Source organism: Lethenteron reissneri, chromosome 22 (genome assembly GCF_015708825.2).
Source record: "Lethenteron reissneri isolate LAM-NWPU_2019-01 chromosome 22, ASM1570882v1, whole genome shotgun sequence".
In the NCBI taxonomy this organism is placed as follows: domain Eukaryota; kingdom Metazoa; phylum Chordata; class Hyperoartia; order Petromyzontiformes; family Petromyzontidae; genus Lethenteron; species Lethenteron reissneri.
This window is the reverse complement of record NC_083800.1, coordinates 5,406,149-5,478,237: the sequence shown is the minus strand read 5'-3', so window position 1 is coordinate 5,478,237 and position 72,089 is coordinate 5,406,149. Positions and strand designations below refer to the sequence as shown.

At 45.0% G+C, this 72,089-nt stretch overlaps 2 protein-coding genes across 4 annotated transcripts; one reads left to right on the top strand and one right to left on the bottom strand.

The window, feature by feature from the left end:
• Nucleotides 1-36,315: 36,315 nt before the first annotated feature.
• On the top strand, nucleotides 36,316-45,993 carry LOC133345558 (alpha-1A adrenergic receptor-like). Of its 2 annotated transcripts, XM_061556446.1 has the most exons (3): nucleotides 36,316-36,400; nucleotides 36,642-38,039; nucleotides 42,451-45,993. In XM_061556446.1, exons 2-3 carry the CDS (start codon nucleotides 37,118-37,120, stop codon nucleotides 42,888-42,890), a joined length of 1,362 nt encoding a protein of 453 aa, XP_061412430.1. In that variant the 5' UTR covers nucleotides 36,316-36,400; nucleotides 36,642-37,117; the 3' UTR covers nucleotides 42,891-45,993. The 2 variants fall into 2 exon arrangements, with proteins under 2 accessions (XP_061412430.1, XP_061412429.1); XM_061556445.1 differs by lacking the exon at nucleotides 36,316-36,400 and having other exon boundaries at nucleotides 36,409-38,039.
• Nucleotides 45,994-51,642: 5,649 nt separating this feature from the next.
• SMOX (spermine oxidase) lies at nucleotides 51,643-67,434 on the bottom strand. 2 transcript variants are annotated; one of them, XM_061556444.1, is made up of 7 exons: nucleotides 67,187-67,434; nucleotides 61,445-61,684; nucleotides 59,208-59,418; nucleotides 58,436-58,609; nucleotides 55,840-56,650; nucleotides 53,833-53,993; nucleotides 51,643-53,037 (listed from the first exon to the last, which is right to left on the bottom strand). In XM_061556444.1, the coding sequence occupies exons 2-7, from the start codon at nucleotides 61,666-61,668 to the stop codon at nucleotides 52,867-52,869; spliced, it is 1,752 nt and encodes a 583-aa protein (XP_061412428.1). In that variant the 5' UTR covers nucleotides 61,669-61,684; nucleotides 67,187-67,434; the 3' UTR covers nucleotides 51,643-52,866. The 2 variants fall into 2 exon arrangements, with proteins under 2 accessions (XP_061412428.1, XP_061412426.1); XM_061556442.1 differs by lacking the exon at nucleotides 67,187-67,434 and having other exon boundaries at nucleotides 59,208-59,435; nucleotides 61,461-61,682.
• Between the last annotated feature and the right edge of the window lie 4,655 nt (nucleotides 67,435-72,089).

Genomic DNA, 72,089 nt, shown 5'->3' with positions numbered 1-72,089 from the left:
CGATTTGGCTTCAGAGTGCAGGGGGTAGGGGATGCTGATGTTGTGGAGGACCGTTGCAGAAGAAAGAAAATTAGCACTGATAACAAACTTCAAATAACCAAGTACTGTATTCCACAGTGGTCACATTAGGAACCACCCCCTCCATATTTCAACATGCCTTGCCAGAATGCGTTTATGCTGATGTTATGACTGATTAAGAAAACAACAGCCGCTTAAACATTTGCCCAAAAGAGTGTTTCTCAGGTCCATTAAGTAAAATGTGGTCAACTGTTTACAGTAACTAGATTTATGCTTTCAATTAAAATGTTCTTAGAATATAAAAAACACGTAAAAAATAGACTCCACATTGTCCGCGACAACGTCGTTGACGGCGCTTTGGCCTTTGGTGGGCCAAAACAAGACGGGAAGGACTCGATTAGGGTCCACTTTAATATTCCACGTGGGAGCTCCACACTCCAATTACTCAAAAAAATAAATTGTGTAGGAGAAGGAAGAGGCTGCCCACGCATACACAGTTGCACATCTGCAGGAGCGGGCAGCCTTGATAGGTCCAATTACTACTTTTCTCGCCTGCCATCATGCTGTTCAACTTGATCAATAGGTAGGCGCTCCAACCACTTAACTGCAAATTCAATTGCTTAACGGCAACGGTGTACCGTGAAAGGAGAGTGACAGGGCCTCACGTTAAGGAGTGCGGATGGAGGGATAACGTGTGAGGAGGAGGATGGTCACCTATTACTCTTGTTTACCCTCAACAGTCCCTGCAGTTCTGACAGCCACTGGCCACTCTGGGTGGCCCACAAATGATGCGCAGAGCTGGCTTTAAACAACCGCAAAATGGCTCTACGGTTAGCTCTCAATTAGTTTAACCACGAATTATGACAATTCATCGAATCATTTGACCGGGGGGTGAATAGTTTGTGTGTCCTGTGAATGGACAACAACTGCAATGCTATAATTTGCAGGAGTGCGAAGCTTGCGAAGCTTGCGAGTTTGCAATTTGAAACATGGGGCTCACCCCTTAATTACATGGTGCATTAATCTACAAAAAAACACAATGTTTGTTGGTTTAAGTGGAGAAAAAGGCCATCCGAGATCTCCAATGGAAGCCGCTGTTGGTAAATACCCCTTCACTTTTCTATAAACACTTCCGATTTCTACAATGTATAGTAATAATAATGCAAAATCAATTGCAAAGGGCTGGAAATGCATTGCTACCCAAAGCCGTTGCCATGTCTCATGGACGAACAATGCAATAGTGAATCTAGCTTCCGCACACGACCTGATTGTGTTTTGTCGCTCCACGTCTACGTTGAAGGTCCTCTCAGGCGTGTCCTCTCCTTTGGCTGACACTCATTCATTGACCTCGACCACCGGTAGCCACTCGTTTCATCAACACGTCCTGCCAAACCCCACTTACTCTTCTTAGCAGTCGGTTTTTACATGATTTGTCTAACTTGCCAATGCTTCCCGATCTCCGGCGTTTTTCCTCCGGTCTCTCAGTGTAAATCCAAAGCAAGCAAATGTTGAAGCCAGTATGTTCATGCCCAAGCTTTTGCATGCATAAATACACCCACAGTCACTGTGCACATGCAGGTAGTATGTTGATGTTGCAAGCAAACCAACAGATAAGTCACATCAGCCATCATTTAAAGGTCCAGCTATGAAAACAAGCACCATGCTGCACAGCTGGAGGGTTCGGTGCCTTGGCATGAGGATAAAGTGAATAGTGGATAACAAAAATCACACAGAACTCTAGCCTGCAGATGTTGTCAAGTCCATTAGAATCTACCCACACTTTTATTCAAGGCCCCGTTACTTTTGTGCACTCAGTTACTGAGTGTGGGCTTCAGCAGGGCTGGATCAACGCAGGAGCTTTCGGGCCAGTCAGTATGCTTTGTTTAACCAAGAGATGAAATAAACCTGTTGAGACAAAAAAAAGATGCGCCTCTTTTTGCAAGGACGACCTGGTTTCTATCAAGCCATGGTTAATCCTGGAGGTAAATTGGTATTAAAGTCATAGATTCACTGTTTATTACGACCACTTATGGGCTGAAATTCTAAGAATGTGCTCGTTGTAACCTGAATTTATTCTTATTTCATTATTATTAGCACGCTTGCTTACCTGGAAGAGCCTCACTGAGTCTCAAGTCACTTTCAGTCGGGGGGCTGCCAAGTTTTTTCTTTCTTTCCGGAAGGGGGCAACGTTGCTGCTGTTGTAATCCCAATTGAGTGATTTGCAGGGAATGTTTACAGCCTTGGGATGTTTTGGTCAACATCAGTGACGCCGTGCTTGTGTGTTCAGCAATGTTAGGAAATCGGAGAACCCAAGGAGGAAACCAATGCACGACAGGGGGAGAACACACAAACTCCGCAACAGAACAGCGGCCGTGTAGGGAATCGAACCCAGGGTCTGCTTCCTGTGAGGCACGAGTTGTCACCACTGACATCCTGCTACGCATTTAGCTTTACAATGCGTATGTGTGACATTTAGCAAAACTAGAATTGAAATATCAGAGTTGAAGAGGACTGGAGTGTTCCGGGTGGTGGTAGAACAGTCCAGGGATGGAACTGAAACGTGCAAAGTGAGACCCCAAACTCCAATGGCCACAGGGCGCTCATCAAACTTAATCCAGCCCTGGTTTGAATCCGTTTGATTCTGCCCTGCACTGAGAGCACAGAAGGGACAGCCATCGTCATTGTTGTCAGCCTCTTAACTTCCCGCTCCTGGTAAAAAAAAATACAAAAAACCGCCTCCCCTTATTTCCTTCCACCGATTCCTTTCCTTAATTGTTCCCTGTGGGGTCGCGGCCTCCGAACTATACCGATTTCATCACAGAAGAGTGAAGCAGACAATACAATACGACGCACCGTGGGGCAAACTCGAGAGCGACTTTTTTTTGAACTGTGGTCGTAAAAAGCGCTCCGCTGCACAGAAGGCGCAGTCGTCCGCTGTGAGCTTGCCAATTCCCCGCAGCAAGTTCAGTCGATAAGGTAATTGTCCAGCCCGCACGCTGACGGCCCAGCTCCTCTGACTCTCTCCCCCTTCCACCCTTCCCGAAGCCGTAACGATGCCAATGTCTCCGGCTTGTCGAGCCGAGACACCTGAAAGTTCCTTTCAGCACTTGTTGACCCTGCGTTGCCTTCGTCGGTTCCGCGCACACATATGTCCACAGGCACGTGTGCGCAAGCCGCTCGTATAAGCACACGTTCGCATGCACCGATGCACACGTAAGGTACTGTGCGATATCACCTAACACAAACACACCGGGAATGTTTTTGTTTTATTTTTTTACGCAAATAAACATGCAAAGTAATTGCAGATTTTGCACACACGCGCTCACACACATACACGTAAATGCAAAGGTCCCCCATGTAGCCTTTCAAGAGACTGCTGGGGCAAGTGCTGTTCGCGAATACCTTTGAAGGCCGCCACGGCGCACGACGGGGGTTGCGTGGCCAAACACCACGCCCGGCCGCCTTCGTCTCCCCAGTGCTGAGGTTAAGGCCGAGTAGACCTGGGTGGGGGGGGAGGCCAAGGACCGATTCGATATAATTCGCCAACGGTGTTGGCCGAGAGCGGGAATTGAACTGGCGTCGCCCAGGTTGTAGCGCAGCGCGCTGACTGCAACACACAAAAAAAGACAAAGACCCCCTCCATATAGCCTAAACAAACTGTCGGGGCAAGTGCTGTTAGCGAGGTAGCAACTACGAAGGCCGGCACGGCACACCACGAGGGGGTGGGTGGCCAGCACCACGCCGGATCGCCTTTGTCTCCCAAGTGGCGATGTTTAACTTCCCATCGTAGCACCAGGCAATCGTTTGATTTTTATGGACCTGGACTCAAACATTATTGACATAAGGTATCAAGCTGCTGCCTCGACGAACCGCAATATAAACTAACAAATTAATAAAAACAAGAAGAGCTTTTTTTTATTACTGTCATCGACATTTCAGGTGACTGGCCTTCATCAGGATATATTGAGGTTTCCATCGAGGAGGGTGGGGAGGGGGGTCTTAGACAGCCTTAGAAAGTAGTGGCATGGGGGTGCCAGGTGACATTCGACAATAGACTCACTGGCGGGGGGAGACTCACAGGGTACAAGGATTCATCTCTATCTGAAGAATGGAGCAACTCTGAACCCGATCCCTAGTGTATAAGCAGTGCCGGATTAATTATCCTAGTAGCAAAAGTAGCTACATATGCTACGGGCCCCGCACTTTCAAGGGCTAAATGCTTTCAAGCTATCAATTCCGGTTCAATGATTCTGCACTTGCTCAATTACTATAGAACTATACCACCTTCGACTTTTATGAACGACTAGGTGTTTATCCGGCTGTATAGAAAATGAAAAAAATCAATAACTTTACTGTGAAAGTAAAAAAAATTGTGTTTTAATATTTATGTGTTTTTTTATTTTTATTTAGGGCCCCTTTATAACATATGCTACAGGCCCCACACGAGCTTAATCCGGCACTGGGTGCAAGGATTCGTCTCTATCTGAAAAATTGAGCAACTCTGAACCCGATCCCTGGCGTACCGGGCACACGTGGAGAAAAGCAGGGCAAAGGTGAGCTAGCTCACGACACAATACAATCCAGAGAAGTGGCCATCACTGAACGGAGAGTGAGAATGCATCTACATGCGCTGGCTCCATTACTCAGGGCCTGCACGAAGAGGTTCCTGCGTGCAAAAAAGGTGACCGACTGGGACTCAACCTAATGCCGGAGAAGCATTCCTGGCTGCCTCAACAGGACCACTGGAGACTTTACCCCGTGACTGGCATTGAACCCCCGGGTATCAGAAGAAATGTGGCCAGTCGCGCAGAACGGTCGCAACAGGCCACGGACTCAAGGCGTACGCACCACAATCATAAACCTGCTACCAGTAGGCTCAAATCACATAGCTGCTGCCAATAAATTCAAATCACATTGCAGCTAAGCAACGGCTTTGGCAATGTCCGTTTATGTGTGATGAAGATGGGCAAATGCCTGCAACATCTGGTATGCTATAGATTTTGTTATTTTTACGCAGTCCAATATTATAATCTGAAATCAAAGTACAAACACTGTTTGTCACATGTTTTGAATAATTGTTATAGGCATTGTAAAATATAAGAGAAAATAGTCAAGCTGATATTATTCAACTGTACAGTATCGACTTAATGAGGTTTTTTAAATATTATATTTCGTGGCTATAGACTTCACCTTTCATCCCTTCGAGACGTTTTCTTTGCATACAAATGGTTTCTCCAGCATTATTAGGCATGATAAATGTATGTCATTTGCTTGAAACGAATGCCATAAATTTGAACGCAACATATCAGGGTTTTTGAAAGATGACTCACAAAGTGCCCTTCGAATATTCCCTTTGTGGGAGTCACGCTATCGTGAGGCTTCATTGCCTTCCACAAATACACGAAGGATCATTTTACATCTCTTCCAATCGTTGGGTCGCAATGTGCTCTTCAATTAATAATCAAATACATCCTTTCAGCATCTGAAGCATTAACTCACATTTAATTTCCAAAACGTCTGTGCTTCATTCCGATTTTCAAATTACGACACCCATAAGCGATGTATAGAACATACCAATCACCGCTTACATTGTTACATTTTGATTATGTTTTTTGCAATCAAATTATAGAATCCACAAAAACAGGTAACGAGTGGTAATTCGATTAGAGTTATTATTTTCGATGACAATAAAAAAAACACCCAGAATGCTCCTGGTCACATAAGATCTCGAATGCCGAACAGGAGTTGAGCCTCGATAGTGCTGGAACGAGTGACCACCACCCCCCTCCCTGCCCCCTTACCTTCGCCAACCCACACTGACCAGCGTGGCGAAGTATGGCCAATTATCCCTCGAGTCTTGCAAAGGTGTGGGGAGACCCTCATCTAGCAGTGGATTGACAAACAGTTCTTATGTTCGGCCATTTGTCAAGCCAATGTTGGTTGATGGATCTTTCCCACACCTACTCGGTCTGGAAGGGTTTTTTTTTTTTCTTAGAACATACTTCACCACGCTGGTCAATGCGGGTTGGAGAAGCGGGAAGGGAAGGGTCGAGTCAGGAATGTTCCAGATATAACCTGCCACTGATGTTAGCCGGGGCCAGGGATTTAACTCAGGCCACCAGATTAGTGGCGTTGTATGCTAGCCAGCCATTTCACCACTTGGGTAACAATTATTATATATTCACAATATAAGGGTTAAAGCAACATTATTTCAATGTTCGTACTTAATATATATGCCTGGCGTGTAGTTGGGTAAATCTTGAATATATATATTCTCACATCTGTGGGCTTGGGCAAAGACACATCACAAGTCTGGATGATTACCGATGGTCAAAGTTCGCGACGGAGTGTGCAGCCAAAGACTGGAACGTGTCCACCTTGATGGAGCAGCAATAAAATCAGCTGGTGTGGAGGTGCAGAGCGGATGATTAAATCGCAGGATCATGAGAGATCCGTTTGGTGAGGCCTTAATCGAGCAGTGGATTGATCATGGCTGATGATGATATGCGCAGGTGATAACATTTACTTATCATTTTCAAATGGTTTCGATTTAAAGCTTTCGTGACTGCAGGGATTCATCTTCTTGGTTCTTTCGGTAAAGTCATCACGTAGAATGAATGACAACCCCAAGCCTGGGATTGTCATTCAGACTCTGTCTTCTCGACAGACCTGTTCTTCACCTGAGGACGGCTGCTTGCGTAGGGGCCGAAATGTCGTGAGAATTATTTTATTATGTTTAATTTTTATTATTTACCGAAAGAACCAAGAAGATTTTCAAATGGTTTTAGTATACATTTGCGGTCCTAAGAGACCACAACAGCGCAAGCCGTTTCTTAACACAGTACAGGCAGACAAACGTTGGCAGTTATAAAACTTTGAATTAATCATGTGCCAAATATGGCACATCACAGCTCAAGTGCATATTAAGGCGATGTTATACATGGGCGTTAACGTGCAAAACATCAAAACAACTACGATACGTCAAGTCAGAGTAACACAACATGCACTTTCTCGCTGCAATATATATTTTACATTTCCAACCTTTAAAAATACCCCAATAATATCCACTTAACCCATTTTATGTAACTAGGTGAATGCGCTTATTCGAAAGAGATGTAATCATTTTAAATGGATAAGAACATTGTGTTCTGGAGTGTTAACGTTTGACATTAAACAGTCAATTTAATAATATACACATCCGCCCACAGGCCCCCTCCCCCTCCCATAAAATTAATTATCCTTGTTAGCTCGAGTTCGGAAGCATTCTTTGGTCTCCTGGGAGCCGTGACTCGGTCATGTAACATTCCCATCAAGTTCTCGTTTAACCTTTCCAAGAATGTACAAGTAAATAAAGGCATACGGAACAAAAACACATAAACAAATACATGCGCTGGCTCATTACACACACACTCTACATTAAATTTCCTCTGCGAAACATTTGTTTATCATCCTCACAAGCATTTTCTCATCCTGCACGTATGTGTGTTGTGTGTGTGTGTGCAAGGTAGTCGGTCAAACCTTGGCACCTGAGTCTGTCCCGTGACCTCCTCCTGCCAGCGAGCCTTCGACACTTCACGTGACCTCAAAGTGGTGCCCGGCACGGCACAGGCCCCTTGGATGATGTCACCGCCACTTAACGGTGAAGAGCGCTTCTTGTTAGTCGGTTGTCGCAAGGTACATCTCGGCATTCATTACTCTCGCTGTTATTGGTTCGACCCGTGTGAAGGTACAGCCCCTGTAATTATTTTAAATAAACAATAAATTCTAAAAAATTACTCGTACCACCAATGGTGATGGGCGTACCGTAAAGTGCGCTCTCTGGAGTATTTGGCCTACTCGTCCATACTAGCCAGATATATTGGAATGTATGTACAGTCTGTATGTGTGTTCAAATGTTGAACTTCTTTCACACAATACGTAGCCAACCGCGTTAATCGGAGGTGGGGAACAGGAGGTAGTACCCACGCTTTACCCCACCACACACGCGAACTGCTGATGGATTAGAGCTGGCGAGATTGTAATACACTTGCTCATTCTTTTCGACTGCCGCGCCACGAGGTGAAATCAAACAGGGGACAAACCCTCTGGATTTCAAGTCTAGTGCGCTCACCGTAACGTACACCATGGAAAACAAAATAGAATTTCATTGTCCATCACGTGTTGTTCTTGCGGTTCGACTCGTGTACAAGAATAATGGCTTGTGCGATTCATTTGACTTTCAAATCCATTTTCGACATCAATATTCTTGGCTATGTTGCGGAGTGGCGGTGGTGGCGGCGGCTGGCGGCGGTGGCGGTGGTGGTGTCGCCACGCCACTCTGAACGTTGGCACCAGAACTACGCCTAAGTGTGTGACTAATTCTGGGTGATGAGGGACACGTGTGGAGACCGTTATGTGGGGGGCAGCATCGAGAGGGAAAAAAATGGGGTCACGCAGCCTATTCATCTCGCCCCAAACGCTACCCACATGTTGCGCTGCCTGCCTTTAGTGAAGTGTTGACAACATCCACCGAGATATTCGCATATATCCCACTGCTAACACTCTCTCTCTCTCTCTCTAGCTGGCATGGGAGCTATTTCGCAATAGAAAACCAAACATTTAATTTTGTGCAGATTCGAATGGCGCAACGCGTGGTTAAAAGTTTGACATTAAAATGCTTTAAGTAATGCATTACCGGTCTCACTGGAATTCTTTAGACATATTTAGATTCCACAAGGGCCGTTGCCAAGAAGGAACATGTTCTTGAAGACAATCGTGCTGCACAAATATCAGTACCACAATGTCTGCTGGTATTCGCATGGAATGTCATACTAATTATTGAGTTGTTAACATTTTATGTTTCGTTAAATGTTTCTAATACATTTTTACATGTGCATTGAGTCAATTAGCATTGATGCAACGCCTGTACTACGTACGGTGCTAAAGAGGTACATGAACCGTTCTCTCATGTGTCATTGCAGTCTTATATTCTAACTTCCACGTCACAGTGTTATACGACCCAATGTGGACGCTACAGCACAAAACAGCCATCACACAAACAAAGCAGCCAAATCCATTTGAAAAAAGAAATCTATTGGTGCCATTTCTATCTCACCAGCTCATATCACAAAGCGGATATTTCAATTAAAAAGTACAAAAGATCCCTTAATCGACCTCTCCTCTCTCACACCCTCCACTCATTACCATTCCGCGGTCAAAACGTGGAATGTCGGGATCTGTTTTTGTGTCCCATGGTGCCGTCTCTGGAGCCCATAGCCTAAACGCTTGCATGCAGCATCGGGAGATGTGTTTACATTATTGAAAGGGGTTCCTTTTAACGGAATAGTCTCCACATTTCTGCCTTGACCCGCCCTTCATCCTGCACCACAGAGAGATCGTGGATAAGTTTTAATTGACAACGTAATCATCGTGCCGTGTGTGTGTGTGTGCGAGTGTATTTACCTGGATCCCTGACACTAGCTCGCTTTGTCCTCCGTTAAACAAGCGCTGTCTGTTAATTTCCCTCACCCCCACGCATGCCGTTGCTGTTTCATTTGATTTAGAAGTCTAATAAGAATTAACTTCAACGGTTATTAAAATCACCATCATTTTGTTTGTTTTCTTCTCCCAAACAAATCATGCGCGCGTGAGCACATCCCCGAGGTAAACTTGGAAGAAGAAAAAACTTTGTTTGGAAAATATGGCCAGACACCGAAACTCAGGAAATCCCTGCTGTGAAGCGCAGACTAAAGAGCAGAGGCTGTGCCGGACTTGAAAGGCCAGGGAGATGAACACAAGCGAGTTGCTGTTCTAAAACTACAAAAGGTATAAATCGTGATGAAAGGTTTTTCTGGGCTACAACTAACGAAACGCGTTGTCCGCTAAATATTTACAAATCTCAGTAGGTCAGAGCAATTCGTCTTCGGAGCAAAGTTAAAAAAATATAACCGGTGATATAATTCACACGGTGAATAAAAGTGCAGTTGTGAAATAACCACAGAACAAGTTGACAAACGATGTATCAAGGTGATGGAATCATGTAGTACGTGGCAAGGTATCGTACGTCGTGAATGAATTCGACAGTTTAAAAAAAATATCTCTGACCATCTGGTCCTGACACGAATGGTACAGAGTCCTGTGATTACCATCAGGTGGGTTGCGTGTGCAGCGGTTAGATTGGTATGTGAATGAAAGAAATCGGCAATCGTTCCAAGCTGCACTCTTTTGTCCATGAGCCCAGGCCAGAAGTCACTTGCCGTTACCACCTGGGGTGGCATAACTTTATCTGTTCCAATGTCGACGTTTAGCAAATAACCGCGAATTATGTAATGACAATTTCAAAGGAGTGCGGTCAAGTAATTTGCTCTGATAATTGGTTTTTTTTACCCTTCTATCTGGCAACAAAACTGACACCTTTTTACAAGGAGTCATGTTTGCATAGACCACAATACCTGCAGTCATAAATACAAACAAAAGACATAACTCTGATAATGTGCACTGTCCTTGAAGTTGATTGGTCCACACCAACTTCAAGGACAGTGCACATTATCAGAGTTATGTCTTTTGTTTGTATTATGACTGCAGGTATTGCGGTCTATGCAAACATGACTCCTTGTAAAAAGGTGTCAGTTTTGTTGCCAGATAGAAGGGTAAAAAAACCAATTATCATATTTTTACTGGCAAATGAGGTTCCCATAGTAATTTGCTCTGATTAGTCGTATAAATAAGTTGTATAAATAAGTCGTATAAATAAGTTGGTTTACAAATTTCTGGTCTGGCCCATGGATGGACTACATGGGGGTTGCAAGAGTTGGAGTTCGATCAACAGTTGTATTGCTTCCTGAGCCATGTTATCTCTAGATATCAAAACTGTATGATAGCAAGATCAATGTAATAGCCTTTTATAATAAAAGGTACCGTGGCATATTTGACAGAGACAATCGTTTGCGCAAGAAAAAAAAGAAAACAAATGTGTTATGAAACGTCCCTGGAATAGGAGAATAGAAAGAGTGTATGTGGAACAGACAGTATATACGCAAAGTTTGCTTCCCATGGTGGATAATTCCAATGTTCGTTGCATTAGCCATCCCCAGGAAGGAGGTACTGACCAACCCGCTTGGCTCATAGGCTTTATGTGCGATGTGGGTCGCAGAAAATCCGATCCACACTTTTGATGAAAACGAAATTAGAAAATTTTATAATATTTTTTTTTCATGGAACACTCATGGGGAGTTAAACATGCAAAGGTGCAATTGCTTGCTCATGGCACAGCCGGTGGAAGGGCCTCCATTAGAAGGACCTCTAGAGAGTATTTGGCCTAAACTTCCATGCTGCCAAGATCAACCGTGCTGTACCCAGTTACAGGCAGTCCTGGGCTTATGAACACAATGCGTTCCTGAGACCCGTTCGTAAGTTGAACGGTTCGTACGTCGGAAAACAATAATGCACTGTATTTAAATGCCCATACCGTCAGTGTTATGAAATGTGTTGGGGTTCAACAAAAAGGGAAGCTTTGTTATACTCATAAATACATTTGCATGCAACACGTTTTAAGTCAATGATATTTTTTAATATTTTATGGAAGCTGATTCGTAAGTTGGGTGTTCATAAGTTGAGGACTGCCTGTATCCTGCTGGGTGGACAGAGTAGGGACAGGGTGGTGGTGGGGGGGAATGAACCGGCGACCTCTAGATTGCAAGTCCAGCATGCTAACCATTACACCACAGCAGCATGCTCGAGGGCAGTTAACCATCGCTTTGCAATGCCACAGTGCGTGGAGATGCAAGCCTCTGGCATGCAGCACAAACAATGCCTTAGTAAGCATTTCTTTCGAGACCAGCTGTCTGCGCTCATTGTCATTGTTCACCGACTGCAAACTATAAATCTGCTGCAAAGCTTATGCGCACAAATTCCTCTTGGCAGACACAGAAGGAAAACTGTTTGTAACCTTTCCATGCAACACAGTTTGAAACCATTTACAAATAACATTTAAGTGCAAATCAGTTTAATGAACCGTCACTGATATTAAATGTGCATACAGTGTCTCAGCGGTACAGTGAGCGGTTCGCGATAATGAAGTTTGCGAGTTCAAATTCTGGTTGGGGTTATACTGAGCCCATCATCCCTCTGTGGTAGATAAAATGGATAGACTTTCCCCTGTTAAAGGAATTTGGAATTTCAACCATGGCCTCGTGGCTGTAAACAGGAGACAAACACTCCCTCGTTGTTCCTTTGGCTCTATTTCGTTTCTCCCCAATCTTCTTTTTCCACGCGTTTGTCCCACTCACGTGGGGATCCGCTGTCCTTGCCAACCTTCTCCACGCTGCCCTGTCCTGCGTCATCTCTCTTGCTGCTCCTCGGGCCACCATGTCCGATAGCCCCACATTACCCCCACCTCTTCTTTTGCCTTCCTCTTGATCTCTTTCCTTCCACTTGCATCACTTGCACCTTCTGACCCACATCATTTCCCTGCTGTCTTTCCACATGACCGAACCACACCCACAACCTTTTTCTCTCTCTCATCTTCTCCGTGATCTATGCCACCTTGAGTCTTCATCTCACTTCTTAATTTCTCACCCCCCTGTCCTTCCTTGTTAAACCCCACATACACTACAACATCCTCATCTCTGTGACTGCAATAGCTTGGTCCTCCCTCTTTCTTGTGCTGTTCTCCCCAATATTATCACCAATTCAAATAACATTGCAAAAATGTTGTTATAAAAAGTGTCAGTCTTGCCCATAACTACGACCATAACTACGATAATTTGGATATTTCGGGGGCATCACGAACTAAACATGAGTGAAGGCGCTGAATTAAAATGTTTAACGGTTTCCCAGAGGCTGATATTGTTTTAAGTAATAATAAGCTATTCGCAAGGGATGATGTAACAAGGCAATATGCTGCATATATTTTTTTCAGGTTCAAATAGTGTAAATATGTATGACAATGACCAGTTTCCATTTCTGAAGCCCTATGACTAAACCAGGAACGACCTCCAAGCACTTTTTGATTTTGTTCCACCGCAAATACTTAGGAAGATTTACATTTTTCTAGAATTTCAAACAAACGGCCTTGAAACGTTCTCAATGTATTCACGTAACTGCCCTCACTCAGCTGGTCCCATTTATAAACAATTAAGTCAGCAGAAAAATTATTTCAAATGTCAAATATTTAAAACCCTTAATCCATCTCGTTGTTTTTGTAAATTTCAGATTAACTATTTACGTCAACAATATAAGGTTTCTTTACGATAACAATCGAGCATTCATTAGTTTACACCACGCAACACGCCCAAGCGTTAACTGAGGAATTAAAGAAATTATGAAAATGGCTCGGATAACAATTTCGAGAATGGAGTACAAATCTGCAAACGAATGCTGTAATATACTTACCACGTAAAAGCACCATTGTACACAAGCAGAGGAAGAAAAAAAGGAACCACACTTCGTAACATTCGTCTCGTCAAATGCAATGGAGTCGGGAAGGTCCAGATTAATTTTAGTTTCAGACGAAAAAGAAGCGCCTCTTACCTGCTCATTCATTTACCTTGACAAGAGGTTAAAGCGGTGCCTCACCAGTTGCTACCCTATTGATGTTCTGTATGATCTATGTTCCCTTGGAGGGAATTACAGTGATTTGCGGCCAATGGCAGACGCATCAGAGCAATGTCACCGGTCCGTGGACGCGAAGAGGTCAAATCGATCCAAAAAGCAGCTCAGCAGCCTTCGCCCATCAGTAACAGGGGATTAGCATCAGGAAATTAACCCGTTCCTCGCTTCACGCCGCGCTCCACTGCGAACATCGATTCCCTATCGATGGAACAGGTGAAATGAGAGGCGGGTGAGAGTTATATTCTTAGGTTTTTTCGCTAAAGTCACGTAGGTAAAAACATAAAAAAGTAAAATAAAATAAAAATCACGACGTTTCGGAGGCAACACAAGCTTCCGTCTTCAGGTGGTACCGTCACAGCCACGACAGCTGTATCAAGTAAATGAGAGATTGCAGGAGCTACCACTCCGTTTATATAAAGATCTTCTCCAACCATTATATATACGGAGTGGTAGCTTCCTGCAATCTCTCATTTACTTGATACAGCTGTCGTGGCTGTGACGGTACCACCTGAAGACGGAAGCTTGTGTTGCCTCCGAAACGTCGTGATTTTTATTTTATTTTACTTTTTTATGTTTTTACCTACGTGACTTTACCGAAAAAAACCTAAGAATATGAATCATTGCAGTCACGAAAGCTTCAAATCTAGAATTACGGGTGAGAGTTGCCTGTTATCGATACGCAAGATCTCTTCCTCGATCGTTTACTTTCATTTCAAATTCCCGTCGTAACCCTCCTTGACGTCAACTTTGCTCTTCGACACCTTGTGCATTGCCGTGAACAAAAACAAAACAAGTCAGGAATTTTACTTTGCACTCACTCGACTTTTAATAGATGAATTATTTACTTCATTAGCGAACCACCACGTTGGAACTCTATCATTCCTCAAAATGCATTGGCATCGTTTGTGACAATGAGCTCATTTTTACGAAAACGTTCTTGAGTAATTTGGAAACTCGATGACAAAAAAGCGGTGGTAACATTTTTACCGAGACCAAACACTACAAATGGCCTAGTGTTGCAAACAGCACTGTGGGAGATCTTTAACAACCAAGCTTGCAGACAGCACAATCCCAGTGAAAGATTGTGTCTAATTGATAATCCATTCACTGTCAAGAAGAACAGGGCTGAGGGCTCAATGTGAGCATCATTGCAAATCACTCACTAAACCTTCACGCTGCCAACATGTTTGTTTTACATATGTGTCTAAGCCGATAACACTGGTACATATACAGCTACATCGCCCGGATAGCATGTACTAACAGTAGAAGGCCTTAAAGGGCCTTGCACCATTTTACATTCAACAACTGATACAACTGCACGCACCATCACAACCTCTCCGATCAGCCGATTTACATCCGCTCCACATGCTGAGAACAAGACTGTGCACCTGGGGTGACCGAGTATTTTGCATGCGCTGCGCCAAGGCTATGGAAGGCCCTGTCACCAGTGGACAGACAGGCCCTGTTCAGGTCTTCTCTAAAGACTCAACCTGTTTCGCCTACAGGCCTACACTTCCCATGTGTGACCAGTGGACTCCGGACTTTGTAGTATAATATTTATATTTCCTAACTTCGTGCAGAGCATACTGAGATCCCTGGATGAGTTGCGCCTTATAAGTGTAAATTATGATGATGATTAATTCAAGATCATCACTTTAGCTTCCTGCTGCTACTGATGCAATCATGCACCACTGCCCAGGTGGACATTTAGCGAGTTGTGTGTTTGTTCTAACAGTTATGATGCACGTACGATTTAAGACTGCACACGATGGTATGAATACATAGTAGGAATAATATTTATTTTCTGGTTTCCCCTGCCAACAAACACAAATGGTAAATATTTGTCATAGGAATATTCACAATTAGCGGAGGAATGCTGTAATTGCCCTTTGTATGGCGAGTATATATTGGTGTTGCCAAGCATACATTCCTTAAATCCCAAAATTTTCCTTCATTAACTGCATTGTATGGTAGCGTATATATACATACAGACACACCACATTTCTCTCTCTTCCTGTGTTGAATTGAGAAGAGAGCCATCTCTGACAATTTGGGTTTTGTCCGTTAGAAAGTGTTCCAAAATTCACCATTTTGGCATCTCCCCAAGATGGTGGTGCCTTGACAAGGCATTCATCGAGCAGTGGATTTACCGTGGCCGATGGTGACATTGCTCTCGTATCGGTCTCCAGAGGGCAGTGAATACGGTCGAAGCTTAAGGCCACTTGGGTCCATTGTGTGCAACTCATGCCACGTTCTCCCCCACCCCTGGGAAAGCGAGCCGACTAATTTTTCGCAAACGAGGTCAACTGGCTTTGCTTTGCGCGCGTCTCTCTCTCCTCTCTGGCAGCCTTTTCTGGGTTAATCAGACACCAACGTCTTCCGTGAACGAGCTGCAACACTTTCACCTGCGCCTCCCTCGGAACGAATTCTGACGGCACGGATTCGAAGCCAAGAAGGGACGAGTGGTCGGTGCCATCCCACGCGTTGAACAAACCTCAGGGGCGGTATTCTGCTGCAGCTGCAGTTAAACAACGCACCGACAAATATTGCAAGAAGGTTAAAAGGTGCATCCCTGCAAATCGTACGCTAACACTACCTTCTGGCTGAAGGGCCTCCGGTCTCGAACTCCTCCATCGACAATATTGTTAAACACGAAAACGATATTGGCATAGGTTAACCTAATCTAATGTTTCGATTAAATTTCGATTTAAAGCTTTCGTGACTGCAGGGATTCATCTTCTTGGTTCTTTCGGTAAAGTCACGTAGAATAGAAATAATAAAAAGAAAACATAATAAACTAGAATAATATAATATAATAATATTTTAATTTATTATGTTTTATTTTATTATTTTATTATTTCCATTCTACGTGACTTTACCGAAAGAACCAAGAAGATAATGTTTCGATTGTTTATGATTGATGCGAATAAAGCAGGACGATGGGGGGTAGGGGGGGGAGGGGCTGAGCTCATTACGCCGGGTGGCTCACGCGTGTGTGGGACACGTTCAATGCTGGGATCGGAGGCCTGCTGGAAAAGCCCGGCGCCATTCTTTGTAACGTTGAGCACTGCGTGGCCCGTGGCTGTCGGAGACACAAGCAGCCCAAGCCCCATTTGGCTTTCGCAACACAAAGCAAGGGCATACATTCCAACATCAACCAAAACACACGAGCAGAAGCCGTGGCAGCGATGTTTGCTGTGTATTGGCTACGCGAACTCCTCGAATGACGAGCTTGTTGCTGAAGCTGCGAAACGTCATGCTCTGAAAGCGACTGACCAGAGCTGCGGAGTTTTTTGTGTTTTAACAGAGAGCTGCCAGCATGTTCGGAGAAAAGGCGATCCCTGTGGCCAAACGGTCGGCTTGCCTCTCTGTGTTTGTCGAGTGCCACTGTGGGGGTGAGGGGTATTCACAGGGGTTAGAGTCCCATAGGCAGCCAATTGGGTAGCAGAAGTGGATTTGCATTGTTGGTGAACCTTTCCATTTATCGTGTTACGTTTGAACGTTATCGTCAGTGCTTCTGTGACCAGGCTAACCGTGTGCAAAACAGCGTCTTTTATTTATAAATTTTATCTCGTCCATAAATGCTCTGTACACACTTTCAAAGTTTGAAACACTTTATAAAGAATGGCACAAGAGTATTGTTAGAAAGAAGGCCGCTGACATTCTTGTCCACGTCTCAAATTTAAATGAACACATTAATTGCATTACCCAGCACAATATTATACGGTCGCTAAGTGTCAGAACATTGACGCGTTTGTATTGGGTTGCAGCTGTTGTTGTTGCTGCTGCCATTTGTGATACCAACGGAGAACACCAGTTCACTAATGATAACGTGTGGAGGAAGGGATTTCATTTCTGTGTAAATGACCTGTATTATATTGGCCTACCGGGGTCAGAACTGAACTTCAAATATAGCCATGGAGAGGTTAAGGTGTTTTCCCCACCGAGAGCAATGGAATTGGGGGGAAACAAAACCTTAGTGAGTGCAGCGGGAATTGCAAGAATTTTTTGTTGTTGACAAGGCGTGGGTTGATAATGGCGTTGCGGATTTTGTATTCTCCTTCGTGAGATCACGTGCAACTTTTTATCGCGAACATATGGGCCCTGCAATGCGACGTCTATCTGCGTTACTAATGACATGCTACTACGTGGTGCCGAATCACCTCACTAACCGCCTGTTGATATTAAAAACAGAATCCGCCATTGTTTTCACGCATCATTTACCATCTTCTCCCGACCAAGGACACGAACGTGAAATATTTCCGTGAAGGATTAGAAGCGAAAAAAAATCGGGAAGAGCCCAGCATCTCCCCGCCATATAAATTGCAGAAACTCTCTGAAGTAAACGTTCTTAACAACAACAACAAAAAAACCCGAGGCTGTGTAATCAAGTGGCGTGCGTTCTGCAGCAGGTCAATACTGCCGTTCGTTTTTTAAACTCCTTTTCATTTATTTGATGGATGTTCTCCGTGAAAAGTCACCTACACAAGATGAAGCATTCGTCTTTCCAAACGAAAAAATTGGGGGGGGGTGGGGGTGGGCGGGGGGGGGCGATGGGGGGTGGATGGAAAAGATAGCAAAGGTCATTAATAGCACAAGGGCTCCAAAGTCTGCAAATAGTCGCTCTAGAAATACCGAACCTCCTCCCTTCCGCCTCCAATTTATATTTGAAGTAAAGTGAGCCAAGTGTCTTTATTTCTCACAGTAACACCAGCGCGCAACACACCAAGCTTTCCATTGCCAGTCTCGGTGAGCACTCTACAATAAACACTCATTTTCTGTGTTTACTCTGACCAGTGCAACTGCCAGAATCTCGTACAAATATCATCATTGCGTTTGTTTTTTTTCGCCTCTTGCCTTATTACACACAAACTCAAGCCACCAGCTTGGGTCCACATGCACTATCTGAAGATGTTTCGAATCATCGACTTTGCAGGCTTGAGCGATTTGGCTTATATTTTAGATATAATACGTTTCTTTTAAACCATGTGCATTTAATTATAACATTCCACTTCAGCATGTTCTGGACAATACAAGCAAAACACATTTTTCTGGGGTTGTTCAAAACTTTCATCTGAAATATGTCTCCAGGCTGTATCTGTGATATGTTGTACACAAATACACGAGTTTATGCCGATTAAAATTTGCTCTACGGCGCATTTTCTGGTCGTACCGCGTGACTTACTGGCACAATATCCGACGTTTCGCTCCACGCGCTGGCATCTTTTTTCGGGAACTTAATTCAATCAAGTCAGTTCCTGAATTCAGCTGCCTTCCAGCGGGTGCAGCGAAACGTAGTGCAGAGTGGCGTACAAACACGCGACACGACCCAATAACGCATCAGAGAGCTAAATGGGATCACTGCTATGACTTTCGCAAGAGTTATCACGTGCATTTGCATTCGTTGAACACTTCACTATCTTGGCATCTGGACGCACTGCACAAGACGATCTGCTGGAGAGAAACAATCTCATCAGGGTAGACAGAGAAGGCACAAAAGGTGCAATGAAACTCAGACACAATAGGGGGAGGGAATTAATAATGAGCTGTATATGTATTGAATTTATTTCACACCGCACATAGCCAACCGTGCTAATCGTAGTTCCTACCCACACACACACACACACAGAGGGGCATTACAGCCAACCAAAGTCCACATAACTGACGAGTTCCAAGGAAAAGCCAAAGTCCAGAAGACGGGATGAAGAGAGCTTCCCACTCCACCATCGCAGCACAATGCAGCTTCCCACTGGAGCCAGTGCAGCAGCGCTCACGTAGTTTCTACTTTGCATTCGTCATAGACTCAGTGCAGTTAATGGCAACCTGTGGAATTTTCGTCAAGTATGTCTGTTGATTTTATTTAGGGTTTGATGTTATTACATTAACTTAGTCTAGTCATCGAAAGCATTCAATGTTGGCGTGTGGAGAGCGCAATCTACACCCCCGACCGCGCCTCCCAATATTTTGAGGTCAGCCAAGGCATGAACTGAGTAAATCCTGTTTTATTATACACACACGAAGCCCACTACCAATTTCGGTCTTCCTCAGCGCACTGCGGTCTATAATAACGTCACTAGATTACCTTAGTCTGCCATTCCGTCTATGTATTCCTTAGATCTTTGGTGATTCGTCGATGGCTCTATCATCTCACTCATCTGCATGCTTGAAGATTGCCACACGCTCATCGCCACCGTTGACGCAACTAAAATAACGACTGAGCAGAAAATATTTCAAACTCATTTCATTAACAACCTTAACACTTGTTCCAGCGACACCATCACGATGGACAGCTCCTGGCAGGCCCCGAGGGAGTATGCAGCACCGTCACGACGCGAATCTGATTTGCCCCGCGTTTACTAAGCGGCTGGCGAAAGTCGGGGTGGTCTTTATTCGTGACCTCTCCGAGACTTTTAACATCAAAAGAACCAGGTTGGAATTTATGCTTTGTTTTCCTACTCGGGGGGGGGGGGGGTGGAAAAATGTGAGGCTCAGGATTGCAGACAACAGGATTCTTTTTTTTCAAGAACAAAGCATTTAGCTTTGTTAGAAACACTTTTTTTTGTATTGAGAGCAAAGTCAAATGTGTATATAAATGCATTCAAAGTAAGCGTTATGTGTTTGAGGTGTGTTTAGACATGTATACACTTGAGGAGTCCAGCAAACTTTAGCACTGAATCGTCTGTAAATTGACAGCAGTCTTCGATCTATTGGATCGATGCAAAAATATGTGAAACCTTCAAAACACGTACAGAATACAATTTAAAAAAATCTTCAAAAAACAGCATTTCAAGGAATGTAGATATCCCATATGCTGGACAAAGCATGACAGTGATTTCATAGCAAACAAGTATAACCCGTAAAAACAAAGTTTTTCACTATAAATCCTTTATATGCGTGGCGGCTAGAGTCATCTCGTCCTCTGGCTTGAGATGGCTGCCACCTATGGGTCAGATGATTGCATGGCAGCATTAAGCAATTGGTAATTAAATATAATATTTTTTCCTATAAAGTGTAAAATTTTGGAAAAAAAAATTTCACAAAAATACATTGTCACGCACAACGAGTCTGTGTGGAAAATGTCAGCTCGATTGGATCACGGGAAGTGGGTTAAAAAACGACCGAAAGATTTGCACGGTCGTAAGCAAGCAAGCAAGCACGCAAGCACGCAAGCAAGTGAACTTAATATAAAGGATTTTAAAAAAAAGTGTCCTTGTTACACACGCTTTTAAATCAAGCGCCCTTAGCAGGATGATCATCAGCCTAAAATTTTTACTGAAAACTTTCGTGACTGCGGGAATTCATATTCTTTGGTTCTTTCGATAAAGTCACGTAGATAGGAGAAAAATATAAATAAAGTGAATAAAAATAATGAAAATAGAATAAAAATAAAACAAAATCACTTAATTGTTATTATTCTTTTGCTATCTACGTGACTTTACCGAAAGAACCAAAGAACACGATCATCGGCCTGTCCCCGGGTGGCCGGTCCCTCCAGATTCTCCCCGTAAGTGACTGCAGCGGGTTGAGGCGTTCCAACCAAATCGATGAGCGCTGCTATCTCTTCTCCTCCCCCTCGTGTCCCATTATGTCCTCTGGTTGAAACTACTCCGTGGAATGTTTATTGCTCACGTTTTTCCCCGGGCGTGCCGCTGTTACAGCTCTGTAATGGGTTTTTTGGTCCGTACCGCGTGTCGTTCGGCACGGTGTCTGACGTTTCGTGCTGGGGGCTTCTTCGGGAACTGAATACGTAGGCGTGTATGTATGTTGAGCTTCTTTCGCACCGTACGTAGCCAACCGTGCTAATCGGAGGTGCGATATGTCACGTGACAACCAGTTTAACACTAAGCTCTTTGATGCACTCCCTCTATGCATTATCAAAAAAAATGTGTAATTAAAAATATAAATAAACAACCTATGACCACCATCATTAAGACATACAGTATTATACTGTAACTTGATAAACGAGCAGAATTTTTCTTTTCTATCACATTGTCTTCCACCGTATATGTTCGTCGTAGCCAGCGTTTATTTGTTATTAAAATATGAAACATTGCATGCTACGAAAAAAAAACTCTGTACTCAATGTGGCATATTCTGTCCCAAGGATGTCCGCTACAGCAACATTTCACGTGGAAATATTAATTTTCCGAAGAAGCAGAACACAGGCGGAAAAAACAAGGGGAAATAGCTGTCAAACTGTTGAGCCGAACAGAAAATAATCACCCTATATGTTGCCAATACCACAACATTTGTTTGGTTTTGAATTAATTTGTTTACTTCCTCTTCTTCAAATGTCCTGATAATGTTCTCATTGTTATTCGTTTTTCGTCTAGTTTTCGTATTATAAAACATTGCTTTTGTTTTAGTTTGTTTCATTCATCAATTATTACATTTTCTAACGGGCACACACACTAAACTTAAAAGAGGGCAGAGGCGTGGGAGAATACATTAAATTTAACAAAAATCTTCAGATTCCGACAGACGGACGACGCCAATGTGCAGCAGCAACAGTGAGAGAGGAGAGGGAGGGAAATTCCATACCACCGCAGCAGCGACAGAGAAACGACGATCATCTCGTCTCGCTCGAGGGACGGGGCCTTGGCAAGGAGCACTCGGCCACTTGGGATGGACCGGAGGTTGCGAGGCAGGAACGCACGACGGGACGGTGGAAGCCAGCTGCGTGTGATTTTGCTTGGAGGACAGCGACTCTGTAGAGGATGCGTTGATGAACCGAACGCCGGTGAAGTTGATTGAGAAAGCCTAAGGGATGGATGAGCCGATCATCGTGGGCGTTTTTTTTTTACGTGCTCGAGATGATTTGTCGACACTTATGCACGTACGTGTGTACGTGCGTAGAACTTCTTTCGCACAGTACGTAGCCAACCGCGTTAATCGGAGACGCTAAACGGACAAAAAGAAGAGCGCATTCGGGCAGTCGAGTCTAGATCCGACGATAGAGCAGGCAATGGTGTCTGCCAACTCAGAATTCAGAAGAGGACGAATATGACAACGGCCGGCGAGATGGTAATTGGACACGTGGAAAACGAATGAGATGTGACATTCGAAACTCAGGGTCAGGTCTAATAGGACACCAAGAATCTTGAGATGAGTGGTCGGCATGATGAGGCACCCAGCTATTGCCAGGTCAGGAATAGAGGGCATTCGGGAAAGCCTCCGACGAACGTCTATGATGATGGCCTGAGATTTTCGTGGCTTCATACAAATAGACAATTTTCCCAGAACCACCGCTGGACACAGAGATAGCAGTAAAGATAGCAGTGAGTAAGACCAAGAGCAACGGATGGCGAGCTTGAGGGGTTGCTTGTATAAAGATGAACATCATCAGTGGAGATGTAATAGCTGACACCATGACTCTTTCACTGCAATCATCTTTTTAAACATGGTTTCTGGGTATGGACTACATTAGGACATATATATATACTCCACTTCTAGTTGCAACCTTTTAAACACGAATAAATAAATAAAAACATGGATTGCCACACAGTCTTGTGGATAGTGCCAGCAAGCATCTATTAAGGCCGGAACGGGTACACAAAGAAGTGGTGTGGCCAGCACCGTGCCTCACTACCTTTGTCTGCCCAGTGCTGATGTATTACACACTGCACCGGGTTAAGGCTGAGTCGATGTAAGAGAGGCCCAGGATAGATGCAGACACACGGTGCCATTGATTTTGGCCATGGCCTGGAATCAAATTCAATTTGCCTTGTTTGTGAACGCACACTCACATATACTGGCAGTCAGCCTGCGGAGTTTTTGGCAGTGGTGATTTTATTTATTTGTCTTAACGTATTGATTTATGCATGGGCTAAAATTTCAAATCGCATAAATATGTCATTCATGTTTTGCTCTTGCGAGATACTGGCTTTGGCAAAGTCTTTTCCAACAACATGAACAAGTTGTGACTGGAAATACAATTTCCATCTTTATATCTCATCATTATCACGAGCCGTGATTATCATCAGCTGGATGAAGGCATCCCCATGCCACCTGTACCTCACATGGCCCAGCGATGCCACAAGCATCATCGGGTGCCGCAGTGGCCAGATGCAAACTGCCTCACCTGGTATACAGGAGGTCGTGGGTTTGAGCCTGACCCTGATGATGCCTGTATATTTGGACTCTGCATCTTCTCCCCATGGTCGCGTGGATTTATCTCTGGGTCCTCCGGTTTCTCCCTCCACATTTAGAAACATGCGTTGAGAGTATTTGACTGCTGTAAATTACCACATCCTAAGCCACCTAATTTAGCTTTAATTTGTGGCCAGGTCGCTTCTGAACAAGAGCTATATAGCTCAGTGGGCCTTACCAAGTAAATTTAGATTTTTATATATAGTTTAATAGTTTACAAGCCATCTCATTCCACCAGCCAAAAAGAGAACAGGCCTGTGGTCACAAAATCAGGCCTGGCCTCTCCTTTGGCTGCTGTTATTTCACTCGTCATAATTTTTTCCACTGATCGTCCCTGCCCATATGTTGCACTCTCTTACTTTCAATGTAATTCCAAAAATGCATCTATCCGCACTTCGTTGCGTACTTCACGGCGAATTGTTTCATTTTCTTTTGCCAGTATCCATGTTTCCGATCCACGTCAGAGCAGGTGAGAAATAATACGCACCGATTAAAAACCGTATTCTTCAGGCGCATTGGTGTGTTCCTTTTCACACGCGGTACGGCATATTCCATTTCACTATCATATTCAGATGTCCAAATTCACTTCAGCCTGCTCTCGTTTTCCCTTTTTATTAATATTTTGAACCATAGTCTGCTAAGTGTTTTTGATTTTAGTAAATATGTTGGAAAGTGACTTTCACTTTGCCCATATTTACCTTGGGCCCCAACTGCAGCACTTCTATGTTTGCGTTTTTCAATCACTCGCGATAATTCCTTTCCACGGGCGGTATTTGAAATCCGTGTAAAATTCCAACTATTTCCGCCCTTTTGGTAACTTTTTACAGTGGTACTCGTGAGCAATAATTTAATTAATCTTTTTTTTAGTTTCGACTCATCTATGAGTCGTTGTATAACTTTGCTGTTAAACCGCAAAGCTCTGCACGAAATACAATGCACGTTACAACTGAAAGCGCATGTGTTATTGTTTCATGTATTATGTATGCGCGATGTGATTTTGTAAAGTTGCTTGTTTCTAATCAGCTTATTTAGATTCTGAACTTTAATAATACACAACACAGCATCTGCACTTCATACAATGTATTCATATACGCTTGTGACAATTACAGAATTATTTAAAATGTTTCCACAGCAGGGTATTAAAATTGCATACGCTATTACACTTGTTTTATATAAACATTCAGCCTTATACAATTATTTAGCACTATTATACAACTCCCATAATACATTCAAATATCTCGGTCTTTAATGTGGCCTCAAAAGTATCACCACCTTTTAGGTACCTAAATAGACCGTCTTGTTAGGATAAGAATATAAAGCAATGTTATCTTACAGTCCTTTATCAATCCAAGTAGTGTCAGACATGGTGGTTGTTTGACCATACTTCGCCACACTACTCATCGCTGGTCCGTGAAAAGGGAGCTCAGTAATGGTTCAGCTATCGCTCGCCACTGATATGAGGTGTGGCCAGGAGGTTAAAATCAGATTGTCGGGTTCATAGTAAATCTACGACCTCCACCTCTCAACCCCCAACTTCTTGTTTAGAGGAACAAGACACATTTATTTATTGCAGTTTAATTACTCAGGAAACCTTCAACGAGTCTAAAGAAGAAGAAAAAATTTCAGGAGGAATGTTTGGCCAAAACCATTAATTATTCTTTGGCACGTAGGAGGAAACCAGAGCACCCAGAGATGACCCACCGTGCATGCGAAGGGACGAGACTAAGCAATGCTATCGCTTGGCCACAACTTGCAGCCCCCAGACCTACTACAGCTGTCGAATTCTAACAGAAGCCGTCGTCGGTACTACCGAGTCGGCGTTCGCACTCGTGCTGTACGCCTCGCTGCTGTGGATGCGGGTCGGGAAGACGGTCCCAGCACGTGCAGGGAAACGTTGTGACGAACAACGCTGCGGTGCAACCTAAGGACGCGTTGGAGAGCTCGTAAAGATTGTTGATGACTGGAGTTGAGACATCACAGCTGTCCAGTGTACGCTCTGTCGGGACCTTAATTATAAATGCGGTCGTTAACGCTGGTGAAATGTACTGTTTTTTTACTCGCTGGTTGCTTTGTATTGTCGGCTTTTGGACCCGTATTTAGCAACTGTGTGTGTAATTCGGTAATGCTCTCCCAATGTGCGTTTGTCCTTAGAAGTCTTTGATTGGTGATAATGATGATGTCACGCAATAATGTCATCATGGCCGGGTGCATCATGTGTACCATCATTGCATTGGCCAAGAAGGTTTGCCCATTTATCCCGGTTATCTTATCGCCAGATTATTGGGTAACCCTATCATCACTTTGCCCAGTTTTCTGCATGGTGAATCCAAAATAGCGACATGGCTTGATACGAACATTCTCGTTGAATTATGTTACAAGGGTTATCATGACCCCACGTTACAGACGGACAGAGCAAAAGCCTTCCCGCTGTCAACATTAGTTGGAAAAGCGATATTAACAGCAGCTTCATGTCGACAAAAAATGTCAGACTTTCTTATATCCAGTAGGCATATTTTTGTTTTAGCATCATACCTCCCAAAATGTAAAAACATGCTGAACTAGAGAACATGCAAACATCTATCTGCCAACTCTGACAACAGCATATCTGAGGATGCAATGCAACAAAATACGCCCTTCCTTGCAGTGGGCAAGGGAGCCGCAAAATCCAGCCAAGTGTTGATGGAAAGGAGTAAAAACTCTCTTCCTGTATGATTATGAATATTTTCCCCTGGCCAAATCAAGACGTGCAGGCATCTTAATCATCGAGTTATTTCTAAATATATAGTTGGATCAGTAGCTTCTCGAACACTTAAATTACTCCATTAAACTAAATCTATTTTTACATTGTACAGCTATTAAAAGGCAGACCAACATTTTAATGATGAAATAAAGAAGCGAATGAGAAAAAGTTGGAGTGCTTTTCAAAAGCTGAACCTGATTATGATTGTGAAAATTAGCATACCACTGTGCCGAAAGAAGAAAGTGTTTAATCAGTACGTCTTACTTGCTATGATATATTGTTTGCAAAGCAGAATCGAGAGAGATGTATGGTTGTAATTACACAGAACGAGAAGCACGTGAATTAGAGAACAGGGCGAGGTTAATGGACATCATTAAAATGTTGAAGAAAAGTAAGTGGGCATGGCCAGGACCCATCACCAGAAGGGATGATGGCTGATGGTCCAGAATAATAACAAAGTGGAAGCCAAGAAATAGAACGCATCACAGAGGACCTTCCCCCATGAGATGGAGTGATGAAGTCAATAAGGCTGATTCTTACACCGCAGGATCGCGAGAGGCCGTGGCGGCTCGGGCAGGCTTTCATCCAGCAGTGGATCGATGATGGTTTATGCATTTCTTTTCCCCAGAAAAAAAACACACATGGCGACTTTCCAATCGCACTCAAAGAAGGAAAGTGGCAAAAAAGCAATCACACGCTGCATCCCACAAACGCGACTGTGTCAATGGGCACGGGTCCATGTAATAAAACACTGAATATACTGAACACCTCTCCGCCAATAGGCAGGGGTCCAGACAGATACATTACTGGACAAACCATCCATGGCAGGAGGGAAAGAGTTTTCAAAACAAAACTGCACACAAACCAACCTCGCAAACGCAGTGCGATCACCCCCAGTGAATTCACTTCTGGCTACTTTTTCTACGACCCTCTTCCAGACGTGTGCACGCTGGGAATGTTTTTTTTTTCCCATTGAACGGGGTCCCATGTCTTGTTTCTACGGAGTCCTCTTAACCAATGACATATTGTTTTCTGACACTGCTTTGGCGGTGGTGCACAAAATAAAAAATAACAACAAAGAACTCACGTTCGTTAATAACACCGCATTAAGAGAAAGCATGAGAGGTGACGTTTTGGGCAATGGTCATTCTTCATAGCGCACGGAGGATAATGTCTGGCAATTCATCGGCATGTTTGACAAGCATAACTCTGATGACGAGACCCAGAATGTCGAACGAAACCAGCAAAGAGTTTGCTTGATTTAAAAAATAACATTTAGCTGGAAGCAAACAGGCTTGATGTCATGAACGTATCGTTACGCATAGTGGCAATACAAACGGGAGTTCACGTACATTCGCTTTGAATACGCGGCCGGGTGATAACGATAACCAATGTGGACGGAACACGGTTGGGTTGTGGGTAGAAAGCTGGCGTTCGTTCACCTTGTTTGCTGCCCTTCCCACGCACATCCAATTAGCACGCACGGTGCGAAAAAAGTTCAACGTACACGCATAGGGGCTACCCATTTAGTACGTACGCATGGAAGGGGGGGGTTAACCCAAATGCGTAGCTTGCGTTTGGGGGGCTCTACTGACAATGTACGTACGCATAGGAAACGGTGGGGGGGGGAGGGGTTGAAGCCTCGATAATAATTTGTCTACATTGCCCTTCAAATGATCCGCAGTTCAGACAAGTACTACCGCGAGAAGTATGACTGTGGGAGAGGTGTCACTTGTGTGTCACCGTGCCCCTGACTGCAGCTATCACGCTGCTGTGCTGCTGCCTGACGCTGCGCCTGTTGACGAAACCCCTATAACACGACACCTATAACGCGTCACCTGTTCGACAGGGTTCAGTCGGCGTTTGAACTCGACACACTGTTTAAAGGTACGCAACTGCATTATTTAATGCAGCCGGCGGTGGACTATCTGTTTGCTTAAACACGTTAATATATTGATTAATCCTTGATCGTTTCTACGTGGATTAAATATCGGCCGTTCTATAGGATTCGGGGGGGGGGGCGCGTGCGTCAATCGTACGTACGCAGGTGGGAGAGGGGGGGTGTAAAGAGTCCGCGTGCGTACAGCGAGTGGGGGGGAGGGGTCGTGTTTTGACAGATTTTTGCGTGCCTACTACACGGATGGCCCCTTAGCCTGGGTTTGTTGCCCCCCGTCTGTGGAGCGTTTGGCACGGCCAAAGTGGTGAAGATGATTCAACGCATTAGCCAACCAGCGTGTGGTTGAGAAGAAATTGATATTCATACTCGAGATACTCTGCGAGGCTTGCTGCCATGGTGTGATAGTTCGCATACCGGACTTGCAATCACCCAAAGGTCGCCGGTTCGATCATTCATCTCGGCAGTTGAGATAATGCGCGAATTTCTTCGAAGTATGTATGTCCTGTATTTCGATTTAAAGCTTTCGTGACTGCAGAGATTCATCTTCTTAATTATTTCGGTGAAGTCACGTAGAAGGGAAATAATAAAATAATAAAAATAAAACATAATAAAATAATTCTCACGACGTCCTCAGGTTCTTCACCTGAGGACGGCTGCTTGCATTGTGGCCGAAACGTCGTGATGATTATTTTATTATGTCCTGTATGTTGAACGTCTTTCGCACCGTACGTAGCCAACCGTGCTAATCGGAGGGTGCACTGAGCACATTCCCTCCGTCTCTTTCCACGGCTGATGGAGCGGTAGGTCTCGTGTGCCGGTGGTGAAGCGTGACGAATTCCCACCTTCAACGGCGTGTTCGGCCAGCGCGTCGTCTCGTGGAGGCCCCTTTCGCCAGCAGTGGAGTGAGCAAAGAAATAATAGGGCTCATACTCTTTGTTTTTTTTGGTAAAGTCACGTAGGTAAAAAATTAAAGTAGATTAAATCACGACGTTTCGGGCGCAACACAAGCGTCCTTCTTCAGGTGGGGACAACTTAGCGAAAGCACACCGCTTAAGCCACCACTTAAGCGGTGTGCTTGAATTTATTTTTAAAAATTACCTACGTGACTTTACCGAAAAAACCAAAGAGTATGAATCCTTACATTCACGAAAACTTCAAATCTAGAAATAATAGGGCTGCAGCTTTACCTCCCTCGTACTTTTCAACCGTGATCCCTCAGCACCCATCCCAGATGAGACCTATACTTGCAGCTGTTGTGGCAGGACCTGCTTGTCCCGCATAGGCCTCTTCAGCCACCAGCGTGCCTGCAGAAGACGTGGATGTCCTTCCTAGATCTTCGTTCGCGAAGCCAAGCCATGATGATGATGATGACTTTTCAACCGCATTCTAAGATGCCGTGAGTAAGTACGTGGACACCTAAGGACTGTCTGCCCATGGTTCGCAATGACGATGATGAAGTGAATACAGTTCATAGCCCGCTGTCTGTTGGAGTAACCAAACTCCGATACTCGCGAACCACCACGGTACGCGTTTTTTTTCCTCCTATTTACCAATCTTCTCCGTTCAAATTCCTTACATACACACGCGATCTTAATTTGAATCAGCGTAGTGCAATAGCTTAGCAATCATCGGGCGCGCGCAGCGTGTAAGGACTTAATTGTATTTAAACTAGGGGGGAGGGCGATTGGTAAATGTGGAGTAGACCTAGCATGGTTGGATCGCACGGGCTGGAGTTTGGGACATCCTAATATGGGGACTGTTGCAATGGTTTAGCATTTACAAGGAAAGTGAATAGCTGTACTCTCGATGGAAATCCATCCAGAAACTCACTTCTCGCGCATTATGTTCCGTCCGTTACAAATAAAATGCGATTTTTTCTTTTTTATAAAAAAAGCAATAATAAATCATGTTTTCTTCTGCTTCAACTCTCCTCTGAAGTGACCATAATTTTCAAACAAACAAAGGGCTTGTTTATACTGCATGGAAGAGCATGGCTGCATTGCGTCAAAGGGTGCAAAGCGCACAGCTTGCATTTAATAACAATCGCCAACGGGGACCCATCCGTTGTTATATAACTGTTTAGCAATTTCCGCTATCCACAGAGAGAGAGATATAAAAAGGCATCGGCATCTAGCATTAGATAACGACTTCAGTTTGATTTCAAGAGCTTCAATGATCGCATGGTATGTTCCTGCTTGATAATTTAAGCAAAACATTTTGCCCACCAAGACCGAATGCGATTCGAATATTACACGCAGCCACATCACGATTTAACAACACGCACCTATAAATGGTAGATGTTTGTCGTACCAACAATACGCCGATTGTGCTATCGGAGTCGTGTCATCAAATAAAGGGTCAATTCGGAACCCTCTCAAAGCAGTTGCATCACACCGTATGCGAGAACAGCCCGCGAAACGGGATACCACAGAACTACTTCCGACGTCTCATCACAAATGAACATGACCATATTCTTGGGTCTTTCGGTAAAGTCACGTAGATAGGTTCAAAGAAAAAACACAAAAAAACAATTCCATACCCGGACTCACTGAGAGCTGTGGTTATAATCCGCTTCTACTGGTGTTTTGTAAATTTCAAAGCAAATCAAGTGGAAAGTCGAATGCAACCAATCAGGGAAAACGACACATTTGATAACGTGTCTGTTGTGTAGTCATTGGTGACCGGGCTGAGGCCATCAACTCTACAAACTTGAAAACCCGGTTTTTCTCACGCGTGTGCCTCAACCCGAGATTCCGAGTTCAGGTTTTCTCGGCACAGTCGCCTGCTCAGTGCTCCGACTGTTGAGTCGTGAGGCCACCCTCATGCCCCCGTATTTCCAGGGTGACTTTTGAAATGCAAACCTGCCCCCCCTCCCCTATCGTGGTCACGTTACACACGCAGCGAGCTGCTTGGCTGAGCCAGGGTTTGAAACGCGTTCGCGTGCGGGTGCCAATGGGCTCCGTGTAAGAATATGTGTTTACTCTTTTTAGCAATAAAATAGGCGTGTTAAGATGGTAAAAAACCAAAACAGAAACCTTTTGCCAGGAATCATGTCTGCATTGGCCACACGTACTTGTGGTGAACGTGCAAGCAAAAATAACATGCTCTGATCGTATATGCATTGTCTTTGAAACTGACTGGTCCACACCAGAGACAGCTTTCTTTGGAGCTGAGTCTCAATCAGTGTTAGTTCAGAGAACGCCAAAAGACAGGATTCCTTGCAAAAGATTTCTGTTTGGTGTTTTAACATCTTAACACAACTGTTTTATTGCCAGAAAGGGTAAAAACGTTTCTTATATTTTGATACTGGTCCCATATGGTATAGCTCCAACCATACCTCTCAACTTAAACGCAATGCAGTAAAACAAAACAAAAATGCAGTCACATGTGCAATGCCCTAGCAAAAAAATATACGTATACAGTAGTTGCTCGTCACGTCCAGCGAATACTTGAGAGAAACGACGGAAAAGATGCCACCAACATTACAACGTCAATTGTTGATAACACTTTTTTTTGGAGTGGTGGGGGGAGCTCAATAATGCTAATATTTTTTGCACGGCAAGTGAGCTGTGACGTCACATCTGTCACGTGACCCGCGTATGTGGAAGCGTAACGCATTGTAGTGTAGTGGGTAGCGCGCTGTGGTATGAACCCGGCGACCCGAATTCGATTCCCGCTCACGGCCACCACCGGTGATGATTATTTTAACGGGTCCTGGGCCTCCCCTAGGTCGACTCAGCCTCAAACGAGTAACTGATCTGCTGTGTGAACATCGCCACTGGGGGGACAAAGGCGGCCGGGCGTGGTGCTGTCACCCACCCCCTCGTAGCATATAAAACACAAAACGCAAGAGATACATTATTATTTATTTTTATTTTCCATCTACGTGACTTTACCGAAAGAACCAACGAGTATGCAGGAGATACATTTTCAGAAACCAACGGTTGTACAGCCAATGCCTTCGACGCACAATTATACTTTTTTTTGTCTATCGAAACCTACATCATTATCTCATTAGCCATGGACAAACCACTTCTGGATGAAGGTCTCCCCAAGTCGTCTCCACCACCCCTCAAGATCCTCATATAGTACACTACCATCATAACGGACTGAACGCTCCACGAAATCGCAATCTCAAGTGTTTCCCAAAAAAGATGTTCTCTTCCCTTTGATGCATGTGACGTGCCTGCCCGGATACTGCATTGCCTCTAATTGGCACTATTTTCAACAACTAAAAATCAATCTTGAGCCTCTGAACATTGGTGCTCTTACGCAATCGTTATATAGTAGTTACTGCTTTCTGCACGTATAGCTTTGATTAGTAATCCAAATAGGAGCATGGTCTCGATATAATTGCCTCGCCGTACGATTACCGCAATATCAATTTATTTGAATTTGGTAATTGTTTGAAATGTATTTTTGGCGTTTTTGTGCTGTTCTGCACTTATAATGCAAAAAAAGATTTTACTAAAAAAAAAGTTTTTCCAAAGTAGTTCACTCAAAATAAGCTTGTAACGTGTCTTCCAATTTAAATTACATCATGATGTGAGAAGACTACGGCGTCACATAATCACCACGCTGACAATTTATCCGGAAAACGTGTTCACAAAGCACAAACGCAATGCGCAATTGCATTTTCTTCACTTCAATTAGTACGCCTGTCAAATGTAATCACTGTCGTGTTATTTCATTCATATTTTGACGGGAAATAAATTAAATTCTGGAGAGAGAAAAAAAAAGCAACGATAATTGCGATATCTGTATGACGATATCGTGTAAAACGGGCGATGCGATTATCGTGGCTAATATACTGTACGATATATCGTCATATCGCCATATCGCGGTAATTCTGTTAATTTATCCGCTCTCATGTAGCCTATATACACCGCAAGACTGACTGCCCGTCGGCGGCAAGTCATTGCTTGTATGCGAAAAAAATTGTGTTCCAACCGAGAACGTGTGCTTGTGGAATGTGGTTGGCAAATATCAAGTTAGGAGTTAGGCGTTCCCCCCCCCCCTCTTCTTTTGAACTATGTCGCCTACTGCTTATAATTAAAAACGTCTCAGGTTTTCAATCAATAGCCTAGAATACTCGCGAGCAATAATGAACGATAGTGTCACATTTTCTACGCGTATGATTGATGAGCACCTTTCGTTGTGGCGCGCAGCACAATACTATGCGGGCTACTACTGCGTATGCGTATACACATGTAAATAAAACATCAACACAGCCGTCAATAACACTGCCCTAAAAGAGGAAGCAATGCTTTACGTAATGAGCGACGTCTTGTACAATGGCCCGTCTTGATAGCTTATGCACCACTGCCAGGCAGTTACCATATGCACACACACACACTTTAAAGCGTTATGGTGGTATAGATGTAAACGTTTCTATCCCAAGCCAAATACCACAAAGCAAAACCCTCTTGAAACTCGGGGTAGACTTTCCTGGGTAATTAAATAGAATTGCCGATATTGCTCTGCTGGCTACCAGCCTTATTCTTGATTGCTTTCAGGATTTTAAATATTAGTAGAACTTAATAGGATGTTGGTTCAACATAAGTTATACTTACAAGGCAATGTCGCCCATGCAATTTTCGGACACAGTATGTAATAAGTTATATGCCTGAATACACAATGTCTCGCTTTTCTAAATTTAAATAAACCCTGCGAAACGCTCTCTTTTTGTCCGATATTTCCCGAACGTCGACAAAACAAAATGATGAATCCCCATGCCGTACAAGGCCCGGACCCACGTCTTTCGTGGTCAAACATCTAATTTTGCTCGGGACGTCAGAGGATTTTTGAACCACAGCACGAGGTCCCCTGTACACGCAGACAGTACCGTGGAGTCCAGCGGCTAAAGCCGAGTAGGGGGAGAGAAGGGGGGGGGGGCAGGAGAATGGCTCGGATTGAGCAAATGTTATACGAACATTATACTGATAGGAACCTCCTGGTTCCACCAGGCCACAGGGGATTATTGTGTCCGTCCGACGTGCATCAAAAAATGGGAGGCGTGGGGCTGGTTGGAGAGGGGAGGGTGGGGAGGGGCTGGGTAGAGAGGGAGGGGCTGGGTGGGGAGGGGAGGGTGGGGAGGGGCTGGGTGGGGAGGGTGGGGCTGGGTGGGGAGGGTGAGGAGGGGCTGGGTGGGGAGGGTGGGGAGGGGCTGGGTGGGGGGTGGGAGGGGTGGGGCTGGGTGGGGAGGGGCTGGTCACCCCGTGGTGCCCTTATAAAACTCAACGTTTAACCTACTCACGCCGGCTTGTGCCCGCCCTCCCAGTCGGGCATATTTGCGGAATACACCACGCCGCCGTTGACCCTGGCCATTGACCGAACAACTCAACGTTCCTACCAGCTCCCTCCGCAGGAATGTGTTTGGTACAAAAATCAAAAATCAAACTCTCGCACTGCCCGCGTATTTGCATGGGATACACGGACGGGCATGGGTGAGTGGGGTGGGTGGGTAGGCGTGACGTCAACACGCACGAACCCGGCTCAACGCTAGTGATGTCATTACGCACCGCCGTGCACTTGCCCGACCGCGTGCCAGCCAGTAAAACTTTCTAAATGTATAATGCTGTAGCGCACGAGCGACGCGCACGTGTTTTTGGACGTGCCGGTCCGTTCTTCCCGCCCTCCAGCCAGCCAGTAAAACTGTGTTTTATAACATGATGTGATACGCCAGTTGCTGAGCACATGCCCCAGGGCCTAAACAAAACAAAAACTCATCTTCTTGGTTCTTTCGGTAAAGTCACGTAGAAGGGAAATAATAATATAATAAAAATAAAACATAATAAAATAATTCTCACGACGTTTCGGCCACAACGCAAGCAGCCGTCCTCAGGTGAAGAACAGGTCTGTCGGAAAGAGAGCGTCTGATTCAGATGCTATCTTTCCGACAAACGCTGTCTTTCCGACAGAATGACGCTGTCTTTCCGACAGACCTGTTCTTCACCTGAGGACGGCTGCTTGCGTTGTGGCCGAAACGTCGTGAGAATTATTTTATCATTTTTTTATTTGTATTATTTAATTATTTCCCTTCTACGTGACTTTACCGAAAGAACCAAGAATATGAATCCATGCAGTCACGAAAGCTTTAAATCGACATTTAAAACAAGAACTGTTAAGAGGCCAGTAACAAACAGCGCTTCTCATTCTGAGCAAGAGCCAACAGGAAATTTCCAACGTCGAGCATTGCGGGGAAAGAAACATGATGAGACGTGTTTTGACCTGCAGTGGGGTAAACAGCTTAGACCTCCCCCCTATGCTAAAGCCAGCAACCCCCCCCCCAGCCCACACTACTAATTATTACATCCATTTAAACAAATATTGGTGGCAAAACATCGTACAATTAAGCAGTGGGCGTCCCAGCCTTTCCTCACACGTTGTGTACATTTCGGGTGAGAGCTAGAACGGCACACACGATAGGCAACAGGCAGATCGTATCGATACCCGGTCCGTGTTTAGCATTTGTTTAACAACTACAAATTTGTCGCGTTGTATTTTGCCCTCTCTGAACGAAGTCACGCTGCGTGCACGGTCCCGTGAAGATCGTGCGACACAGCGATGTCCTTTACAAGAAGCCGCGGTGACAATGTTGTTGTATACTACGCGTGGGATCTACGTTAAACTTAGATTCTTTGGGTCTACGTTAAACTGATTTCGCGACATTTCACCACGAAGCAGTGCAGTACTGATTTGCAGCAAATGTGAATTTCCGTTTGCGCGGTGCACAAAGCGAGCAGATCACGTTTTGCAAAAAAGAGAAGGGAGAAAAAAACTAAAACGCCCCCAGAAAAAAATGAATTCGCAAGCGTGACGTCATTTGGCAAGCAACGTCAAGCATTAACATGTGCTTATATATATGTGTGTGCAGTAACGAGATTCTTGCAGCTCCAGCAGCAACAGCAACAGCAGCAGCAGAATCGTTCAGCTATAAGCCTACAAACCCTCAAAGTATCCGTGGAAAGCAAAAAAAAAGCATCAGTAGAATCAAACATAAGCAGGTACCTTGGGGAGAGGGGAGTGGGGCGGTGGTTTTGCTGTTAGTTCAGTCATGATACGGAATCTCTGAGCTGCCAACGTTTTTTCACAGCGCTATTTATAGAGTCGATGCTCTACGCGCACACATCGGCGTCACGAGAGATGACCGACCAGTGGCTGGACACGTGGGTGTATATATGTCTGGGTCTGTGTGTGTGTGTATTCGCGTGCCGCCTTTTGCCGCTGTCACTTTCTTGCGCGCAGTTCGGCGTTGGAGTGAAGCCCGCGGTGGTGGTGGTGGCAGCAACGTTGAAAGAATATTCGACGGGCCCCCTCCCCCTCATTCATCATCGACCACCACCGCCACCGTCGTCATATTAGTGTGCCTATGTATAGCCCGTTACATGTATGCGATTCGAGGAGAGATTAGTTCAGTAACACTGCAAGGAGGACGCTTGCCGCTCTTAAGATGCTGCGGTAGTTTTGTTTGATTAAATACGTGTTTTTAAAAGTTTAGTTGACTTTACACGCGGAAATATATCGGCATAGAAATCTCAGTTTTCTCGCAGTGCGATTTTAAATAATATCACAGTGTATTAATATATTTAGGGTTGTGTTATTTATTAGTACAAAGTTGCGCATAGCAGACACACGCTAAGTTACTTGAATGGATAACATCCCGTGGGCTAGGACCGAAGCCTCCAGTCGGTTTCGAAGACGGGCCAAATAAGTGCGACAACATGTTTGTGACTCACGAAAACTCAACCTCACATCTGAATGGGACTTCGGAAGGCATCAGCGTCAGCAACGAGACGAGTCCGACCGTGGAGCCGAGAAGAGCTGTCACCTTGGCGCTGGTCCTCGGCGCATTCATCATCTTTGCCATCGCAGGCAACATCCTGGTGGTCCTCTCCGTGGTCTGCAACAAACACCTGCGCACCGTCACCAACTACTTTATCATCAACCTGGCGAGCGCCGACCTCCTGCTCAGCACCACCGTGTTGCCATTCTCGGCCACATTCGAGATACTGGGTTACTGGGTCTTCGGACGGATCTTCTGTGACATCTGGGCGGCGCTAGACGTCCTGTGCTGCACTGCCTCCATCATGAGCCTGTGCGCCATCTCCATCGACCGCTACATAGGGGTCAGCTACCCGCTGCGCTACCCGACCATCATGACCGAACGCCGAGTGCTGCTCATCCTCATAGCCGTGTGGGTGCTGGCCATCGTCATCTCGGTTGGTCCCCTGCTCGGCTGGAAGGAGCCGGCGCCACCAGATGAGACCGTCTGCGAGATCACGGAGGTGCCAGGCTACGCGCTCTTCTCGGCCATGGGCTCCTTCTACATTCCGCTTGTCATCCTGCTGGCCATGTACTGCCGGGTGTACGTCGCGGCGCGTCGGCAGACCAAGAGCCTCGAGGAGGGCATCAAGCGGGAGCGCTCCAGCTCTTCCGAAGAGGTCACCCTGCGCATACACAGGAGGACCATCGCTCCGGGGGAATACTCGCTCAGGGACACCAGCAAGGGACCTCACTTCAGGAGCTCCTTGTCCGTGCGGTTCATGAAGTTCTCCCGCGAGAAGAAGGCGGCTAAGACACTCGGGATCGTCGTTGGAGTTTTCATTCTCTGCTGGCTCCCATTCTTCATCGCTCTGCCCATCGGTAAGCTGAGCCTCCCTGAAAGCACTCCACATTTGTACAATACCTTGGGTTGAGAGATAGACCGGGTGGCCTTTATTTGTAGATGAAGGTGCAGCCCTGCAATTTACTTGCTCACGCCACTGCTGGCGGAAGGCTCTCGACTTTCGGGAGCCCCTCTCGTGCGGGTACATTGGCCTACTCTTTCACAGTGACCAGACGGCTCGGAATAGGTTGGAGTTACCCACACCTTACCCCACCACACGCCCCTGACGGTCAATTAATGTGTGTCGTACCCATTTATACTGCGAGGTAGGACAGAGGCGGGGTGATTTCAGAAACTTTCACCATTGCTTAAGCTGCCGCTCCGGGAAATCGAAACGGTGACCTCTCGATTGCAATTCGGGTGCGCTAACCCGTATCCTCTTTCATTTTAATGAACAGGTAATACGTAATAATCGGATAGAGCAGTAGTGCAGTGGTTGGTGCACTGCGCTCTTAGTTTGTTGAGTGAGTGATATCCGAACCGATCCTGGTTCCCCTGCTCCATCAACTCGCACTTGCCAGTGTTGTGAAGTATGGTCAAATAACCTCCCATGGTTGACAGCGTGGGGAGACCCCACATCCAGCGGTGGATTAACAAAGCGCGATTACGTGATGTTTAAATTCATAATTAATTGTTGCAATTTAATATTCTATCACAGCAATATCCCCCCCCCACCCCCCCAGAAATGCCTCAGTGGTACACAATACTTTTTTGAGAGGGTCTTGCTACCCTGGGATGGTTGGCTCATTTTGTTCATGGGAGTTTGACTCTGTGTGGTACGACACAGAAACCCGGAGAACACCCACCACGCATGAAACAAGGCGTGTGGCAGAGGTCGCAACCGGGTACCCGATACCCGTACCCTACCCGATACCCGGCTACCCGTACCCGGCCGGGTACGGGTACCAGTTTGCGACCCTGGTGCGGCCGTGAGTCACTGGTGAGTAGCCGTTTGTCACTCATTTCGGGTAGGGTACGGGTAAGGAATCAAAATCCGTTTGCGACCTCTGGCGTGTGGCACGCAACGATGCCACCTCCTGGCTACACCTCGAAGAGCCACGCATATACCCACCTGAGTTCCTAATTGCCAGGCTTCAAAAAAAATCCCGCTGAGCTCCCAAGATCCAACAACGAGGCGTTCGGAGCGAGTTTGGTTGAAGCCACCTCATGCCACAAACCACGGCCGAGTCAGATGTTTATGATGCTCACGCAAATTAAACGACGCTTAACTCACTCCAGATGTTATAACAGCTTCTGGGCTATTAATCCCGTTATGGTATCAATAATATCGACAACCCGTTTTAAATGCGAACAACTTGTAACAATTATACAATTCAGAAAGCGCTTTCCCTTCGTAAAAAACACGCTCTTTTTTTTTAAAACCACGCTGCGTGCATGTGTGGGTTGATCGATGTGTTGCAGCCTTTCCAGAGGATAATAAAAACCGGCTGCAGAGATTGGATAAATTCCATTAAATTTCGGGCACAAGTGAGTCAATTCACCTCCTCCCCATCATTTGAGATGCGTGGGAGTTCATCTCTTGCGGCGAGAGATACACAACGTAATGGGAACGACGTGTTTTGTTTAAATTATGCCTCTCCGGACACATAACCTAGCGGTGTTGAAAATATATCCTCGTGTAAATCATTGCTTTGTGAGAGTTTCGCGGAACTTTATAGTTCACAATTCAGATTAATGCACAAAGGAACTCGATTTATCACATTGCGGAGTTTTGAACCAACGTAAATTTTGGACCTGCACTTCATACAAATCGCCTTCTTGCATGCGAGCAGTCCTCGACTGCATGTCTCCTGCCGTCGCCAATGCCAAAGCAGCACATTTCAAACCCAACCAAAAACGTAAACAACAACGATTAGTGGCCCTATAATTCACATCGCTGAGCTCTTCTCGTTATTTTTTTAAAGGGGCAGACACATTCCATTTCTGTACTGCACTTATATGCTCTCTCATATACACTGCTCCACGCCTTTGTCAACCTGCACTGACCAGCGAGGTGAAGTATGTTCAATTATCAACAACGATCCGCATGGAGTGGAGAGGCCTTCATCTACCAGTGACTTGACAAATGGATGTACACGTGTAGGTGATATGAAAACAAATCCGCATGCATGAGTGTATAACTATGGTGCAGGGTTTAAGGCCACGTTATATCACAGTGATGTGCTTCAATTGCGGTTTTTATTTAATTCACAAGCATAAGCCAACCCATTGCTGCATGACGGCCTCGGAACGTCGTGTCGGTTGTGGGGGTTACTTTTATCCATACTTCACCATGTTGGTTAGTGCAGGTTGGTAAAGGGGAGCGCTGTGGCCGTTTCAGATATGTTTCCAGTGGCTAGGAATCAAGTTGTCTCGGCTCATGACGCAGCGCCATGTAACTGCACCACCGCTCCAACATTCTTTCCTTCTTTACTAACCCTAATTGTTATCTGCAGTTGCAATGTTTTGCACTTCTACTTGTACACACACATGCCCTGCACTGAACAGCGTGGTGAAGTATAGTCAAACATAGAGCGTGGAAATGCCTGCGTCCGGCAATGTACTGACATATGGCTGTACATTATGACCAATAATATAAATGTAACACGATCTCTTCTTTGCATGAAAAAAAAAGCGTCAACACATTTTAATAAAGTAACATTAACAGATTGGGTCACATTCCCGTATTTGCGAATGTTCCTTTTCGTGTGGGCGTTTGAATACAATGTGCTGATGTCTCTGTTCAACACCAGCATTGGGGCACGACGCCAATACGATATTTTAATTGTCAGTTTTGCAAACATCTACGGACGGTACAACCCGTAACACACATCGGAGTACCATGCTGGAGAACCGTATGTGAATCTGGCCAATCGCGTGTCGGAACATCGCAAGAATGTAAATACGGTGTGCGTGCATTACACGCGTACACACGTATTCGGATGGCGTGGTGGCAGACGCCAATCCTAAGCCTCGGGGCCGGGGTTGGTGGACCACACAGAGATGGGAACCCATCAGTAGGCAACGAAGCAATTCATGTTCATGAGGGGAAGCGTGAACAGAAGGGTTTAATTGCTATACCGACATGTGCGTGGGGCACTTATGTCGACCACCATATCCCACGTCTCCAGCCACGTGCAAAAAATGCTTCAATTAAAACTAGAATTACGTCTGAATAAGACACTATTCTGGAAATCGCCCGAAGATGCTGGATGTAATAACCAGCGAAACGTCGGACTACTCAAATTCTAACTGTTGTGGATTCACTCTTCAAACACACCGGTGGGCTGAAGAAGTAATTAATTGGCGTTTTGTTAACGTGACACATTTTTTACTGATTGGCCGTGTCGGGTGGTGGAAGGTTGCGACACATTTCGAATAACGCGATCTAACCCAAAAACCTTCATTATGAATAATACTGGTCGCGAACGCCTACGTGTTACGCAAGACACTACATTTATTGAAATGTTTTCCTATGTATGTTGAACTTATTTCGCACTGTACGTAGCTAACCGTGCAAATCGGAGATGCGTGCAATCATAACCATATTACTAATTTTGATTTAAAGCTTTCGTGACTGCAGAGATTCATATTATTGGTTCTTTTGGTAAAGTCACGTAGAAGGGAAACAATAAAATAATATAAAACAAAAAAAATTCTCACGACGTTTCGACTGCAACACAAGCAATCATCATCAGGTGATTGATGATCATCATCACACCTGATCAATCATCATCAGGTAATTGATGATTATCATCACACCTGATAATGATTGCTTGTGTTGCAGTCGAAACGTCGTGCGAATTTGTATTGTTTTATATTTGTATTATTTTATTATTTCCCTTCTACATATTACTAATATTCAATAATCAAGATATGTTATCGTTAATTTCACCTGGGCTCAAGAAACAAAAGTGTCACAATGTATGAGATTCCGTGTTGTCCACTTTGCCTTTATGTGTCCGTTGAACTCCGTAATTACGTGCTATGAAGAAGGGCCGTTGCCCAAAACGTCACCTATTATAGATTAACGTTTCGGGCAGTGTCATTGACGAATGTTTCGAGTTGTTTATGTTGATTGTGCACGTGCTCCACTGCCATGCCGCCATCATCACGGAATAATCTAACTCGGTAAATGGTTGTATATGAACTTTTTAAATTGGTCGCTAAAGATGGATGGGTGAATTTCTAAATATATATATTTTTAAAGCTTGGATACACTGTATTCAAAGCACGTATTCTTCATCGTGCTACTTCTGCTGAGAGACATATGCAACAGCTGGCTTTTAAGTAGGTGATGGATACTCCTCTGCGCACGCAGTCGTGGTGGCGAGAAAGAAAAAAACACTTCCCTAACGCATTGGTTTGCGTTTTTTTTGCACCCCACAGGTTCATTCTTCCCCTCGGTGAGGCCATCGCAGACCGTGTTCAAGGTGGTCTTCTGGCTCGGCTACTTCAACAGCTGCATCAACCCGCTCATCTACCCGTGCTCGAGCCAGGAGTTCAAGAGGGCCTTCCTGCGCGCCCTGCGTTGCCACTGCCGGGAAGGGCAGCGGCGGCGGAGGCAGCCGTGGGGTCTCCACCACGCGTCGTCGACGGGCAGCAGCTACAGCGGCGGTCGCAAAGGCAGTTCCCACCTCTCGCAGCTGCACGAGGTCCACGGGGGATGCAGCCCGGACGGCCTCTGCGAGAGGAGCCGGAGTCCCGACGAACCGTCACCGGTTTCGCAGGACAGCCTCAGAGGCTGGAGGTTGCTCAGCACCTCGAAAGCCCTGAGTGGCACCGCGCTGATACTGGAGCGGGCCAATTCTCCGCAGCCCGAGACGTAATGCTGAACGAAATTTCCGTTAAGCGATTGTACGCGCAAGTATAATCCGAAACGTCGTATGTGCTGTATATGTATAATATATATTAATTGTGAATGTATATATTGGTATTAATATTATTATTATGGTAATGTGTTTTATAGGTCACGAAGCGTGATTAAATTATTGAAAAATACAACCCGATGTGGGGAAAAAATACATTCCAAACTGAAGGCATATGTCAACGATTCGTCTTTGGACCACGTTTAAGTGGCAGCTGTCGCATTTTCTCCTGGTCTGTAACGTTTACAACCAAAAGTCGCCTACATATGAAGATGATGTCGATTATGTGTGTTGGACTGAGAACTATAGGCCATCAATTCTCGTGCGAATTAACACAAAACCGGACGCTAAAAACAGACGTCCTTGGGATTGTCTTGTCGGTGTTATTTTAAGGCCCCGATTGCATTCTCATTGGACGTTCATTCGTGTAGCGTATGCGAAATAAGCTATGAAAGACATTTCATTAGTTTTCTTGCAATCGCTTTGACTAATTCATCAAAACCAATACGCAATGCAGATATATAACCAAATCGGTGGTGTTGAAGCCTCCTGTTTAACGAAATAAAAAAAACTCGTCCAGAATAAAAAAAAACACGATGGTGCCCTCTTGTGGTCACATATTGCTATTGAATTCATTTTGTACCGTGTTTTTGATTGTGCACCACGGTTGCAGGGTTTGGTGTTTGAGGATTGACATTTTTGTTGTTGTGGCAAAGTGCAAATTACCCCTTTAATGGCGTTGTTTGAACTCACGACGACTTTTAAAGAAAACTGAAAACGGCAATGTCAGTGAGCGCTTTGCGTGATGTTGATGTTTACGGCGTAACACGACGACTTTTAAAGAAAACTGAAAACGGCAATGTCAGTGAGCGCTTTGCGTGATGTTGATGTTTACGGCGTAACACTCCATGGCATTATATGTACCTCCAAAATGTACAAATATAGGTGTGCCTCGATTTGATAAACCGATGTCAGACGTTGTGAAGTTGTTGATAAGCCTGTAAGATGTCACCTTTGTGAATATTGGATGAAGTAAAACAATAAATATGTACGTGTTGAAAATATAAAATACTTATAATGATCTTGAGTTACTCAGGAACCTTGAACAACGGGTTATTTTGTGCTTGATTTCAACGTTTGCAAATATATATGTATTAACTGTGTCGATCCACTGCAGGATGAAGCTCTCCACGCAAAATGTTGGTCATGGAGGGGGCGAGGGGGGGATTGTTTGACCATACCTCACCGTGCTGGTCAGTGCAGGCTGCTAACGGGAAAGACAGAGTTTAGATATTACTCACCAACTGATGTCAGCCGTGGCCAGGAATCCAACTCAGGTGATGGGTTCCGAGCCCACTGTGCAACCCACTACCCCAACGCTCTGACATTTTAAAATGATATAGCCTATAAATTAGTTTTCTTCATATATATGACACATGCGTTAATAAAAATGTGGATCAAAAGTTAGAACAACACGAAAAAAGAGCTCATGTACAAATGTTCTGTCTAATTAACCTCAATGTAAATAAGATGTCCACGAGTTAGAATCAAACTCTTGATGTGGGTAATTATGGAGCCCATTTTAGAAGGCATTTTTCTAAAAGCATCTCTCCTGGCATTATTACTTTCAAAGGATATTTAATATACTCTCACTACTGAATCTAATACGGTATGTTTACTTTTTGCTAAGACATTACTGAAATGACATGATAGTTCAAATGGTAATGTTTTTGAGACTCTGTATCAATGTTCAAGAACTGCTGTTAAAGTAATGTTTTGTTTGTATCTCATTGTTGGCCTCCCTTATTCACGAATGCAGTTTGCGTTTCTAGTCAATTGAAATACATAGGGACGCAAATCATAACCACGTACAGAATAAATAAACACCTTTTTGCAAAGCCAATTCACAATGTTATTTAGCCCCACATTATTATTACACGACCCTACAATAGAAAACCACAGGCTATAAATGGGTGCGTGGTGCAATCTCCAGTTAATATCAGATTTAATGAGTCCGTGCACAGCCTCCCTGTTGCTCTCTGAGTGGGAGTCTCATTTTTATGCTCCCTTGACCCAGAAGGTGATGAAAACAACACGCTTGGTACAAATTATACACCACTGGACCTTGTAATGCAATCGTTATGGAGATACGCAGCACAGAATGACATTTTCTAAGCACGCAAATAGTAAGAGGGTAGTCACTTGGGCTTCCACATGTGAATGACCTACACAGATGATCACGTGCTTGAGCTACTCGAGCTGTCGTCGAGGTTACGTTCCTGAAAAATGTTTTCCATTCGGCCATGCCCCAACCGAGACAACCAGATCTTTACCGCGCTTCCTCTGGCTGTAACACCGGAAACCATCTGGCTGCTCTGAAGCTTAAAGAAACCCACAGCACAACCAACCACACGGTTATGCTTTTAACAGGCAGCCTGTCCGCTAGCATTCCTTCTTAATACTTTGTTTTGGTAGATTGGTGTTGCAAATCAAAATGCAGACATGCTTGTTTTCCTGAAAATAAACTGCAATGAACGGTATGTGTTCAGTTGATTGTTGTGCTTGGGGAGTGGGGGGGGGTTTCCTTGGTCTTCCATAATCCCACCCAACTTAACATCATCGTTGGCCCAATTGTTTCCACAACAGCATACTCATCACAAACTGGTACCAGTTTTTTTTTTCTTAAATTCTACAAGGTGGACCAGATGTCTTGTGACCCCCTCCCCCATTTTATTATCTTAAACTTAATATTGGTTGCGTGCCAATGTGTGTGAAAACTGAAATGAATAAGCAAAGACATGGACCACCGTGTATTGTATAAAATGTTTTTGTTCGCCTGTCAACTTGGCTCATGAACTACTGTGCGTTGTTAAACCACGACAGTCCACGAATTTCAATGAGATTTTATTTTGTATTTATCCCAGGAGGCGTTTCCACGACAGAATATCAAATTTCCATTGCGGTTCAGGCTTGCTGGACATACAGGTAATTCAACCCAAGTGCAGTGACTCAGAAACCCACTGCATAAAGGGTGTGCAGGGATTACCTTCCTAGCCCTCTGTCTCTCTCTCTCTCCCAACATGAAACACGGATTCAGTGCTTCAATCTTGACTTGAAGCTTTCGTGACTGTAGGAATCCATACTCTTTGGTTCTTTCGGTAAAGTCACGAAGTTAGAAATAAAATAAAAATGTTAATAAAACACTATTCAGTGCTTCTTTGCTTAAGATACGCTTGAGCAGTAATCTCATTTTACATCTGTTGTAAATGTACCCTACGGCATATCCACTTGTACAGGAATTTACTACTATAATGAGCCAAGAATATCTGTGTCCCGCGCATGACGTCACTCCACGTGGGCCAGCCCCCCTCACTAATACTCATGAGCAGGTGACGTTCTCCACATGCCCCCCCCCCCTCATTAACAATCATGAGCAGGTGACGTCACTCTACATGTAGCACCCCACCCTTAATAATCATGAGTAGGTGATGTCACTCCACATCGAACAGCCCCCCTCATTAATTATCATAAGGTGACGTCCTCCAACTGGACACTGCCCCCCCCTCCATTCATAATAATTAGCAGGTGACGTCACTCCACATGGGGGGGCGAGGCGCCTCCTCCCCCCTCCTCGGCGTCAACTCACAACCCTCACTACAAAGGCAGAACCCTGACGTCACGTCATCTTTGTAACGCTATAGACACATCAAAGTAAAAAGGACGTCGTGATGAACAAGGGATTATAACCCTTAAATGAAATAAGTCTGTGTCACCGCGCCCTTACAAACTGCACACGAATTGATGCAATGTCTATCACGTCGTGGTCTGCTTTTCGCTTTCAAGTTTCAGATTTACTGCAATATACACCCGTCGTCCTTGGACGGGCAAAAGGCTCGTGGTGCGCTTTGAGGCCACGTGGAAATGTAAAAGTCTCGCCGGGTGACCCACAGGACAGGAAGACCCAGATGCTGTAGGTGCATTGACTGAGACGATTGGGAGTTAGCTGCACCACCGCCACCTTGTGGACGCACATACACAAAGCAGGTTGTAGCTCACGTTCAAATGGAAATACACTGCTCTCCCACGCAATCCGTGAAATGATGAATTGTCTCAATACAAGGGTCACGATTCGATTCCATTCGGTAATAAACGACGTTTGGCTCATCTTCTTGGTTCTTTCGGTAAAGTCACGTAGAATGGAAATAATAAAATAATAAAATAAAACATAATAAAATAAGTCTCACGACGTTTCAGCCACATAGCAAGCAGCCGTCCTCAGGTGAAGACCAGGTCTGTCGGGGTCTTCACCTGAGGACGGCTGCTTGCGTTGTGGCCGAAACGTCGTGAGAATTATTTTATTATGTTTTATTTTATTATTTTATTATTTCCATTCTACGTGACTTTACCGAAAGAACAAAGAAGATGAATCCCTGCAGTCACGAAAGCTTTAAATCGAAATTTGACGTTTGGCTCGTTATTACCAGCTCGTTTGCATAGTGTATGACTTATTTCCGTCTCTGTGCGCTTCGGTGTGTACCATTATCCCGAACGCTGCAGCGTTGGCACATCATTGACGTAAATGGAAGAACGTGGATTGCTTTATCCAGACGATTTGATGTTTGTATCCTGAGCCAGAAGAGCCGACACGAATCTGTGAAACGTCTTCTGGGGGGTCCTTGGCAGTCTGCCTTTCATCCCACGAGATGCTCACCAGCTCACTTGGATCGTGAACGCATCCCAAGGGCAGTAGCAGCCTTCTATGTGCACAGATTGCGTCAGGACCGGCCAAACCAGATGGGGTAAAGCAATAAAACCCAACGAGCTCGCTTTCCATTGACACTCGAGGTAGGCGATACTGCCTAAAGTATCGATATCAAACTGTATAGTACTGGTCTAAGACCGTTTGGGACTAGGCTCAAAAGAAAGCAATCAATTTCAAAGACAATGCAAATATTATCAGAGTATGTTTTTTGTTTGCATTCTGACCACAAGTGTTGTGGTTAATGTAGACATGGTTCCTTGTTAAAGGTTTCAGTTTGGTGTTTTTACATCTCAACACCTGTTGTGTTGCCAGAAAAAAATGGGAAAACCTATTCTCGGTATAGTACTTGCCAATCCTCCAGATTCAATCGATTGGCTGCCGATTTATGAAGGCCCTTTTATGTCTTCAATATTTGCCAAATAAAAAAAGATGATGCAACTAATTTGTTTTCAATGTTTAGTTTAGTGAAGGACATTAGCTTTGAAGTCAGATGGCGTGGTGTTAATATCAGCAACCTATCATTTAAATCGGAAGGACTGGAACGGATGTTAGAGCATTGACACGTATCGCTGATTCCAATATCGAATATATATTATTGAATAAACAATAACACGACGGTAAACCTCACAGATTAAAATGACCAAAATTCCAAAGGTTGACTTTAGACTAAACTAAGTAGCAACACCGGTGTGTGCCGAGGACACATGCAAGGTGGGTCCTGGGTGATAATTATCTGCACTGGAGATATAAAGGCGGCAAGGAATGGTGGGGACCAAACCACCCCTTGAGTAGGTGCTCCAACAACCACGAGGTATTGAATGTCCGATACAGGGAATCCTCTACTTACGAACATTCGACTTACGAACTTTCAGAGACACGAACTAACCTGTCCGTATGTGCAGTTGCCTGTTTAAACCGAGAGTCGTAAGTTCAACCACCGCACAATAGATGGTGGTGGTGGCATCTACATCTGCAGATTATGAAGAACCAGTGGCATTTACATCTACAGGAGATTGCACAACTTTTAAAGCCATTCCAAGTGTTTATTGTACATGCCATACAACAAATTTGGAATCGACAGGAGTAAAGTTGGACTTATGAACAAATCGACTTACGAACAGATCTCTGGAACCTAACTTGTTCGTAAATAGAGTCCCTATATGTCATGGTTCTCATTCGCTATGACAGTGTAGATACTACAGTACTAGTTTTATAAGCATGAACATATCGGTGATACGCTATGATATTGATATATGGGTAACATTGATACCAATCATCATTGTCGCTAGTTTACATTGTCGATTATCGAAATGAAGCTGTGTACAAGAATTTGTGAGGTCACTATAATTAACTTAACCAAATAGAATGTTTTATATTTCATTTTTTATTTAGTCCCGTGATCTAATTTATTGTGTTTATTACGTGTGAGATGATTAGCGTGATCGGGACCAACTTATTTAACAGCAGCCCACCGAGCGTTTCTCTCCACTGGGCATTATCTTCTCCGTTGTCAGCCCTGAGATTTCCACAGACCTCATCAGCCTGGAAATAGAATATCGTCCAGGTGGCTATCGGGTGGGGTCTGGTGGGCAGAGCCAGATAAAGTTTGATGGTAGCCCCACTTTGTACTTTCAATTCCTTCGTTTGACCGTTTTGCCACCACCCATGCCCGATGCAAACTTCTCTGCTGTTATTAATCTCACCTCTTACCTCTATTGCCCATTCTCTTTCTCTTCCCTACCCTCGCCCCTCCACTCGTTCCCGTCCCTCCCCTTTCGTTAGCCATCAGTACCCCTCTATCACGGTGGCTCATTCCTCAATCATTTTCACGCGCCTGCCACCTAAATCATTCTATTCTGTCACCGTTTTTGTCTAAACTATGTCAAGCGCATTGAGTGAAAGCGCTCTATAAATATGAAATCAGATTGGAAATTTCTGTTACATCTTTTTAAAGAGATATACAACTTGTCAAGATAGACAAAAGTTTAAAAGAACATGTTTTTGTAATTTTCGGCGTAGTGATTGATGCCATGGATTTAATTACCATATTACATACAGTGTATGATTTTTCATAGTGCCACATCATTGTATTTCACCCAGCGTAAAGCAGTACCTGTGTGTATTGTTGGGTAGGCCATCAAAGTCAGAGGCCCTCAGTTGCAGCTCCTTCAAGCCCCGGTGTTAATTGGGCCCTGCTGGTGGGATTGCCAACCAGGTGTGGACGCTTTGGCACAACGAGCCTGCATTTGGGTTACCGCAATTGTTTTTTTACGATGATAAGGATCATCACGATATTAGTTTCCCCCCAATGTGTATTGTATTTCACATTTCTTTGTACCGTGTGATTTGCTGTACGTACAGTACAATGGAAGAATACCGAATAGTTATTGAACTGCATGTGTCTGCGTTTATGATGATAGATTTACCATCTGTAACGCTTATAACGCACATGCCGTCAGTAACGCAATGCATACGTACATTAACTGTGAAAACGATTCCGTCAAATATGTAGCAAAGCACTAATTAAATGAAAAGACATTTCTTTACAACTCTACTTATCGAGTTGATAATTGAATTCATATTAGGAAGTAAAATATCTGAGAATAACGTGAGAAACGATAATTACAACATTTTGTAAAAACGGATATGAATGTGGTGCATGAGGTTTCTCAGCCTTTCTGGTATAGCATCCAACACCCAATAATCCACTCCCCTAAAGTTGCTTAGGCAATAATACATAGGGAAATCACAAGTCCATACCTCGAGTCAACATGATGCTCAGACATATTTCATGGTGTCTTTTATGAGAAAAGTACGCTTCACGTTGTGGATGTATTCGTGTTTTGTTTCCACCACGTAACGCCCCTTCCCCTTGCATTAAAAATATTCCTGCACGGTGTCAATTCCGCAGCCTGCACGCCTCCCACCCTTGGACGCTTTGGCACAACGAGAAGTCTGGTGGGATTAACTAATCCTCTTTATCATTTGACTCTTTAAAATTTGCATTGGGTGTCATTTGTGGAAGTCATCACTGTGAGCTTTGCTCTAATGCTACTCTAACTTTGCTGGAGCTACGTAGACATACACTGGGCAAATTTCATCGACACATCCTTAAATCTATATCGACTCAGAATGTAACTCACTTTCTGCATCTATCAACCGAAGACGGGTCTCCAGTATCATGTTGACCATTCCTTCATCGAGAACTCAGACTGGTTTCTGAGCCTTCTCTTGCACAGCACCCACACTTTGGAATGTCATTATAACCAGTCTTACTATTATAAATTTACCTTTCGTGTTTGAAGTCCATGCTGCAGGAGCACCTCTGCCACAATTGCCATACACTCCTTTACGCATGTTTTATATGGTTATTTACATACGTCTGTGAAAAGATTGCTTTTTTATATTTGATCACAATTTATTATCATGTTTGTCGCAAGTTCTGGCATGGTTCGTGTAAATATTTCATGTTTTTGCTCTTGTACGCACATTCCCTTCCTGCAATGTCCTGTAACTTGCCGGCACTGCTGACAGTATTTGGCTGTTTGTCCTTGTAACCGAGATGCTTAGCCGAATGTTTTACCAGCTGAAAGTCCGGGTTAGATCGCGTAAATATAAATGTGTGGTTAATCCCACCACTACCCGCCACAGACAAGGTTTGTCACCAGTGTGCTGAAGTAGCAACTAATTGCCACGTTTTGTTTACATGACAAACCTAATTGGCTTTGTCGGGTGGTGGCGGGTTTTAACGACACATTTATATTTACCCAAAAAAATATTTAATATGGATAATATTGGTCGCGAAAGCCTATGTGTTAAACTGAATAAAGTCTGAGTCTGTGTTGGCAAATCATGGTTGTGGATGTGGTCTCAGTGAGGCTCCGTGAGCATTGCGAACGCTAGGGGGTAGTGTAAACACAGCTTGTATGTCAACCATAAGCAACCACACGGTAATGCTGTAACTTTATTAATGCGTTAGCAAGATCAAATGACCAATTAAATCAATTGTTCACGCAGTTCAGCAAAAGCACAAACAAGGCACTTGCTACTCTCTTTTACTTTTAAACAGTATTCTAAAGGTGATATAAATCCATCACGGTGAAAATAACACGTATTAAAATCACCTGTTTTCGAAACGTTTTAGTGGCACGTGTACACATACAATTACAAAGATTAAAAACAATTAAATTCGGTTGTGTAAAATCGACAATAACAGCGAGTACTGCACGGCTTGTCGCTACTGCCATTGCTACACATGCAGCGGTTTGCATAATTACTGTCCAATAAAGCTAAATAAGAATCAATGTGACCGATGCAGCAACAAATTATTTCTTTAGGACATTCTATGACACTGTAACCGACATTTTGGTTTACAACCACTCTTCTTTGATATCGGATAATATAAAACGAACTACGACAACGTTCATGGAATTGTTTTGTCTGCTCGTCTCTTCAACAACAACAAAAACACCGCACGTGGGGAGTTATTCTCAACATTCACCAGGACTGAAAGTGTTTGGCCATTTGCAGTTGTTGTGCATCTTCCTGTATTCGACTCATAATTCTTTCCTGCAATTGACTATGAGAGCAAACGAATGAACTTGTTTTTCATGAATGTATTGATCTGTGTAATATTTCATAAATCCACTACAGTGTTAGGAGGATGCATTTTCTATACCGAATAGTGTGGTACTGTTGGTGGTGGTATATGACCACAGAAATACAGAGATGTATTAAAACCAGAATAACACATTGTAATATTGTTTAAAAAACACCAAATCATGAACACTGATGTTTGTGAAAGTTTAATATGACTACTGTAATGGAACTGCGTTTTGTGTTTAGTTTGTCGTCCTTTCCTCGAACATACGATTAGCACGGTTGGCTACGTATGGTGCGAAAGAAATTCAACATACATACATACAAGATACATACGTATGAGTGGAAAAGCATGGTGGTTTTGACATGTAACGGTGCCATAAATACTTCCATTCTGATCGGCCTGATGCACAATACCAATCCACAGCACCAAAGGTTTAAGAAAATGATTTGAAGCACATGCAACGTGTGTATCTCATCTACTTGTTCCATTAATCACGCCACCAAGCCAAAACACAATACCGGTCCGTAGTCAAAGAGCAGATGCCACCTCAACAGGATGCGAACACATCTATGCTAATAGCGTATGAGCTCCTCCAGTTTCTTCTCCTTCCCCTCTGAACCGTCGTCGTAAGCATACATCTCAACGATGCGGCCTGCTTCGCGCTGGCCAGTCAGCAAGGCACCATGTGTCGTGGAGTAGAACTTCCTGTGAGTGGCCTCTCCGGCAAACAGCAACTGCAGAGGCTGAAAGAGAATGACATTCAGAGGACATCTTTAAAAAAAAAAAGTACAATTATTTCCCATGTAGCCTTTTGACAGACTGTTGGGGCAAGTGCTGTTAGCGAGTCGCACCTATGAAGGCCGCCACAGCACACGAGGGGGTGGGTGGCCAGCACCATGCCTGGCTGCCTTTGTCTCCCCGAGTCACAATGTTTACACATCGCACCGGGTACTCAATTGAGGCCGAGTCGACCTAGGGGAGTCCAAGGACTGGTTCAGATAATTGTCACTGGTGTTGGCCCATGAGCAGGGATCAAACTCGGGTCCCTGAGTATGTAGCACAGTGCGCTAATCGCTACTCTACCGCTCCCCACAAACACATGCACAGTACTTGTGTAAAAATGCGTGTACATATACACGCTATAAAATATGAAACAGATAATAAGCTCCCACTGGCAATAAAAGGAGTGGCACAACCTACTGTACACGATGAATCAGCCTGAGCAATCTTACACCAGTTTTAAGTACTCAACGTGAAAACTGCATGCAGAGTGATAAAAGCGTTAACAGCAATTACTGGAATAGCTCCGCAACGTGTTTGTTCCAAATGATTCCGGCATGTCGTTCCACATGCTGGGAGCTTCTCAGTTTAGTTCCCAGCAGGTAGAGCGAAGAATCGGACACCGTGCCCAAATAACACGCAGTACGAACGGAAAACGAAGGGGAACCTGAAAACACGAGAGAGCTATATGCCATTACCGCAAAATCATACGCAGTAGTGTAAAGCAGCGTGTATTGTACACAGTGCATTGCTGGTACCTGGATTTTGGTGCTGTCTGTATAAGGCAGGGGCTCAGCCAATGTGTCAATATCCGCTCCGTTTGACCCCACGCGGGTGTAAGAGTACGAACCACGTGTGTACGGGTCACTGCCCCAGAACGTCCTGAGGATCTTGCGTGGTTTCACGATGTTTGGGTTCCCTGTGTGACAGCAAGGGAAATGTTATTTAATAAAAGGCAGTGTTTAAACGGTGATTTTATACACCCACAGTGAGTCACAATTTGCTGTGTACCGTTAAGAAATGAAAAGGGCAATGGAATTTAAAAAAAAAAGGTTATAGAACTTATGGGGACCTCATTTGCCAGTAAAAATATGATAATTGGTTCTTTACCCTTCTATCTGGCAACAAAACTGACACCTTTTTGCAAGGAGTCATGTTTGCATAGACCGCAATACCTGCAGTCATAATACAAACAAAAGAACATAACTCTGATAATGTGCACTGTCCTTGAAGTTGATTGGTCCACACCCGAGACAGCTTTCCTTCGAGCCTAGTCTCATATGGGTTGGACCAGATGACGCCAAAAGTGCGCCTTTTGGCGTCATCTGGTCCAACCCATATGAGACTAGGCTCGAAGGAAAGCTGTCTCGGGTGTGCCAAAAGTGCGCCTTTTGGCGTCATCTGGTCCAACCCATATGAGACTAGGCTCGAAGGAAAGCTGTCTCGGGTGTGGACCAATCAACTTCAGGGACAGTGCACATTATCAGAGTTATGTTCTTTTGTTTGTATTATGACTGCAGGTATTGCGGTCTATGCAAACATGACTCCTTGCAAAAAGGTGTCAGTTTTGTTGCCAGATAGAAGGGTAAAGAACCAATTATCAACGTTATAGAACTTATCATCACCGGCCATTGTCCATCCACTGCTGGATGAAGGTCTCCCTGCACCGTTGCAATCTCTCACCATCCTGCAAACTCACGATCCATCGTAATCCTGCGCATGAACCGACTTCACTTCCGGGAGTGTTCTGTCCTTCGGTTGCAATTCCATCACTAGTCTTGTTCACTCATGGTATGTCCGACCCAAGCCCACTTTTGTTTTGTCAATAAATCTCTGTAATGTGCGCATGCTCTGCAAGCCATGCATTATTTGCTTCTGTCTCAATATAATTCCAAGCGTGCAACTCTCCATGCTTCAGGTTTAATTACATATCAAGCACGACTTTTATTCTAGTAAATCTATTATTTTCTTTAGAAACACAAGCATTATATATAGTCTATTGCATTGCTAAAGTATTCTAATGAAAAATAAAATTGGATTCAACCTACATTTTATCATAACTATGATAGATAAATTTCTACCCTACAAATGTACATTGTGCTAATGTTTCAATTCTACTATTATTAACTCACACACTTACACATAGTGTCCAGGACACATTTTCATTTTTTTTTTCATGTACCCAGACCATATTCGCACGTACTCACATGAAACTTTCATGCTGCATACTTACCTACGGCAATGCAAAGCAGCACACACGGCCACAAATTCAATAGCACGCTCACACACAGATCAGATACAAACCCTGCAATTAGCACTCAGGGAAATGTGCGTATACCCAAAAGAAGAAGAAAAAACTAAACCAATTTTAGAATTTGTGGAAGCCATGAATACATGCTGAAACAATTCATAAAGAGCGACGGCAATGTGAAAAAAACCCTTGCGAATTAAATCACACATTTAGCCTGGGGCATAATAGAGACAAGGCATTTGAAAAATAACATGTTCGAACAAAAAAAGGGCAGCGCTGCAATTGCTTACTCTTGGGTTTATGATAGCATATATTACAAAGGGCATACCCTTGCTGGAAAAGAAAAGTCACACCAGATTAAATGTGAGGCTCATTTTAAAGTCCTCTAAAGCCCGACCTATACACACCGATCATACAAAACACTGTATCATTAGGACTTAACCCCCCGCCGCCCCGAATTCTCTGTACATGCGCTATATTTCATCGTCACATTCTTGCGTTGTGTTACACTTGCCCATGAACTTGCGGAGCAGTTCGGTGCACGTCTCGGCCACCGTCTCGTCGTCCAGCTTTTCCATTTCGAGAGCCTCGTCTCCGCACACCCAGCCGCCGAGCACATGTCCGTAGCGCGACGCCGGGTAGAGAACGTCGAAGCTGCAAACCTTGCGATACCAGGGACGCAGCTGCTCCTGCTCCGACTCCTCCCCCACATCATCCTCCCACACCAGCTGAATGCTGTTGCACTCGGGGCCCCAGAAGGGCTCCTCAAACTCGAGGAAGATCTTATCGGTGGTGCCAATGCCGAGCTTCTCTATGGCCGCCACCTTGTCGCCGGGCAGCGGAGGATCGAACATGGTGCCATGCCGCTCCTTGAGGACCCCCAGCGAGGCCGTGAGGATGACGTGGTCGGCCAGGAAGCACTCCCCGTCCTCGCACTCGACGCGCACGGGGAAGGTACGCGCCGCTCGACAACACGGCTCCATGTTGTGCGTTGGATTCTTCTCCGAGTCTCCGTTTGTGCCGTTTCTGCCACCACTGCTGCCGCCGCCGCCGATTCCGTTTTCTAGGCAACCGCCGTCGCTGCTGCCGTTTTTGTTGGCAGAGCCGGAAAAGCCACTGCAGTGCTCGGTAGAGTCCCAGAGAACTCGGCGTACTGGCTTGCTGATGCGTATGGACGAGGTTGGTATACCTCGCTGAAGGATGTCCACGATGGATGTGAAGCCGGTGGGGATGATGTGGTGGGCACCGGGGATTTCGGTCCACTCCCCAAACGCGGCAAGAGACACGTCATCCATGCTTGACGCACTGCTCTCACAACTTTCCACCTGGCAGGAGATGAGAGAGCCCAGTTAGGTTCATAACAATGGCTCCTGTATATCTGGTTAACATGTGGAAAACAGGTAGGCTAATAGGCTGACATCCATGATTTATTCTTGTGGAGATGCACAGCTATAATGTTGTTTAATTGGCCATTGCAAAGTACAGCTATAAATGATATGAAACCTAATTTGATCATCTGTGAATCCATCAAAATACTTGAGTAATTTTCACTGTACGGAGTCAACAAAGGGCTTATTCTGGGAACATTGGTATTTGATGATGAGATGTGGCTTTTGATCTAGGTTAAAAGGGTGACTAAAAATCATTCACGTGCTAATATTGTGGAGTATTGTGGAGTTTTGTGGAGAGTATCTTTATGAAATGAAGATAAAATCTGAGAAACACACCCATAGGTTCAAATCATCGTGAAGCTTAAGATCACATATGCAATACAGTTGGATTAACGATTTTGTAATGAAAAAATGGGTGGAGCTGAGGCATGCTGGTTATTGCACTATGCTATGAATCCAGTCACTTGAGTTCGATTCCCAGTCAGGGTTAACACCAGTAGCAAGTGATACCTGAATCCATCCTGAATCCTCTCTTTACCAACCTGCACCAACCAGTGTGAAGTATTATACAACATTTTAAGGCCTTTATCAACAAGTGGATTGACAACGAGCTGAAAATTACAGTAAAACCTTGGGATTGTGAATAACTTGGTCTGCGAGTGTTTTGCAAGACGAGCAAATTTTTTACATAAATATTAATTTGGTAAACGAGCGAGGTCTTGCAATACGAGTAGTACCTGTGTACGCTTTGTCTGCCGAGCGTCACGTGATCACAACTGATATACGAGTGCTTTGACATACGAGTGCTTTGGATTACAAACACGTTTCCGGAACGAATTATGCTCGCAATCCCAGGTTTTACTGTAGTTCCGAAAATTGCACCCCATCTGTTTGTTGAACTGGAATTGGCTTGTTCTGTTACCATGCAAATAAAAACAACTCCAAAATAAAACTTCGGTCCCATATTTTCTACCAGTTTTTTTACGAGTTGTAATTATTGATGCAATAAATAAAATACCAATATTGTACATCAGCTTTGTCATGCCACTGCTGGATGAAGACCTCCCCATCACCATGTCAGAGTAGTGTGACCATGCTTTATTATGCTGGTCATTGCAAGTTAGTCAAGGTGTGCTAGGACCAGTTCAGATATCACTCGCCACTAGCTTTAGCCATGGCCAAGAATCAAACTCAGGTTGTTGTGACAGATTCAAAAGAACAGCGCAACATAGCAAGCATTAAATCTGGGACTAGCTCAAACTTGGCAAAGAAAATTCCTGGCATCCTAATACTGTGTAAGTACTGTAAACACTTTTCAAAGGACCTCTAACCCACAATGACGCAAACCACACATTTAAATATATTTCCGGACTCATTCGAGCAGTGCTGTAAACACTGGACGGCCTCTCCCCAATAAAAAAAGACTCACATTCACCAATAACACTGCCTTAAAAAATAAATATATATATAAACAGGTGACATTTTAAGCAACAGCCCTACTTCATAGCCATACTTTTCGAAGTCTAGATTGAAAACTTATTTCTTTAGAACTTCTTTTTGTGTCTAGTTTGTTGTCCTTCCCCGGCATCTCTGAATAGCACGGTTGACTATGTACGGTGGGAACGAAGTTCAACACACATACCTACATAGCTCATGGACAATACAATAGGCTAATTGTATATAATAATATATGATGTTTTGGTCTGGCCACTGATTAACCTTGAGAGCCTGCTGTAGCATGGCCAGCTTGACCCGCTTGGTCTGGCTTGAGTCATCCGGCTCCTCCTCGATGCACTTGCGCATGACTTCACGGATGAACTCGCCCACGCTGCTGCTGTGCTCTGCGTCGAGAGGCTTGTTCCTTTGGAAAAACTCCTGTGTCAAGTTAAACACCTGCGGTTCATTTTTTGGTGTCAGAAGAAAGGGTCGAAGGGGATCAAACAACGGTAAGAAAGACAAATTAAGTAGGCGGTAACATGAGAGATAAAAAAAACGTTGACGACAACACAGAGTAAAAAAAAAAGCCCTGAGCTTGGGTTACATCAAAGCGTAAGTGGAAGCATGGGGCAATGAGAACGCAAGACCGACGATAACAACCAACCTTAATAGTAGGTTTTTACCCTTTTAAACTGGTACAAAACTGACACCTTTATTCAAGGCATCATGTTTGCAATAACCACAACACAAGTAGTCAAAAAAGCAAACAAAAAGAAGCAACTCTGATCATGATAATAATATGCACTGTCCTTGAAGTTGATTGGTCCACACCCGAGACGGCTTTCTTTAGAGCCTAGTCCCCATTGGTGTGGTGGACCAGATGACACCAGAGTTGCTTCTTTTTGTTTGCTTTTTTGACTACTTGTGTTGTGGTTATTGCAAACATGATGCCTTGAATAAAAGGTGTCAGTTTTGTACCAGTTTAAAAGGGTAAAAACCTACCATTACATTTTGCCACTGGTAAAAGAGATCTCATAGTGTAAGAACAACCAACCTTGTCATAGAGGTCACGGAACTCCTCGACGAAGTGCCGCGGCAGACGGCGGCCGGACGACGTGAAGTAGCACGTCTCGCCCACCGTGGAGTAGAGGCTGATGCGGCCGAGGCTGCGCTCCTCCTCCGTTGTCTCCACCAGAAGGTTGTGCTCCTCGGCCAGGTGATACACAGGGTTCCCACGCGCCCCATGGATCCAGGCTGCTCCGAAGCTCCACCGTCGTCTGGCCTGTGGCCGGCAGTGAGAGACGACAGCAGAGATGCTGTGGCTGCTACCTGAGAAATCGATACTGGCGGGAAGATACGGTGTTTCGATTAAAGAAAAAAAACTGTTGGAGCGTTGCATTTTTACTCCACATGCGGTAAGTAGACATGTTTGGTTGCGAGGACAACATAGTAATTTTACGTATCGCCAACAGGGGCGGTGCAGTGGTGGATGGTTTAATTCCCAGCCATGGCTAAAATCAGTGGCGATGGATAGCTTAACCAGTTCTTGGGCCTACCCCTTCAACAATGCGCAATGACCACAATGGTGAAGTGTGGTCAAACATCCAAACGTAATGGCCATTGTGGTCAGTCTAAATTTATTTGGAGGCTGAAAGGTAAACTATGATATTCAATCCAATTGGGCAAAATCATTATTTTATGTCATTTGTATGCCATTTACCGTGTAGTCTTAATTAAGGGTAACACATACAACAGGACTCAATAAGTGCGTATCTTTATCACAGTGCGATGAAATTTTACTTTCATGATTAATAAACACAATTCAAATTAGTGTCATTTCACAATCAGTACTCCAAAGATTAATTGCATGTTATCTACTATTATGCAAAGTCTAAAAAGCTTGAAACATGTGCTGCAAGATGAACTCCTCAAAGGCATGGTAGAAAGGATGCCATATAACACAGCAACACATGGAGGACAGTATCATTACACAAAAGGATATAGGGTGTTTTTCAAAACCTTCATTACATCGCTAAACACTAGAACACATGGACGGTCGGAAGAGCACTTTCAAAGATGTTCAAGCTTTGTTGAAGCAACAGTGAACATTTTAGGAATAAGACGCAATGTATACTCAAATGCAACTTGAGGGTATAAACCAGGACTCCAAATTCTGGAAAAAAAGGCATTTGTAAGAAATAGCAAAAAGCTCCACTAAAGCCCAGCAGTATTTGCAATATCTAAAAAAACTAACATATCTACCTTGCAAACGGTTTCAGTGAAAATAAATGAATCATTCATTAATAATTTATATGAGAGTTTAGACTGAAGCGTTATTTTCCAAAGCAATTGTTTTGGCGTTTCAGTACACATTAAATGCAAATGTACAGCCATTATTGATTCACCAATGAATGAAGGACTCCTCACACAATATGGGCTATTGGGGCTTTTTAATCATACTTGCTGGTCAGTGCAAGTTTGTAGGAGAGGGCAGGAGAGGTTATGCCATCACTCGCCACCTTGGCCTGGAATCAATCTAGAGTTTCCGGGTTCATAGTGTAGCACGCCAGCCACTGCACCAATGTCACACTCTTTAGAGCACTTACAAATAAAAAACACAGAAAAAATGGAAGTGTAGCTTATGTTTGGGGAGATGTTTTCAAACACTAGCAGACCCACCCACTGCATGTAATAACTGTATTTAATAAACTGCAAACCCATGTGACGGGCTACACCCAACTTGTTATAAAATTTGTGCATGTCAAAACACGAGTGAACTATCACCTTCATTTTAGATAGTATCATTCCAGCCAAGGCCACGAACTTAATGTTTTTTTTATTCACGTGTAATAATTGCTTGAATAAGAGAAATACAATGTATTCTTGGTGCTGATAGGCTTACGTTAGTACTGAAAGCATATTCATTTAGATGGGCACTATTTTGTATGAAATTCTGTAAAGAAAATGCATTTATGAAGATGCAAATTTTAAGGCAAACAATAGAAATTTCACTGCGTTGATTTTCTCGGATGTGCTTGTGTTTTCAGGATGGAGAGCAGTGTATTTGGCACGATTTCCAATGTTTCGTTCCATTGCTCCACGTGCTGGGAGCTTCTTCAGGAACTGAATTCAAGTCAGTTCATGAATTCAGTTCAGTTCTAAAAGACGCTACCAGCTCATGAAGCGACACATCGGGCATCAGGCCAAAAAACACATGGTTCAACCCGAAACACAACGGAATGCCATACAGCAATTTTAACTGTGGCAAAAACAGATTGATCCGATAAGGACGGTGCCCTGGACTCACAAAATTCCTTGCTGCGGACGCGCCCTCCAAGGTGGCCGGTGGCCTCGAGAATGACCACATGGCGAAAGCCACGTTCAAGTAGTCTGCTGGCGGCGGCGAGTCCAGCAAGGCCGCCGCCAATCACAATGACGTGCGGTTCCTCGCTCCCCCGGGGGCCTTTACTGTGAGGCTCATCAACGCTCTCTGAGGACTCTTCGCAACTTTGCATGCCTTGTCACCGGCTCCTGCAGAACACATTACAAAATGTTTACTTATTCGCAACTTAACTCATCCTGACAATTGGTGAAAAACGGTATCGCAACAACGTCCTCCCTACTGAACGCCTCACATGCTGGCTAGTACTGTGTACAGCTTGTGCCACACAGGTACAGCTTCCGCCCCATACCGTAGGGCGGCACAACACGTACTGCATGGGAGGCACGGTGTAAATATTAAGTGGTGGTGATGATGATGACGATCCCCAAAGTAGCCCATTAGGTTTTGTTTAGAAAAGTGTTGTTTAGCGAGCATCTATTAAAGCAGGCACGGAGTGCGAGCAGTTGGTATGGCCAGCGAACGAACACATCCGGCTGCCTTAGTCACCACACTAGGTATGCATTCAAGAACAAGTTCAGACAACACTTGCCACTGGTGTTGCCATGGCCAAATATTAAAATCAAATCACCAGGTTCATAGCACAGTGCGTGAACCACGTACACACATGACTCCCATGTTTTTCATACTTTTAAGACACATCTGTGAGTGGGTACTTGTTTGGTATGGAACAGCTTGTACAACTCTCCTCCATATACATCATCCATAATATAAGTTTTTGGGTTAGAGCGCGCAAATATCAATGTATCGTTAAACCCGCCACCACCCGACACAGCCAATTAGTAAGGTTTGTCACGTAAACAATACATGCCAATTCGATACGAGTTCAACACACCGGGCGTGTTGGACAGTAAAGCCATGACATTTATAATCCGAGTACGACGGTTCGCCAGTAATTACAACTAGCATCATCAGGCGGACAGCCAGAGTTGTGGTGAAATCCTCCTGCTTCGGTCTTAAATGCATCATAATGTGTCTGTACCAAAATGCTGAAATACTTTTTTTGGTTATGATAGCTCATTAAAAGTGGGCAAAGGTGACAGTGTAATGCCAAGACATCGTATCTCTTACACACCATTACATATCGATGCACTTTGTTCTCATTTTAAACCAAACTGAACTATACAACGACTTTACTATGCACAATCACTACTTGTCTTGGCTATAAGTCAATCAAATTCACCATCGTAAATGTCCTCAAATCTGCCAATGCAGCAGCACACACAAGCATGTGTCATCAAGGCTCCATTGCTTATAGTGGTGTCACCCTGGCTGGGAAACGTTAACATGTAAAAAAAAATCAGCAGTCACTTTCAAGTGGTCCCAAAAAAAAAAGTGACGGTCTGTCAATGTGTGAAATTTTGCAATCAAATATGAAAGCACCTGTGCATGCCAGTGTACTAGGACACACTTACTGATCTAAGAAGACTGGAATGGCAGGCTTTATAGGCAAGTGGGGGCATTTCAACAAGTACAGTATAAAAACGAATCTTTTGATGAGCCAGTTGGTGTCCAGCACTCATGGAAACCGTGCATACTTATGCATCACTATTTCTCACATAATTCACATACCTAGTGTGAAAGAATCAATGCTGGCAGGATGGAGGCGAAATCATTACGTAACTTCTAAACCACTGGATATAATGTGTATTTCTTTATGGTGCAATTAAAATAAACTTGTTATGCCCACAACTTCCGTCGGTCGGTATTTCCCAAGCATCTGTGTAGGTGGGCGTGTCGGTGTGTGTGGTCTGTCTGAAAAGTCAAAATATCGTGCTTGCGGCTATCTAAACATAACAGCTGTTAAGAGGGGATGCTGTCTATTTCACATTCCCCATGACTCACACAAGTTGTGTTTTTGAGCAAGATCTCCATAAAAACTAGAAGACACATCAACAGCAGTAGCAGCCATGATCCATCCACTGCTAGATGAAGCCCTCCCAAAGCCAATAGCCATCTCTTATGATCCTGATATATCACCATGACAAAATAATTAAATTTAAAGCAAATACAAAAATTACCTTAATAAACTATATTGTCGTCGTCCCCCCCTCAACACACACGGAAACCAATCATACTTTCGAGATACACAATTAAGGGTGAGGTTAATTATGGAGGTGGGTAAACTACTTAAAATCTAGTAAATCCCCATTTTAACTTTGCATCTCATCCCGCTATTCCTGAAAGTGTAATCCAGCGGTGATGTCACGGACAATGTCCCGCATTTGTTATTTCCCTTTAACATATAAACATCCAAGCGATTTTTAAACCAAACGCGCATGACTCATCCATTTTCGTCAGCAGCTTAATGGAAGGTCACTAGATTTATACAATTGCGGTGGGGTCGTTTTCAATGCAGGTCGGTTTCTGACGGTTCCACAGATGATTTGACATTTCACATTGGGCCACAGACATTGCAAACAAGTAATTTACTGTATTTAATGCAGAATAAATAAAGTTAAAATCCAGAATAATGATCTTTATTAAAACTACAAATGTATGCGCATAAAGCTAAACATCCCTTCGGATCAAATGAAGCTTTACGAGACGTGTTCACGACTACACAGTCCATCCGTTCAGGTAAACAACCACCAATAAACAGAGAGGCTATTTGGTAGACATTGACATCAACCCCAAAACGGCTGTTCCCCATCTGCGGCAGAGAGAAACGGCGTTGTCAGTCAAAGCAGCAGTGCGAATCACAGAATGGGTGGTGAACTGTGTGTATAATAGACATGTGCTAGACATGTGCTAGGCATGTACAGTCACTGTTATGATTAAAGAGTATGCGGGGGGGGGGGAAATGTGTAGCGCTTGGAACGGGGTTGTAACATTCCGTTCGCAGAATCAGATACACTGACTTGTCTGCGGATGGAATTTGTTCTTTCTTATATCCGAGTGAAATAATACTGCCACAAACCGCAACTAATACATTCGTGTGTCTGTGTGTCTGTCTGTGTGTGTATATGTGTGTGTGTCTGTGTGTCTGTCTGTGTGTCTGTCTGTGTGTGTGTGTATGTGTGTCTGTCTGTGTGTGTGTCTGTGTATCTGTGTGTGTGTGTGTGTCTGTCTGTGTGTGTGTCTGTGCGTCTGTCTGCGTCTGTGTGTGTGTCTGTCTGTCTGCGTCTGTGTGTGTGTGTGTGTGTCTGTGTGTGTGTCTGTCTGTGTGTGTGTCTGTGTGTCTGTGTGTGCGTCTGTCTGCGTCTGTGTGCTTGTCTGTCTGTTGTTGTGTGTGTCTGTGTGGTGCGTGCTGTCGTGTGTCTGGTCTGTGGTGGTCTGTGGTTCTGTCTGTCTGTGTGTCCGTGGTCTGTCTGTGGGTCTGTCTGTCTGTGTGTCTGTCCTGTCTGCGTCTGTGTGTGTGTCTGTCTGTCTGTGTGTCTGTCTTGCCGTCTGTGTGTGTGTCTGTGGTTCCCCGCTCACGGCCAACAGCAGTTGACGGCGAATATCCGAACCGGTCCTAGGCACCCCTCCCTCCTAGGTCGACTCAGCCTTAAAACGAGTACCTAGTGGCGGTGTGTAAAGATGAGTCAGTGGGGAGACAAAGACAGCCCTTGCCCCAGCAGTCTGTTGAAGGCTATACGGGTGGTGGGTGAGTCTATATCTTTGTGTGTAACGTTCGAGACATCGGAACAAAGGGACTCTCTTATCCGACGCAATTACCCAGTGGCGTTGAGCCCTGTGGATGGGGTTGTACACTGTAGCATATTTCGCATACGTATTGAATACAGTGGTTATATTTTAATACATATATAGATTAATACCGACACAATGGTGTGGGTGTTTGATACATCGAAACACATTATTATTACTGCAGCGATTGCCAAACACAGCACCGTGTTTGTGGGTATATTGCATTGTAACTTACATCACGGGCAGTGCCATACACGGTACTATATGGGTTATACGGAATATACACTGCGTATCATATATATATACCGTGTACAACTGCACGAATGACCATACAATAGTAGGTTTTAGTTTACCGTATAGATAGACACATCAGTTATATTCGTATTATAAATGTGAACATATACTGCATGCGCCTACGAGCACACAGTACATGGAAAATCAGATACAGTGCTGTGGTTGTTTATTTATATATAATTGCCATATAACGTTACATTCTGTACCAATGGAGTACACAACTTGCCGGTGTATAGTGTTACAAACACAAAGATCTATCTCATTGCTGCGATGCGCCGTGTGGTTTGTGCATTGATTGACCACAATAAACACACACAGTATAATAATTATAATCACTTTCATTGTACAACACACAAGTTGTCATTTTACCCAGGGTATATAGACTCAAGTAACAGTGCTACTGGCTAACAAAACACAGCATTAGGCTTGAACATAATACTACACACATAGACACAACGATGTTTCAAATAGAAGCACATTGTCAAATAACACAATTTGTTAAATGTCACACACTACACGCCGCCGTACGTCTCAATACGACATCATAATTACCCCTCCACACGTCCAAACCTATGGTCACACAACACGATAGAGGTCCAGGTGGTGGTGGTGGTACAAACAACAACAACAACACACCCGACTAATACACACGGTGACCTCTCACGCGTAAACACACAGCGGATTCGTCTTACACACACACACACAGCAGCTTCGTCTTACGCACACACACACCCACAGCGGATTCGTCTTAGGCAGTCACTCACACACACAGCGTCTTCATCTTACACACACACACACACAGCAGCTTCGTCTTACGCACACACACACACACAGCGGCTTCGTCTTACGCACACACACACAGCGTCTTCATCTTACACACACACACACAGCGGCTTCGTCTTACGCACACACACACAGCGGCTTCGTCTTACGCACACACACACAGCGTCTTCGTCTTACGCACACACACACAGCGTCTTCGTCTTACGCACACACACACAGCGGATTCGTCTTACGCACACACACACAGCGGATTCGTCTTACGCACACACACACACAGCGGATTCGTCTTACGCACACACACACACAGCAGCTTCGTCTTACGCACACACACACACAGCGGCTTCGTCTTACGCACACACACAGCCAGCGGCTTCGTCTTACGCACACACACACAGCAGCTTCGTCTTACGCACACACACAGCCAGCGGCTTCGTCTTACGCACACACACAGCCAGCGGCTTCGTCTTACGCACACACACACAGCCAGCGGCTTCGTCTTACGCACACACACACAGCAGCTTCGTCTTACGCACACACACAGCCAGCGGCTTCGTCTTACGCACACACACACACACAGCGGCTTCGTCTTACGCACACACACAGCCAGCGGCTTCGTCTTACGCACACACACACAGCCAGCGGCTTCGTCTTACGCAGTCACACACACACACAGCCAGAGGCTTCGTCTTACGCACACACACACACAGCGTCTTCGTCTTACGCAGTCTCACACACACACAGCGGCATCGTCCTACACACACACACAGCGGCTTCGTCTTACGCAGTATCACTCACACACACAGCGGCTTGTGAGACTGTGTGTGTGTACGCAGTCACACACACACAGTCTCACACACAACGTCAAATCGATGTCACTAGCCCACGGCCGAACACACTCACGAAAAACGCAGATTTGCCCTCCGTACCTGTTGTGCTGTGTATCCTCCCGCGTTGCTGTGTTGGTGGCCGTGTGGGAGACGAACCGGCTCCTACAACCCCCTTTTGGCTGCTGCTCTTTGCTGTAGGGGGTGCTGCTCAGTCGGAAGCGAGTAGGAGGAGGAGTCTCGTGGCTTGGCGATGTTACGAGCGAGGGGGGCCGTGGCTTACGTAGCCACCCACCTCCTTCACTTAACCGGCCCGAACCGGCTGCGGCTACCGGGAGAGAGGCGGGGTGGCTCCCCCCCCCCCCCCGGCTCTCCCCCCCCCCCCCGGCTCTCCCCCCCCCCCCCGGCTCTCCCCCCCCCCCCGGCTCTCTCCCCCCCCCGGCTCTCCCCCCCCCCCCCGGCTCCCCCCCCCCCCCGGCTCTCCCCCCCCCCCCCGGCTCTCCCCCCCCCCCGGCTCTCTCCCCCCCCCGGCTCTCCCCCCCCCCCCGGCTCTCCCCCCCCCCCCCGGCTCTCCCCCCCCCCCCGGCTCTCTCCCCCCCCCGGCTCTCCCCCCCCCCCGGCTCTCCCCCCCCCCCCCGGCTCTCCCCCCCCCCCCGGCTCTCTCCCCCCCCCGGCTCTCCCCCCCCCCCCCGGCTCCCCCCCCCCCCGGCTCTCCCCCCCCCCCCCGGCTCTCCCCCCCCCCGGCTCTCTCCCCCCCCCGGCTCCCCCCCCCCCCCCGCTCTCCCCCCCCCCCCCGGCTCTCCCCCCCCCCCCCCGGCTCTCCCCCCCCCCCGGCTCTCTCCCCCCCCCGGCTCTCCCCCCCCCCCCGCTCTCTCCCCCCCCCCCCGGCTCTCCCCCCCCCCCCGGCTCTCTCCCCACCCCCCCGGCTCTCCCCCCCCCCCCCCGCTCTCCCCCCCCCCCCGGCTCTCCCCCCCCCCCTCTCCCCCCCCCCCCCCTCTCTCCCCCCCCCCCCCGGCTCTCCCCCCCTCCCCCGCTCTCCCCCCCCCCCCCCTGCTCTCTCCCCCCCCCCCCGGCTCTCCCCCCCCCCCCCCGGCTCTCCCCCCCCCCCGGCTCTCCCCCCCCCCCCCCCCCCCCCGCTCTCCCCCCCCCCCGGCTCTCCCCCCCCCCCCCCGGCTCCCCCCCCCCCCGGCTCCCCCCCCCCCCGCTCTCCCCCCCCCCCGGCCCTCTCCCCCCCCCCCCCCCGGCTCTCCCCCCCCCCCCCCGGCTCTCCCCCCCCCCCCCCGGCTCTCCCCCCCCCCCCCCGGCTCTCCCCCCCCCCCCGGCTCTCCCCCCCCCCCCCGGCTCTCCCCCCCCCCCCGGCTCTCCCCCCCCCCCCCGGCTCTCCTCCCCCCCCCCCGGCTCTCCCCCCCCCCCCCGGCTCTCCCCCCCCCCCGGCTCTCCCCCCCCCCCCGGCTCTCTCCCCACTGCCAATGCCTCTCACGCCCCGGAAGGGAAGGGACGCAAAGTCCCTCCCCGCTCGCCCCGAGGAGGGCTTAGCGCCCGTAGCTCGCCTCGCTGCCTTGCACTCTCCCACTGCCCTTCTCCGCTATCCATTCTCTTAATTAATTTTATCCCCCACCGTGTACTGATCGGCTCCTGCTTCCCCCGTGTTTTGAGTCTGCTCCCCCGCTCCCTTCTCTGTGTGTTTGAATCTGATATCCATTTCCCTGTCTCTCCGTGTGTTCCATACGTGTATCCGTGTGTTCCTCCTCCGCTCCCCTCTGTATTTGACTCTGCTGCCCATTCCCTATCTCCCTGTGTGATCCATGTCTCACTTGCCCGTGTGTTCCTCCTCTGTATTTGACTCTGCTATCCATTCCCTATCTCCCTGTGTGATCCATGTCTCACTTGCCCGTGTGTTCCTCCTCTGTATTTGACTCTGCTATCCATTCCCTATCTCCCTGTGTGATCCATGTCTCCCTTGCCCGTGTGTTCCTCCTCTGTATTTGACTGCTATCCATTCCATATTGCCCTGTGTGATCCATGTCTCCCTTGCCCGTGTGTTCCTCCTCTGTATTTGACTCTGCTATCCATTCCCGATCTCCCTGTGTCCTGCATGTCTCCCTTGCCCGTGTGTTCCTTCTCCACTCCCCCCGTCTCTATTTGCTATCAATTTCCCGCGCCGTTTCCCCACGTGTTCCACATGTTCTCCCTTCCCCGTCTTTTGACTCTGCTCTCTCCCCTGTGTATTTGGCTCTGCTATCCCTACCTCGTGTGCTTCGTCTGTATTCCCTTCCCCTTGTGTTCCATCTGTCTTCCTTACGTGTTTTAACTCAATTGCCCCTTCCCCTGTGTGTTTCTCCTCTGCATTGAGTTGAGCTAAGGGGGCCCGCTTCTGATACCATGTTGCACTGACATTGCCCATCAGGGTTGGGGATTAAACTCGTCCGACTGTTTTAATCTGTTGCTTGTTTTAATCCTTCGCTTGACGTTAGAGGAATTGAATGATGTCGACATACTCGCCATGATTATTCAAGGCCACATTACAGGATACATTTTCAAACGTATTTGATGCACAGGCATAAATATACATACATACAGAAACGATTCAGAATCTCAGATTTACTCCTATCTAAATGATTAAACTACTGGACATCTGCGAAAAGGGGCTTTACAGCTAATCGGATTCCGATTCTGAAATAAGAGGTGGGCCTGAGCAGGATAGAGTACTTTTGGAAAATTAAAATTTACTCGCACTGGCTTTGTGTTTGCAATGCATACAACTTAAGTGGAGTTACTCGAAATATGTAACATTGCAATGAAAACATACTGCCATGTTCTTTAAGGCATTATTGTGAAGGTGATCCGGCTAAACTCGTCGAAAAATTCTAGTTGTGTTTAAACTGTCCTGCAAACTTCTGTTCAAATGGGCCCTTAAGCGTCGTCAGCAAATTTATATCATATAGGATCTCATTCGGGAAAAAGGAAATGCATATACCTTTTGCACATTCTCAATTATTACAACCAAATTTTCTCGGAATATATTTTATTTTAGAAATATTTACCTAGTTGTATCAATGAATTTTGACTTGAACACAAATGTGTGAATTTCATAATTGATTTAAATGAGCATTTAATAGATTTTATATATTCATCATAACAGTTCCATGTTCATTCCATCACTACATAAGCACAAAGAACAGTTGATTGTTAGCTAACTCACCAGGTAAATTATGGTGAACAGGGTTCTGAAGAACATTTTCTGGTTAACTAAAGTATTTCAATTTCTATATATGTTTTAATTTGATATACTTTGTGATTTCTATGGTCTTAAGGTAAAATATTTGTGCCTTTCTTTTATAAGTAGTTTCATTGCATATTTTGAAGAGTTAGATACATCGTGGCTATTTTGAGTTCTGAATTACATTAAGCTTTCTTTTGTATTAAACTCATTTACAATATGCTGTGGTGTGGATTTGCTTAGGGTTTTTTTAGGCTTTAGATAATATACACATTAAGAATGATTGCTTTACATGAGCAATCTGCTGTGACCTTAATGACATAATTTGCTCTAAATTTGTTGGACGCATTTAAAGCTCAAACGCAGAGATTCAGTATATTACGATGTATGGGAAGAATAACAACCAAAGCAAGAAAGAGTCACGCACATTGCTAAACACTCATGAGGAAATAAGATGACTGGCATTTGTGGTAGGGTGAAAATTCTCGTGAGAACCATGTTAAGTCATCAGGAAACTAAGAACGCTATAGTTCTATTGTCCTTTAAATTTCTCACGTCACTAAACAAATTTTGCTTAGCGTCAGAACGTGTTAGAGCTTGCCTACTTCCACAGCATAGACGCTAAATATTTCACTTCTCTCCAAGTGTAGCTATGTGATATAGACCAACAGTCGCAGTAAAATGCATTTTCATGGTATTGTTTAACACACATTTACGAACATCAAATAATACAAAGTAAACATTTTAATCCGGCCATTGTATGGTCTTGCTGGCAGACTAAGAATGGTATTCTATCGTTGAGAAAAGTATTACAAAAACATTGCAACTCAAAACTAAAGCACACCATTGAATAAAAAAAATCAGTTAATGAATAAACGTCCTTTAACCTTGACGATTCACGGTACATGCAAGTGGGCCCTCACAAAATATACTATGCAATAAAACCCCACATGTATTATAAAGGTATAGCCTAACACATTTTTATTTCACCCGAACGAAGGCAAATACAGTCAAGATAAAGATTTCATCGTAGCTGAAGTCATGGATGCTACGCCTAGCCAACTCCTGCCAGATCCGACAACTGCCTCGCTGGAGACTTGCGACATCCAAAGTCTGCCCTAAGATTAACCCACCATCTGGTCTCGGGGCTTCCTTCCCCTCGGTCACTCGACCCGTGAAGACCACTCCAATGCCGGTCTCATTAACCAGCGCTGCCCCATTCTGAATGTCCTACCCAACACAGCCGTTTTTGCGAAATCATATATCTACAACACTTACCTACCACGTCCATACAATAGGTATGTATAATATGCAAAGTATAGATATCTTAACAAAATAATTACTTCAGAACAAAGCCAACTCCCCCCCCCTCACATAAATCACATCTGAAATCAACAGTTTTAACGGCTGGATTTCTTACCTGCTTAAACAAAAGCTGCAGCAATGCCTCGAGGCTTTTCGTCAAAAACGAATACAACAGCGGTATGATGCCAAAGAACCTCCCCTTGTTTAATATAGTGGAGGTGACGTGTCATATGTTGCGTGAGCTTTGGCCAGAGACATGCCATCAAATCGCCCTGGGAAAGTTTTTTCGGTAGGGTGGTTGTTAAGTCCTTACACAAAGACATTCAGTTCTGTAATTTAATCTAACGTAGGTGGAGCGGTAACGCATTGGTTAGCTCTTGAACCGAGTTACTCCAGTTATATTTCTGGTCAAGGCTAACATCAGTGATCAACCAGCCTTGGGCGTTACCCTCCCCCTTTCCTTCATCAAGCCACACTGGC

Excerpts from the sequence above, each read along its gene's own strand:
- LOC133345558 (XM_061556446.1), top strand. The coding sequence starts at position 37,118 with ATGTTTGTGACTCACGAAAACTCAACCTCACATCTGAATGGGACTTCG. Across the intron at positions 38,040-42,450 it reads CTTCATCGCTCTGCCCATCG|GTTCATTCTTCCCCTCGGTG; the intron begins GTAAGCTGAGCC and ends TGCACCCCACAG.
- SMOX (XM_061556444.1), bottom strand. The coding sequence starts at position 61,668 with ATGCAAAGTTGCGAAGAGTCCTCAGAGAGCGTTGATGAGCCTCACAGT. Across the intron at positions 58,610-59,207 it reads TCCGTGACCTCTATGACAAG|GTGTTTAACTTGACACAGGA; the intron begins GTTGGTTGTTCT and ends AATGAACCGCAG. Across the intron at positions 53,038-53,832 it reads CAGACAGCACCAAAATCCAG|CCTCTGCAGTTGCTGTTTGC; the intron begins GTACCAGCAATG and ends ATTCTCTTTCAG.